We start from the raw sequence: 72,089 nt of genomic DNA, 5'->3' as shown, positions 1-72,089 counted from the left end.
ATTTCCTTTTTTCTATAATTCCTTTTGTCAATACTTCCTTTTTTCAATATTTCTTTTTGTCTATACTTCCTTTTGTCAATATTTCATTTTTTCAATATTTCCTTTTGTCAATATTTCCTTTTGTCAGTATTTCCTTTCGTCAATATTTACTATTTTAATGTTTCCTTTTTTCTATACTTCCTTTTTTCAATATTTCCTTTTTTCAATATTTCCTTTTTTCTATACTTACTTTTGTCAAAACTTCCTTTTTTCAATATTTCCTTTTTTCTATACTTCCTTTTTTCTATACTTCCTTTTTTCAATATTTCCTTTTTTCAATATTTACTTTATTCAATATATCCTTCTGTCAATTTTTTCCTTTTGTCAATATTTCCTTTTGTCAATATTTCCTTTTTTCAATATTTCCTTTTTTCTATACTTCCGTTTTTCAAAATATTGCCTTTTGTCAACATTTCCTTTTTTCAATATTTCCTTTTTTCAATATTTCCTTTTTTCAATATTTCCTTTTTTCAATATTTCGTTTTTTCTACACTTCCTTTTTTCAATATTTCCTTTTTTCAATATTTCCTTTTTTTCTATACTTCCTTCTTTTAAATATTTCCTTTTTTCAATATCTCCTTTTTTTAATATTTACTTTATTCAATATATCCTTCTGTCAATTTTTTCCTTTTGTCAATGTTTCCTTTTGTCAATATTTCCTTTTTTCAATATTTCCTTTTTTCTATACTTCCTTTTTTCAATATTTCCTTTTGTCAATATTTCCTTTTTTCAATATTTCCTTTTTTCAATATTTCCTTTTTTCAATATTTCCTTTTTTCAATATTTCGTTTTTTCTATACTTCCTTTTTTCAATATTTCCTTTTTTCAATATTTCCTTTTTTTCTATACTTCCTTCTTTTAAATATTTCCTTTTTTCAATATTTTCTTTTTTCAATATTTCCTTTTTTCTATACTTCCTTCTTTTTAATATTTCCTTCTGTCAATATTTCCTCTTTTCAATATTTCCTTTTGTCAATATTTCCTTTTGTCAATATTACCATTTTTCAATATTTCCTTTTTTCTATACTTCCTATTGTCAATATTTCCTTTCGTCAATATTTCCTTTTTTCTATTTTTCCTTTTGTCAATATTTCCTTTTTTCTATACTTCTTTTTGTCAATAATTCCTTTTGTCAATATTACCTTTTGCAAATCTTTCCTTTTTTATATACTTCCTTTTGTCAATATTTCCTTTTTTCAATATTTCCTTTTGTCAATATAACCTTTTATCAATATTTCCTTTTTTCAATATTTCCTTTTGTCAATATTTCCTTTTGTCAATATTTCCTTTTTTCAATATTTCCTTTTTTCTATACTTCCTTTTTTCAATATTTCCTTTTATGAATATTTCCTTTTTTTCTATACTTCCTTTTGTCAATATTTCCTTTTTTCAATATTTCCTTTTTTCTATACTTCCTTTTTTCCATATTTCCTTTTATTAATATTTCCTTTTTTCTATACTTCCTTTTTTCATAATTTCCTTTTTTCTATGCTTCCTTTTGTCAATGTTTCCTTTTGTCAATATTTCCTTTTGTCAATATTTCCTTTTGTTAATATTTCCTTTTTTCAATATTTCCTTTTTTTAATATTTCCTTTTTTCAATATTTCCTTTTGTCAATAATTCCTTTTTTCAATATTTTCTTTTTCATGTACTTCCTTTTTTCAATATTTCCTTTTTTCAATATTTCCTTTTTTCTATACTTCCTTTATCCTCAAATCAAATCCGTCGCCTCAAATCTTCTTCCTTTCAGCGGTGTTTCTAGTTCTGAGAGAGAGAAGAGGAAGTCACAAGGAGCGAGGTCAGGCGAGTGAAGAGGTCAGCGGGGAAGCCACAGCGATTGAGTGGTTGGTCAAAAGCTTACGTGCAATAACTTCATTCGATGATATATTTCGAGAATCGCTATATCTCTCAAATGATGTGCAAATAACACATAAATTATCAAAAAATGTTATCTGACATTGCAATTTGTTGCATAATGTTATCGGTTCTGCTTATAATTCGTTAATATTAGTATATGTATTCTGTTGAATAAAAACTTTTTGGCTATGTCGCCGCGTCAATTCTTGTGTGGCCCCAACGTTTCCCGACCTATGCTGGTCGCTTTCTCAAGGGATTCTGATTCTAACATTTCTGATTTTAAGGAAGTCGTATATTTTGCTTGATCATTTATGCTTAAGCATAGTCCTTCTCGCAAATTTTCGACGCAAATGTATTTCCTAATCTCCACATGGCTATCATGTCAGTCAATTTGTACACTGAGTGCCAAAAGTATTTGGACAGCTCTTTTTTCTAGCTAAAATTGTAATTTTCTTTGTGTTGCGCTTATGTTTCTGGATTGAAATGATTCTCTGCGTGTACTCAGGACAGCCTTTATTTATACATACACTGCAGCCACAGCAAGAAATAATAAACTTTCGAAACATAAAACAAAATAGAAAAATACATTAAAAAATTTCGCACAATTTCAATCTATCAGTATCAGGAATGATGGGAAAAAATCCGATGACGATAAACCGGTGAAGTACAAATGATAATGGTAGCATTTCAATAATAGTCTGAGACTAGGTAAGTCCAAAAATTTTCAAAGCAAGATGGCAGAACATTGACCTCGATAAAAACTCTGATACGTCATCTCCAGATATTTACAACTTCCTTGGTGGTGATGGTCAAAATGTTTCATTTAAACCAGCGGTTCCCAATTTCAATACGCCCATCACCTGGAGGTGCGCGACGAGCCAGCCGGGGCTACCTACGTCGAAAATAATCACTAATGGCAAACGCCAGGAACTATGCATCTCTTTACTAGGAAATATGTATATATAGTATTGGATGGGATATTTAAGACAAAGTTTCTATTTATAAAATTATTTATAGCAAAAAGTGTCACCTAAACATAGTGAAATTATGTAATAAAATGCGCACGTTACATTGTTGGGGTCCAGTATTAGTGTCATACATAGAGAGAGAGACGGAAGGAAAAAAAATTCGGACTCGATGATTTAAACTTACATTAACCAGTGGAATACTTTGAAAATTACTAAATTTGCGCAGTTCAGAAGTGTCTCCAATGTTAAGGGGTTGTCATGACGTCATAGCTCATTGAAAAGTGACTGATAACTAAGAAATTGATGCTCAAAGTACCATAAAACTTGCCTCAACTGTGGCTCCTTCTTCAGCTTCCAATCCTTCGACGCCACCCTCTGTCTCTTCTCCACAGCTATCCATCCTCCCCCCTGCATCCGTTGCCCCCAGCACCGCCTTTATGGCTTAGTGGTGGGCATCCGTTGGGTATTTCTCTGAAATATCCCACTCCAAATATTGTGCGGCCCGACCTGGAATACCATGGCGATATCTCAGGCGTACAACAGATTGCGGTTCCACATGGACCAAGTTGTCAGCCTTCCTCAAACTCTTTTGGAACCTGTGGAATCAAGATGGAGAACACTGAAAAAGAATAACTGGAACCACTGGACACATGAAAAAAGAATAACTACCCACAACATAGCTATATAATTCGGGGTAGCCAATAGGGTAGTTTCCTTCATCAAAGAAAACGTAAGGCATTGATTGCGATTCGTTACCCACCATTAGTGTACCCATAATATAAAAATTATTTGGTTTGAGAAATCCCAGTTTAGACGTATAGCAATGGTCATTTTTAACTTAATTTGAAAAAGGCCAGATTGGCGCCCATGCGATACCATTCCACGTGACGTCACAGGGACCTCGTTTCTATACGAGTAGATAGGAGTTTTACATCGTCTGAGATTACCAATGCATGCACGAGGCACAGATCTCAGGGAAACATCTCTTAATAATCACTTATTAAAACTGTCTATGATCGGAAAGTTTCCTTCATTTGATAAGGTATTAAAATTCCTTATTTAAGCTAAGCGCTACCTGCTAGCATGGTACTCTGCTACCTGTTAACAGCCTGTATCCTATCAGCGTTCCAAGTCTCACCCCAAGGTCACCTCACTCGGAACAGGGGGAGACCAGAATGATGTAACACTGACTTTTCCCAGCATTCATACTTAGCTGTCGCGTTTTCGCACGCTTGAAAATTTTCACTTTTCATTTAATCACGAAGAAAAGATATCGTAATTAAAAAATCTAAAAGCATGAAATACGAACTGGAGTAGTAATGTTTCGATTCAGGCAATAAAAAAATTATAGGAAACCACCCTATAACAGGCTGTTGAATTCGTGAAATATCTAGGAATTAGACTCAATAATGATCTATTGTGGAATAAACACATTCCGGAAAAAACATGACAAGCCAATCGTAAATTTAGTTTTGTTAAAAGAATATTAGGAAAGTGCGACGACAAAGTGAGAGAAATTAGCTACTTCTCCCTCATTAGACCCCATTTACAATACGCTGCCAGTGTTTGGGACCCTCATGAAATAGGCTTAAAAACAGAGTTAGAACGCGTGTAAAGAAGAGCTCCCAGGTACATGAAAATTCGTTACGATAGCCTTGTTATTGAGACTAACCTCTTAGATAAACTCAGATGGGAATCTCTGTCACACCGTAGATTGAAAAATAGACTAAACCTATTACATAAATTCAAGAGCAGTGTCTTCTCTGACGAAGTTAACAATATCTTACAAACGCACACATACTGCGGAAGATATTTCAGCACATTCTGCCCTCAAGCAAATCAATAATACCTCAGAGTCACAGCAAAATTGAAACATTTAAATAAAAATTCTTACAAAATTTTATGATATATTGAAAGGAAGGCATTCGAAGAGCCCTGATTGACCTTCACATTCTGGGCAAATCACTGTCCTACAGATGCCTTCAAGGTTTAATTTCACAGCTTCGCGGCATTTGTATTCTCCCTGCCCAACGGCTTCCAATTCATTATGCCCTTAGTGAAGGCCCTTGGTGAAGGATTTCGGAGGAAAATGCTTTCTGCCGTAAAATTAGGAAAGAAAACCGAAAATATGTGAACAAACGTAATTGGCAATAACGATTTTAAAAATTATGAATAAAGTATGTAATACGACCTTATGGACCGCATGGACACATTTTCGAATAAAATAGTGAGTTTTGAGATGGGAATACACGTAATTAACAAAAACTGTCCGATCATAATTTTTGTGGTTGCACATTCGATATGAATAAATTAAAAAATAAAATAAAAATAATATTTCAAGGGAATAAATAATGGAATTTCAAGGGAATGTAAAAATTATTTAAGACATTTAATTCTGAATACCTAACGCCTAAATTCATGCATAAAATTAACCACGAGCATTAATTAAATTATATGTCATCGTTGTATTCATTGTGTCGAGCTCGATGCATCAGTGCTTTTATCTTTAGTTTTGGCTACAAAATATCAACGAATAATTACTTGAATTGAAATATTACAGTCTCTCAAAGTAATTCTTCCATTTCTTTTATCCTGGAGGAATACTTTCGTGGTCTATTCTATCCTCTGTAAGCCGTTTCTTTGTTCCCATGGGTTGTCGGGCCATGTCCCTTCGTCAGCAATCGCCGAGGGCCCCGAGCTTAGGGGCCCCCATAACGCTCGCGCCTGCCGCAAAATGTATATGAAAGGCTTACAATTAGTAAAAAAAAAGAGTGAAATTACTTGGATCAAAGTTTTTTTTCAACTATAATATCCTAAGTCTTCGTTAATTTGATTTCTATGCAACATATTTTGTGTAGAAAGGGCATTGAAAATAGCAATAGATTTATACGAGTCGGAAGAATAATGAAAACCTGATTCTTTTTTGACAGGGTTATCCCAAAATTTTATTTAGCCAGTTTTTATAGATTTAATTTTTTTAAATTTGTAAGCTCTGAAAGTCTACTATTTTAAAATTACTTCGTAACGAATCTGTTATTTAATTAACCTTTATCCGGTTATTAAGAGCTAATAATTGCGTCAAAATCCATTTCCGGGCATAGTACCATTTTCCTATAACTATCCCAAGGGAGAGCCCTCATCAACCCCAGACCGCCCTGTCTGTACCAATGATCATGTCCGCGTCACGAAATATATGATCCATTTAAGCGCGTTCGTTTTTAACGTTATGACAATTGACGACGACAGAGCTAATGTTATATTTTATTGACTGATTATCGGGTGATTCTTTTCCTAGTTTATGTGTATTTGATGGTCGAATTTCATTTGAAGTATTGTTTACATTTGATATAATTTCTTTCCCTGTGTTGCGCATTTTGGAATTTTTACTCTTTTCCGGCATTAGCTCCTAAGTTTTACTTTTACGTGAAATCTTCCGAAATGCAGATTAACTCGGAGGCTATCTTAGATAGCCCGAGTCTTTAAAAAATTATGTATTTACTATTTTTGCATTCATATGCATAGATTTCCGCGCACATGATGGAGATACCGGGCTACGTATAAGGGAGATAGACATTCATGGTGATTCAAAATATGAATTTAAAAATAAAAAAAAACTTGTTCTGTCGATTGTTCGGAGTTATCGCTCCTATGTTTACTTAGTTTAGTTTGCCGACATGGGCCACCACCCGCAATCTAGAGCAGTCCGTGTACTTCAACGCTCCTTCTACCGCCGTCGCAGTAATGGGTACGAATCCCTCTGGTATAGTACAACAAGAGGTGACCGCTTTATCACTCATGGGGAAAATTCATCGGTCGTCAAAATAAGTATGAGTGATATAATTAGGTAAATATAAGCAAAAATCTAAACCTTTTTGACACTCAAGGAACTTTGTCAGTAATATCCACATCCACACGACTGTTTTAGGAAAATGTAAATCGTGCGTTACACCTTTCGGTCTGACGAATGTGAGTCGACCGTGTCATCTGCTGAGAGACGTTTTGTCATGGTTACGGTCTTGCTTGAACGGTGCTTAATGAAATGAGAATTCCTGGTGTTTGCTACCTTCATCATTTTCGTGCTTCACCTTCATTAGATGCCATTAATTCGAAGACTGGTTCGACGCAGCTCTCAATTCCGACTTCATATCTGCTGGTATTTTCATTGGGAGCATATGTTACTTTTTTAAATTCTTAATAGCCCGTTCTATCTAAATATCTCAGGGCCGTTCCTTGTCCATTTTCACGCATATCTGTCCCTCTGCGTGATCGTCTTCATCAGTATATCATGCAGGGGCGGCCCGGGGCCATTGGGGGTAGGGACTCATGATGTGGCCTTCCTTTCCGGTGTATTAGGGAATTCATTCCTGAAAAATTTTATGATATCACATACCTGATTTTAGATTTTGTTGCTATTGTGACCCTTTACAAATAAATAAATGTTAATTAAAAATATAACAATTTCGTAAGGACAATACTATGAAATGTGAGAATTTTAAAGCTTATAAAAGTTAAAAAATAGGGATTAGTCGATTCCACTTTTTTTCGATTCCTATTCCAATTCCGATTCCTTCAAATCGATTCCCGATTCTCGATTCCGATTCCATCGATTCTAATTCCTTCTAACAGGTGGTATTTTGATTTATCTGTAGCACTGCTATAATTAAAATTTAATAATTGAATGGAATAAAATAACTAGGGATGAACGGATCCAGGATTTTTGGAGCCTGATCTTTCGAATCGGATATTTTCGATTCCAAATACATTTTCAAATTCCTGCCATTAAACAAAGTCATTATTTGAGTTTATTCTGGGTACATACAATTAATAGAATGCTTTTTAGATTTTCGTACACATGTTATTATTTTATGAATCAAAAATCATTTTTATAGGCTTTCAAGTTGTTTTTTAAAAACATCTTTACACGCTCAGGACCTAAACTGTTACGCTTGGGTTTGGAAATGAAAATAGGAAAAATCTTAGGATGAACCACTGACCAGTGGCGTAGCAAGAGGACCCCCCAAAATATAAAAAACACAATTGCTTTCCTTCATAAAAGGAAACAAAATATTTAAAAATCATGAATTTACAAAAATGAAAAATTAAAGAAAAATGTATCATTGCAAAATGATTTTTTTTTCTTTTATGAAGGGTGTTAAAATTAGTTTGAAACCCTCTCCTTTGTACCCTGTTGTTTAAAAATTTTCCCCCCTGGTTTTGGACCCCCCCTTAACAAAATTCCTGGCTACCCCCCTGTCATCGACTGAATTCAAATTTTCCTCACGCACGTTTCCCCCGAATTTTGCTTTCTCATCGCATACGGACTTGTGTTTCACCCGAAAATGCTTCAGTATGGTGAGGTGGATTTAGCACACCTTCACGATAATTTACACCACAGTGCACACACACGGTTCGGTTCGGAGTCAGATTTTGCTTCAGTGACGTCGTTGCCTTCAAAGCGAAGCCGGGCGCACTGCGTGATATATGTAGTAGGCGTTTCCAATTCGTCTCTAATTGTTTAAGGGGTTAATTTTGCGATTGTTTCTTTGAAAAATGTGCTGTTTGTACAATGTTGCATATCAGTAAAGTCTAATTGTAGAATTGTAGATAGAAAACTGAGCGGCATTCAATTAGAGCTGAAAAATAAACAGAAATATCGTCAGGAATACGTCTCCTTTGGTCTAATTCTTTTTTAAATCTCGTGCATGTCATCTTATTGTCGAAGCTATCAAGATATCTTCGGGCCCAGAAGTCACTCTCCTAGCATCTTTCGTCTAGAAACGGAGAATTGAAGTAGGTAGGCCAAAAAAGGTCAGTTGGTGCGACGAGGTAGGGATGAAACACGCTTCAATTGTTTTCGTGTGATTTGATATTTTCCTTAGAAGACAATGATTTATGATCCGTTTGATTTAGGATACGAAAAAACAACAATAGAGGCACGGGCTGATGGACGACCAAAGGTGGTTTTCTGAAATCCGCGACGTAGTTACTTTTGACGTGGTTATTACGTTATTATCCTACGGCGCTGAGAGTCCCCCGATGATTGTTCAATCTCTTGGGAAGAGTCACACTATGTGCCAGTCGAATTTTCCCTTTTTTATTTTCTGGCTGAAAATCCTGGCCACGGCTGAAATTCTACTGGTAACCTCTGCGAGAGCTTTCATACAAAACGGTTCATTAGTAGGACAAGATTCACATGCGACGGCGCATTCGAAGAGGGAATCGGAACTCTATCCACCCTGATGGGGCGTTGCATTCACTGAAGCTATTATTTAAAATTTCGGATCCAGATCCGATGTCTTCCGCGACTTTGGATCCGATGTATCCGATGAAGGGCAATATCCGCGGATATTTGGGTCCGAGGTATCCGATCCGACCATCCCTAAAAATAACAGTAGCCGCGGTGGCTAAACAATAATGTAGCGTTCATTGCGTCCATACATACCAGAGCAGCCTGGCGGGTGCGCGGTGGCGGCCGAGGGCAACCTGTCGAGTCCGCCCGGAGGCCGCGGCGGCTTATGCCAAGCATGTATCAACTTTCTCAAGGGTTGCATTGATGAAACTGGGCTATACAAACGCAAATGTGTCTAAATTTTTTATTATTGACGCAGACGCGTGTTAGTCTAAAAAATGTTACATATATAAAAAACCCGCTCTCAGCGCGTAATTATAAGAAACTTTTTTCACAGGAGAACTCGCTCTCTGCACGTTTTTATTATCGTCAGACTTCCAATACCATTCAAAATTAAAAAAAAATATTTCGATCTATTATACTTTAAAATTGGTGGTCCAAATGAATCTTCGAATGTGATTCATAATGCCACTCTTGCCGACATTTTCATGTTTCCGAGGCCTCTTAGGCATGTTCATCGCAGCACCCGCGTGCCGGGCGTATCCTCCGCGCGGGGAAGGCTGACACCGCGGCCGCTTAGGTGTGTGGCAGCCTTTATGCCCCAAACTTATAGTCTATGCTCAAAACATTTATCTTCCTGGAATCGATGGAATCGGAATCGACTTTAGGCGATCGATTCTCGATTCCGGTTCCGTTCCCGAGAATCGGTGGAATCGAGAATCGACATTTGGAATCGACTCATCCCTAATAAAAACACAATTACTTTCCTTCATAAAAGGAAACAATATATTTAAAAATCATGAATTTACAAAAATGAAATAAAATGAATCCTTGAAAAATGAAGATTTTTCTATCATGAAGGGTATTAAAATTAGTCTGAAACCCTTCCCTTTTTACCTTCCCTTCCCTGTTGTTTAAAAATTTACCCCCCTGGTTTTGGACTCCCCCTTAACAAAAGTCCTGGCTACCCCTCTACCATCGACTGAATTCAAATTTTCTTCATGCACGTTTCCCCCAAATTTTACTTTCTGATTGCGTACCGACTTGTGTTTCACCCGAAAATGCTTCAGTATGGTGAGGTGTATTTAGCACATCCTCGCGATAATTTACGCCAAAGTGCATGCACACGGCATTCATTGGTTGTCCTTATCTCAATGGAAATGTTTATACACAATGAAAGATACTTTTATCGGTGTATCATTAAATTAAATTGCAACTGCGCACCCAGCACCACAATTAAAAGTATTTAAAACGGCAGTAACGTCACGTGCGACGAGGTGCTCAACCGCTCAGCATGAGGAAGGTGTGGGCAGCAGAAGCGCGTCAAGGAGAGGTGGAGGGGAAGGAGCAGTGGCGTAGCCAGGAATTTCGTTCGGGGTGGGGGGTTCAAAACCAGGGGGGGAAATTTTAGAAAAAACCGGGCACTTAATAATGGGTTTTTAAACTAATTTTAACACTTTTAATAATCGAAAAAACTTATTTTGTTTAAGAAAAATTTTGTAAATTCCTGATTTTTCAATATATTGTTTTCTTTCGTGAGGGACAATAATTGTGTTTTTATATTTTGGGGAGGGGGGTTATAAAATTCGTTGGACCATGAATAACGATTAGCTAAGCTCTGTTAAGTGAAAAGGTTTAATCTTCAATAGAACTGGATTTCATCTGAAAAATTGCCTGTGCATCTGGAGTTTAGCAATTTCGTCCGAGTTATGATGTCGAAGACAACCACTAAGGGATTCCTGCAGGATTTTCATATTTTTCCGCACTCATCTATTTTACCGTGATTATGTGGTGATTTTTTTTCCAGCATGAGCGATTTATTTAGAGTCATGGACATGCCGAGGACTGCCGAGAAACATGGTGAGTCGGAGTCAAGGTGATCAGCGCGCCGCGTAAGTAACTTCTCCGGGCTCCATTCGACCTGCATGAGGCCGCGGATATATGACAACTTATCTGGTGTTATCATCGAGTTGAATCACCATCGACTTGTACGCATACTAGAAAAAAGATTCTTCTTTTTTGGATGACCTCGAAATCCAAAATGTGCGCACATGAGGCCTATTGTCAAAACTCCGATTGTCATTCTCTTTTGACACACAATAGCACCAGATCTTTGAATCGACAGCGATATCATCCAGCCGCAAGTCGGTATATGGGCTCCGGGATATCTGAATTATGATGTCAAATAATGTTTTTCCGTAGGGACAGAATGCTCTTACTCACAATCATGACAGGGGAAACAATTCCTCGGTTCTTTCGCTGTTCCTCCGTGGAAATGGACCTTGGAATGGATTACAGAAAGAATCTTCTAGCGAACTGCGCAAATGATATTGAGCCTCTTTTGAAAAGAGAAAGTAGCCGACTGGAAAAATATTGGGCTAACAATGGACCACCCCTAGACAGTAGAGTTGAAAGGGGCATAAGCCGTCAATTGAAAACATTACGACGAAACCATCATTGTAGCGGCCCTCGGAGGATAACTCGTGTCATCAGTCATCACGTATCATTGAAGTTCACGAAGTGAAGGATAAGGTAGTTAGAGATTTTCAAGGGATGACTTAGCTCCATTAGACCGGATTTGATACAAAAAGTCTCCGGTGTTTGGATCAGAAGGGAAGCGAAACATTACGAGAAGACAAATCACACAGCTTGCGAGTAGAAGGTCCCAGCGCTGCATTGGCGGAAGAAAGCAGTTGAAGAAGCGTTCCCCAGTAGATTCTATTGACTCTTGGTAAACTTTCACGAGACCCTTCTTGCTGATGAGCAGAAATTCGAAGATTTGGATAATCATTTGCATGAGCCATCATGAAAAAACATTAAATCGGGCAAAAAGATCTTGTGCGGGAAAACTTTTTACGACCATTTATTTATTATAGTATTCTACCGATTAAGGTAGGTTTCCATGGAGTATTCGAGAAGTGATCCGGGAGCCTCCTTGTCCTTTACGACCATAAATGCGGAAAAACTCAAAATGCGGAAACACTAAATACGGATAATTTTTACAATGTCCTAATAGAGAATGAATCGGGACCGCAAAAAATAAACGCTAAATGCGGGAAAGCGTTAAATGCGAAGACGTTAAATCCGGATCCAACTGTATTCGAATATTCAAGCAATGATTTAATATTTTAATTCGATATTCGAGTTCAAGAAATCTGCTATTCGACCCGTCTCTAATTTCGATCTATTTTACATTAAAATTGGTGGTCAAGATGAATGGACCTGGAATGGTCTTGGAATGTAATTCATAATCGTAATAATTTCATTTGCCGTGACCAGCGGTTAATAAAAGAACGCATGCATTGCTTCACGATCCCGTGGTTTCCAATTTTTTTTCTCTGAGAGTTGCTCATGAACACGAGGCATTTCAGGGTTCGTCGGTTTGTCGCTCTTGCCGACATATTCATGTTTCCGAGGTCTCTTTAGACATGTTCGTCGCAGCAACCACGTGCCAGGCGTATTCTCTGCGCGGGCAAGGCTGACACCGCGGCCGCTAAAGGTATGTAGCGGCCGCGTATGTAGGCCTATATGCCCCAAACTTATCGTCTATGCTCAAAACATACATCTTCCTGGAATTGATGGAATCGGAATCGACTTTAGGCGATCGATTCTCGATTCCGATTCCATGCCCGAGAATCGGTGGAATCGAGAATCGACATTTGGAATCGACTCATCCCTATTAAAAATACTATGGCTCTATCATCTATTACGTGATTTTTTTCGTTGAAACTGTCACGAAATATTAAAGTCCTCTAAAATAAGCTTTTCGTATGACCCTTTCAAAGAAGCTCCATGTTCTCTTTAACCTTCGGCGCCTTTAATTTATTATTAATTTTATATAATCTTATTACTCTGAGAATATTGTGAATAAATTAACTAATGAAAACGTAGAATTTTATATTTATAAAAAATACTTTGGCCCAAGTATGTAATTTTTTATTACGCCTTTAATATACGGTTCGCGATAGACGCTAGCGTTGTGGGGGGTCCCCTAATCTCGGGGCCCTTGGCGATCGTCGGCCAGCCGAGCTGCGGCCAGACCGCCCTTGCTATCATGCCTCATGATGCAGAAAACTAAGTTGTCCTTTCGGTTTTAAGAAGAATTCTTCCCTGCGATTATCCTTATCACTTCCTACTCAGTCGATCCATTTTATCTTCATCGTTATTCAGTTGAGCCTCATTTGGGATGCTTCCACTCTTGACTTCTCTGCTGCTGTCATTTTCCAAGACTCGTTCCCATGCAGAAAAGAGCTCCATATCGATGGCTAACTTCTAACAACACGTATCTCAAAATAAGCAACTTTTCAGGAGAGCAAAAATACGATAATGTTTTTAAATATATGCATTCTATGCATTCTTTCACATGATTCTTTTTCTTGCATCTTTGCTTGTATATTAAGGGGGAAAATGAAAATATCATTTTCAAATGCTATCTTCGCCGTTGATTTTTTACTGACCATTTCTTTCTTTTTTTCGTCCCTCGCTGTTGGTATGGTATATGGAAGAGGCGATGGTCAGCTGAGGTCATTTGCGCCATGAGGGTAGGTATGGATGGAAGGGTGAGGATGGAACTCAGCGTCGGCATTAGCCTGCTCTGAACGAAAGGCACCAAGGGGACCACGGCTTAACGTCCTATCCGACGGACGGACTTGCGTCCGCTGCTGCGCTTGAAATGTAATCCACGCAACACTCAAGCAGGGATCGGGCAGTCTCTGAAAATTCTCTGCCACAGCCGGGATTTTAACCCGAGCCCGCCGGGTGGGAAGCCATTACTCTAGCCACCACACCAACCCGAACCCCCCCTCGCTGTTCATTCCAAATTTAACACATTAAGGCGTTTTAACCTTAAAGGGTAATTCAGGTCCAAATACTCAATAAACGGGTCACCATGCTTCTTATTCGTCCATGTTTCCAACGTCGAAAACGGCCGAATAGAGTAAATATTCTTCAAATATTTTCTGTAGGTACTACAAAATCTAAGCTCTTTAACAACGCACAAAAAGCACTGATGTTTTTATCACCCCATCGCCTCTAGATTTTTCTTACCCGAGATGATATCCTCGGAATTCGGAGGGCAGAATGTGCTGAAACATACTTGTAAATAAAATATGAGAGATAGACTATTGAACAGACAGATTCAGAATGTCTTTTTTCCACGATCAATAATAAGGACAGTGTTAGAGATCACAAATAGATTAGATGACTTTGAAGTGTAGCCTAGTAACTTATGTAAAACTTAATGCATGTTTCTGAACTTTTTATTATTCTTACAGCATATGGTAGTATAATTTGTTAGTATGCGTGACGTTTTTTGGACCATGTGGTGTGCATGTGGGAGTCCAGCTGTATGCTGGTGATCGTTCATCCCCTGCCAAACAACATAGAGGTGGCTCGAAGGTTATTTTGTATGTATAGATGTAACAGCAAGCAGCGGAAAGAGTGATTTTCGTACACCGCGCACGGGATAAGCTTATGCCCCACTCCACAGCACAGCTTTGTGTCCGTACGTGCGTAGACCGAAAACGTCATTTGAATGCATGCCCCAGCAAAAAGTTTTGCATCGAGAGGGTTAATAGTTAAGTGTAGAATTCTTAGAGTTATTTTTTCCCTTTTAAGCTTACTTTTATTTTTTCCGGCAATATGTCCAACCACAGGAGTTGAATGTCGTGACGTAAAAAAAACTGTAATGATAGAACGATTCAAAGGATATATCGGACGCAACTGGAATTATAACTACGGGGTTCGGGAGTATGAGATGCACCTATGAACCTCGCGCAACCCTTTTGCAACGTTTCTGCACACATTGTGTTTACTGGAAATGATGTTGCCCGGAATATAGGTTTAGTACGCAAATTACCTTGTACGCATTTCTTTGCTTTCTATAATAGCCTTCCCCCATCATCAATAATTTCCACTCCAGCAAATCCCAAAACTCCAACCAAATTCCAAACCACACATCTACACAATGAAATTTTGGTATGAGAACCAAGTGGTTCGGATTTCAATGGGCCCCACAGGTGGGCCACGCCTAGGTTCTTCGTCTTGCAATATACTTTGATGGGGTGCTGCATGGGCAGCCTCCTGTCAATGGAAGCAGGAAGAGGGGAGTGGAGGAACAGGGTTGAGCTACTGATCTAGCCTATTGCAGCTGAGAAGTGTAATATACACAATTTTTATTGCATGGCCCTTCTGAGTCGTGTCTACAGTATGGCATAGAAATGTGCACACCATCGGGCCTTTAACCCTTATAGAAATGTGTCACATATGGGAATCAGACTGAGTATAAGTGACACCACTCCCATTTTTTTTCCAACTTTCTCTGTCAAACTCCAATATTTAGAGGAAAATCTCAGGACCACATCTTCTTTAGGGTGCTCTTTACTTTCTCTAGGGACATCAAATCTAGTTTCACTTGTGTTAAATCATATTTCGTCAATGATGGCTCATGGCTTGGTGTAAATGGTGTGTTGTGTAAGTTTTGTGCAATTAATGCCTCTGAAAATGGAGAAAAAAATGACCAATTGAGTGGCAGTAATGTATCCTTGAATGCACAAAGCCTTGATCCAAGGCTGCGTTTAAACCCCCAATGAAATCATGGGTCCATCTAATCGTCCTGGTATCACAACTGGTTGAGTACCTGGCCGGCAACTGGGAGGTTCTGGGTTTGAGTCCCAGTCAGGCTGCATTTTACCGTCTGGTTTTCTGGCTGTTTCAATCTACCACAACACCATTTTCCTCGTCCTTTTTCCATCATAAGTTCCTATATAAGGCATTATATATAAATAATACTTATATAGGAACTTATGATGGGAAAAGGACGAGGACAACGGTGTTGTGGTTATTTATTTATATGCAATATAAGGCCCTATTCGGCACCTTTTTCCCGAAGGCAGGGCCGGGCCCTGGGTCACCCACCAAGCACGACCCTTGCACCAATATAGAGGAGAGGAGGTAAATCTCACTAAATCAGAAAAAAAAAAACAGAAAAAACCATCAGGTATGAGGGGATTTGAAGTGAAGCTGGGTTGTTCCTTCACTAACATATATTCATCAACATTGATGTTAGTGAATGGTTAACACTGCTAATACATAAACACTTTATCCGTTGACACTGTTAATGTAGCTCTGAACCATAGAGTTTATACATGTTACTATAGGAGGCTTCACTACGGACCAGTTGCCACGTTACTGTGAAACCTGTCTCTGCACATTAATTCGCACTCTAACTTTAGTCACTAGCCGCGAGACGGATATGTCATGCCCGGAAATGGATTTTTATGTTGTTCTGGTTCTTAGAAACCAGATAAAAGTAAATTAATAATAATAATTTCGTAAAAAAAATGCTAGGAAAAGTGGTGATAATTTCCCAGATTATAAAATATAATAATGCATTATGGTTTTATTATCTTTAATTTAGTGAATTTTTTCCCTGAAACTGTGCTGATATATAAACATACCTTTTTGAATAACCCTTTCATTATTCATCAGGTTCTCTTTTGTCTTCTGGCACTTTTAATTGTTTATTTTTTATGTAATCTTTTACACTGACAATGAGTATGTTTTCAGAGTCTCATAGGATTGGTTCTCTCATAGTGATGGTGGTCTCATAGTCTCATAGATTGGGTTGGGTTAAGTTGGGTTGGGTTGAGTTGGGTTGGGTCAGGTTGCCAGACAGCCCCTGACTGTGGCATTGAAACAAAAAATTAGTACACCAGAATGGGCTCTTCCATAAATATTCACTAAGTTCAAAAAAATTTTGATTTCTTACGAGTGAATTAGAAGGAGATAAATTGCACTATTCTACCACTAGTTACTGCTCAATTTAACTTGTTGGAAAATGAAGAAAGATAACGGTGAAAACACTGGAAAAAAATCCAGGAAGAAATGGGGGTTATGAAAACTGTCGCTTGCCTATCACACTGCTCTTAATTGAAGTAATTGCAAGAGGTTGAAGTACATACTACCGCTTGACCAGGATTTATTACGCAGTATTTATATTGGTACCTTGTCATCAGTGTGAAACTTTCTCCATGACTCTATGCAGTAAAAATGAAAAGTCTCCAATAAAAATTTGAACATGTTTTGAAAGTCTCTCACGACAAATATTTATTCCATTCAAATTCCATTTAGTCAACGAGTAAAAAGAATCTGCAGATGCCTGCTTTGGTAGAAAGTTTCGAGGATAAATTGGTCTATGCATATTCCCTGTACAATCAGACAAGGCACAATATTGAGAGGCATGTTCTGGTGACTAGGTTTTCCCCTTTATTGACCACTTGAATCCAGACCACTTCATATATTTTAATTAATTTGATAAGGCACAGCAGAGAAATGGAATTATTCAATTACTTTCTGCTATTTTTAAATATAAATAAGAGATTTCAAGTGTTATTTAGTTATCAGCCAATAGTTTACTAAATTTACCCTGTCAGTGTGAAAACTAATGGTAATAATTTGAAGACTATCTTCTGCAGTCGAAGTTTCCCAGAAATGAAAACATGTTGGCTTGGTGGAAGGTAACTAAATCAACTTTTCAAGGAGATACAAAAATGGTGAGAGATTTCCTTAATTGTCCCGCTATATCTGTTCCAGCGGAAGGATTATTCTCACGGGCAGCATTGATGATCAGAAAGCATGGAAACCACCTAGACCAAGAATACAAAAGAAGTTAGCTATTTATGTAATTTTGGGTGACGTGTACTTTTGCCAGTCAAACAAAAAACTTATCTTGATTCAAATATTTTAAACTTATAATTTTTTAAGCTAATATTGAGCCAAAATTTGTTTTTTCTATCTTGAAATTTTTATATTGATCTCAGATATGGTTTTTAACCTTAAGCAAATTTGTCTGTATGAACACTGTGGCTACATTGTCGCTTTGATCAATTTTATGTATCGTGTTGATGATGTATACTCCAAGAATCAATAAAATCGTTGATGTTGCATACAGTTTTGTCTTCGGTGTCACGTTCAACATATATTTGAAATTGTTACAAATTTCATTGATATGTATTCCAGTGCAGTGATACAGCAATTACATACCTAAGTAAATGTAGCGTCTTTTTCATTTTACTCAATATATTTTAAGAGAAACGAGACACTAATTCTAACCCCTATGAAAAAATTGTATAAAACCTGTATAAAATTGTATAAAAATTTTGTATACATTCTGTATAGAATTATATACAAGTTGTGTACAGTCTCTATACAGATTGTATAAAATCTCTATACAGATTTTATACAGTCTGTATACGTTATATACAAAAATGAGTGTATACAATTTGTATAAAAATATACATTTTATACAAATTATATACAGGCTGTATAAGAATTGTATATGGGCTGTATACAATTGTATACGGGCTGAATAAGAATTGCATACGGATTGTATGAAAGAAGACCTACCCTATGAAAAAATTGTATAAAACCTGTATAAAATTGTATAAAATCTCTATACAGATGTTATACAGTCTGTATACAAGTTATATACAAAAATGAGTGTACATATACAATTTGTATAAAAATATGCATTTTTACACAAATTACATACACGCTGTATTAGAATTGTACATGGGCTGTATAAGAATTAAACATGGGCAGCATAAGAATTGTACATGGGCTGTATACGGGCTGAATAAGAATTGTATACAAACTGTATGAAAGAAGACCTAGGAATACCTCATCCAAAATAGGTGGAGTAATACTACCCATTTTCTTCCTCATTTCATCTCAGGTCATAAAGAAACACTCATAAAAATTATTCCAACAGACCATTTCCCTTACCACACTTCCTCTAGGAACCCACATGCATACAAAGGCATAAATAAAAATGGAGTGAATGCTGTCCAAAATATAACATTATAATCCTTTAAACATTGTTAAACTGAAAACTAACCAACCATTCAATACCAGATTTTTAAATGATAAATAGGGGATTCTCAAGTTAAACAGTGGAAATTAAGAATAGCATGTAATTAATTCTAAGTAAAACATCACTTACTCATAAAAAAAATAAACGTCTACAAGGTACTTCCCACACAGCACACGGACACCTTTAACACACGTTTAGGTTAGGACTGAATTTCGTTCGATAATAGTATCTAAATAATAGGTCCAGACAAGAATTTAAATAAATTAGGCTTCAATTCCATACACAATATTTATTGGGCTTCTTTGGTGAAATAATACAACACAAGAAACTACATAAGTATTATGTACTTAATTTTCTTCTCCCCCTGCAACCGTGTTGTTGCTGTCACTTGGCGTGCCTTAGTGAGTTTCTAATAGCCACCTCCACATCTTTTTCAGGGACTGACATGCTCTCCTGCACTGCTACTGTAGTAATGAAGTATATAAAAATTTCATTGTAGCAAGAAATTGTCTCTTGTAGGTAACAAGCACATTACATAAGACAGGAAACTACAGTCTTATTAGTCTCGTGTTTAACATTCTTAAGGTTTCAAAATTAGGAAACCTGTCCATTTTAGGCCGTAAACATTTTAGAAACTTTTCTTTGGATTTTTCTTCTTCTTAAAAAAGAAAAGATTTTAAGTAAAAATATTAATACATTATATATTTATAAATGAAAGTTATAAAATATACTAGTAATACATATATTATAATTAAGAACATTTTTCCTAGAGCAATTGTTGCACGACAGATCCGAACGACAGAATACAACGAACACAAAACTAAAATGCAAGAATTTCCAAATGAATTGCTGCTACAATATTTTAAAACACCACTTTGTCCTGTACATCAACATCATGAAGCCACTTTTAACTAGAAATTACGTCCAAAGAATTTCAGGGAGAAAGGGTACATACCTTAATGTTTTCCGTAGGGGTGAAATTGTCTCTTCTTATCGCCAAAATACACTTCTTCTTCAATCCATGAAGATCTATAGGAAAGGTAAAAACTTGAACTTTGGGTCTAGTCCTGAAGGGGTTTCCTTCGCATACCGGCACCACACACGAGAAAGGCATATTTAACAAAAATGCCTCACAAACAAGTTTCTGAAGCCCATCGAGTGAAATTAAAGAATAACGGAAACTTCACTATTCACAAAAACTCTAATTTTCACCAACTTAACCACAAAAATCTAAGGAATATGGTGAAACAACGTAAACCACGTAATCTCCAACGGCGATCCTGGACGATTCTTCCGCGGGCTCTCTTTCTCGGTGGCTATGGCCCCATCCGCAAAAGAAAATAGTCCCACACCGGATATGAATTTTTTTATCCAGAGTATCCAGAAACGAAATGACTACTGTGTCATATATTAAATCACGAGTTTTTAGGAAATTTGGGCGTATGTGATACAACTTTATCGCTGCATATGAATTTGTCAGTGTACTGTTTAAAACCTTCGTACCGCTTCATACAAACGGGACACGGGGACACTATGGAGATATGGACGCCCGCTGGTGACATTGAATCTTCCAAGTGGCATTGAATGGCTAACATTGATGGATCTCCAAGAATCTTGTTTAAAACGCGATTCAGGATCTTTAGAAGCAATTGAACTCTTGAATGTGGAACATTATTTTTGTCCCCTACTAAGTTCATTTTTGGACTTAAATTTTTGACGCCTCGGTTGAAAATTTTCCAAGTGGCATTGAATGTCTAGCGTTGATGGATCTCCGAGAATCTTGTTTAAAACGCGATTCATGATCTTTAGAAGCAATTGAACTCTCGAATGTGGAACATTATTTTTGTCCCCTGCTAAGTTCATTTTTGGACTTAAATTTTTGACGCCTCGGTTGAAAATTTTCCAAGTGGCATTGAATGGCTAACATTGATGGATCTCCAAGAATCTTGTTTAAAACGCGATTCATGATCTTTAGAAGCAATTGAACTCTTGAATGTGGAACATTATTTTTGTCCCCTACTAAGTTCATTTTTGGACTTAAATTTTTGACGCCTCGGTTGAAAAATTTCCATGTGGCATTGAATGGCTAACATTGATGGATCTCCAAGAATCTTGTTTAAAACGCGATTCATGATCTGTAGAAGCAATTGAACTCTTGAATGTGAACATTATTTTTGTCCCCTACTAAATTCATTTTTGGACTTAAATTTTTGACGCCTCGGTTGAAAAATTTCCAAGTGGCATTGAATGGCTAACATTGATGGATATCCAAAAATCTTGTTTAAAACGCGATTCATGATCTTTAGAAGCAATTGAACTCTCGAATGTGGGACATTATTTTTGTCCCCTACTAAGTTCATTTTTGGACTTGAATTTTTGACGCCTCGGTTGAAAAATTTCCATGTGGCATTGAATGGCTAACATTGATGCATCTCCAAGACTCTTGTTTAAAACGCGATTCATGATCTTTAGAAGCAATTGAACTCTCGAATGTGGAACATTATTTTTGTCCCCTACTAAGTTCATTTTTGGACTTCAGTTTTTGAGGCCTACTTTGAATTGCTGTTATACAAATTGTATACATTGTGTACAAATTGTATTAATTGTATACAAATTGTATACATTGTATACAAATTGTATACTTTGTATACAAATTGTATATGCTGTATACAGCATGTGAATTAATACAGTTTATACAATTTGTATACAATTATTACAATATAAACTGTATTAATTCACATGCTGTATACAGCATATACAATTTGTATACAATTTGTATACAATGTATACAAATTGTATACAACCTGTATAAACTGTATAGAAATTTTATACGGTTTTATACAATTTTTTCATAGGGGAATTGACCCAAGCTATGGCATTTTAACATCTCTATACATTCCCCATTCTATGGAGTCAACCTATGCTGGCGGAGAAATCTCGAGGGTAAAGGTGGAATTTAATTACCAGATTTCACACAACATTTAATAAGCCTTTTAATTTCATTGAATTGAATAACACATTCAGAAACATCTACATGCATAGAATGAAAACCAAACCAACACCAAACAGCAGCTGCCAACACCAAAAGAGAAACATTGGTATTACTTCCCTCAATCGTACAGTGCAAGATAGCATAAAATATGCATACTTTTGCAATTTTTTCACGAAAATTAGGTTAAAACTACTAATGTTAAGAACTTCAGCGTAGAAAAATAAAGTTGATCAATCGAAAATACCCATTCTCCAAAAAAACATTAAAGTTAAAAATCCCATGAAGTCAAATGGTAATCTACTCTGTGATGAGTAGGTAGTACGTACAGGTTTATTTTATTTTTTGAATCCCTGTATTCTAATTCATCATGGTCTTTGACATGAATTAATTTTTTCCATGTGGTTAATTCCCGTCACATTAAAATCATCATTACCAATTATGGCAATCCAGTTTTATCGGTCACATCACCATCTTGCACTCACCCAAAATTTCTGGATGATGTCCACAAAAGTCGTCTGTCCTCATTTCCCTAAAAGGTTTCAATTCACTTCCACATGTAATCATATTTCCCTCCATTATCCAGGTGAAGACACCAGAATCTGTATTGGAGTTTAGCGTAGATTCCACTTCTACCCCATCTTCCACAAAACCAATCATTTCTTTGAAAGTCACGTCTCGGCCTTGGGAGATGACTTTACCCTCCAATATGCACTCATTTTTCCCACCAGACAAGTGCTCCCGTTTGTATTCAATGTCCTTGTTTCCTTTAATAGCTGAAAAAGACTTGGGAACAATCAAGATGACATAGTCCTTGATCTGTGAAAAATGAAATGCTGGACAGTCTTCACCACATTTTCGTGAGTTCGTGCACAATGATGCAGCCGTTCCATCATCCAACACGACCGCTAAACTTTCAATATACCCCCTCTTGACATTAATCTCCAGTGTCCTCCTTACCTCCAACATCTTCTCCCAGTCCATGACGACCAAGTTCTTCACTGACGCTTGCAGGTGGCTCACTGCAAATGCCAAATTTGACTCTTGGAGGTATCGAATGCCATTGTGCTTGTTGTATTCAGGCTCCGGCATCGTCAAATTATTGATCTCGATGACTTCTCTCGGGGGAGAAGATAGTGAAGAGAACTGATTCTCACTTGGTTTTGTTTTGATCCAAGATGTTATAGCCTTTTCAACGCATTCGCGATAAAAGTGGAAAAGTGCTTTTTCATTTTTACTCCTCCATGGTTCCCCATTTTCCGCGAACTTCCCTTCTATCCTGAGCTTTGTGATGATTTCAGGAATCCTCACGATTAGCTCGTAAGGATGGTGCTCTTCAGGATATCCTTCAATCCTTCGAATTATTTCGTTGCACTGCTCAATGTTTTCCTTGCGTAATATGGCGGAAGAAATTTGGTTGTACTGCAACTTCTTATCCTCATCACCTTCTCTGTAGGGCAAGCCACCATTTTTGAAGAAGACCAGCAAAGCGGCGTGGGCCATCTCATGAACGAGGTTGCTCACTGTATCCGACCACGTATCTAGCATTCCTGACACATAAATTCGGTTTAGATCTTGATCAAACATGCCCGGTACCCCGGCAGTGGACCGTGAGCATAAACAGGTAATGTCCTCGCGGTCCAGGTCAAAAATTACCTCGAGGTCCGGGTCATATTGCAAGCACTGCATCAAAAGCCTCGCTTCCGGTACCTCATGAGCAGCCTCGTAGAAAGCTTGGGGAGATATGGACATTTCTCTGTCCTCTTCTCCCTTTCGCGTCAGCGTTATCGACTCCATTTGCAGTAAGTGTCGACTCTTTAATGCCTCAAACTGCTTTCCCAGCACTGAGTCGAGATCTCTGCGTCTACCCTTCAGTATGATTTCCGCTTTCCTTTTCTCTGAATTCAATGAATCAAAATTACGTGACTTCAGAAGGGCGAAAACTTCGTTTTTGCCTTCACATAACGCAACATAGAGAGCAGAATTGCCATTCCTATCGATCCAATATCTATGGCCACTGGGAAAGTCTTTGCCAGAGAGCGCGTCCGTCATCCCAGCTAGATCCCCTTTCTTCACCTTCTCGTGGAAGTCGTCCCTCTTCTTGAACAACTCCTCGATGCTTCCGAATTCTTCGGCCATGGAAAGCAGGAAATCTTCAAGTTCCCACCTACCGATGTCTGGCATCATTGTGTCCCTTTCTAGTAGCAATTTGGCAATCAACCGATACTTCCTTGAGAACGAAATATCGATCGCCCTTAGTCTTTTTCCCTTGACGAATCGGCTTGCATTCACGTCAGCTCCGCATCTCAAAAGTCGGTCGACGCTGTCAATAGCATTGTTCTCCACCGCCGTTATCAGCAGACCACCCAAATCCTCGTCCAACTTCTTGAAGCGCTTCGATGTTCTGGGATGTTCCATCATCCTGCAGCGGCCAAGTTCCTCGCCCACCAATCTTTCCAGACAAGGAAGGTCCATAGGTTCTGGGATATGAGTTTCCTGAAATTGAGTTAAATCATTGTATATAAGTAAGTTATGGGCGCATAGAGGAAGCGACCGAGAGTGCACCAAAAGTTAAGGATGGAGAGAAATCAGGCGTCGTAGGTTTGGAAGCATTAGTTTGCATGCATGCGAAACTGAGAAAAACTACGCGAGAGCCAATCAGGTGCTTTGCTTCTTAAGCGCGATGATGCGTAGAATCGATCATATGGCGGAATAATGCAGCCCATTTCTAAACCACCGCGTATACAGTGATTTGTATCACACGATTGCTTTACATTATTTCCTCGCTAAATAACAAAACAGAATAATTTAGAAAAAATGCTGCAATTATACAAAATCATATACAATGTGGTGGAGCCCTTCATTACGAGCGCCGTCACCAAGGTCAGCACCTGGTTGAGGTCATTGCCCTGGGACCCTGAGGTCCCTGCCGCTGCCGCCAGGGTACGCGGAAGATAGCGCCAGCAAGGCGCCGCGAGAGAGAGAGACGCTTACGAGAGGGCAATGGAGAAGGACTATCCCGCGTGAGAAACATTGAACAAGTGTATCGCTTACCATCGCAATAAACGTGGTCGAAAATACTTTATTGTGTTAATTGAGGCGAGGTTAATATCGCAACCCTAACCCTTCCCTTCAGTGGTGACCCCCGGCGCGAATTATTTTCTCGAAAAAAAAACTTTTTTTCGAACCATGTGCGCGACCACGCCGAGTTCCGTTAGCCATGCCGCCGACATCGCGCGAATCCTTGGCCATCAAGTCTCTAAGTTGATATTTTTATTGTGATCCTGTGCTATGTGCGTGTGTAAATAGTTTTCCTTATTTTTTGTTTATTATATTGTGTTTGTGAAGATGCCCGATCCACCAGCATTGCAACCCGGCGCGGACCGCATCGCCGTTCGAGCACCACCATTTTGGCCGGAGGAGCCTTCTCTTTGGTTTTCCCAGCTAGAAGGACAATTTTATCTTGCTGGTGTCAAGGAGGACGAAACCAAATTTTGGTTCGTGGTTTCGCAGCTAGATCACCGCTACGCGCAGGAGGTAAAAGACATTATATCGTGCCCTCCGACCTCTGATAAGTACAATACTTTAAAAAGTGAATTAATTAAAAGACTCTCCGCATCGCAGGAGCATAAATTAAAACTCCTCTTGGAGCATGAGGAGATGGGGGATAGGAAACCATCCCAGTTTTTGAGACATTTGCGGGATTTATCGGGTAACTCCGTCACGGACGATTTCCTAAGATCGCTGTGGCTTTCACGTCTACCGAGCCATTTGCACGCTATTTTAGCGGCTCACGATGCCCCAGACCTCAACGCCCTTGGGTCCTTAGCGGACCGCATAAACGAAGTGGTCCCTCGTGCAACGCCTCCCCCTTCCCTCAGTGTAAGTGAAGTTGCCCCCACCTCCCAAACCTGTGCCGCAAGCTGTTCGCAGATAATGGCCTCCCTCATCGCCAGAATGGACGAGCTCACCCGGCAGGTAGGCGCACTCTCCGTCTCGGGGCACCCTCATTATCGCCGTCACAGATCCCGTTCCCGCTCCCGAAAAAGTGCCTCACGCCCTACGTCACCAGGCCCTCGCGACCCGAATGTCTGCTGGTACCACTGGCGCTTCGGCAAGGACGCTCACAAGTGCATTCCCCCCTGCTCCTACACTCCGGAAAACATCCCGGGCAGGTTGTAAATGCGGCTGCCGACCCTTGCCCTACTTCCAGCCGCCTCTTCATGACCGACGTGTGCACTAAGGTGCAATTCCTGGTGGACACCGGAGCGGACCTATCAGTGTATCCGCGCTCATATGTAAAAGGACCACGGACGCGGACAGATTATCAATTGTTCGCCGCGAACGACTCAATTATTCACACTTACGGCTGGGAAACTTTAAATTTGAATTTTAACCTTCGTCGTGACTTCACTTGGCGTTTTGTGGTTGCCGACGTATCGAAGCCAATCATTGGCGTCGACTTTTTAACTCATTTTGGACTTTTGGTGGACGTGAGAAACGCCAAACTTATCGATGGCACCACCTCACTGCATGCCATCGGTAGCATCGGCGTCCACTCCGGGGACCAAATAAAAGCGGTTGTTGGTGAGTCCCGTTTCCACACCCTTTTGTCCCGTTTCCCGGAGATTACTCGCCCGGCAGGAACCCCCGGGAAGACAAAACATTCAACCGTGCACTTCATACGCACCACTCCCGGCCAGCCCGTATGCAGTAAACCCCGACGCCTGGCCTCGGATAAGCTCGAAGCAGCCAAGAGGGAATTCGAGTTGATGGTGCGGATGGGAACCGCCCGCCGTTCAGACAGCAGCTGGTCGTCAGCCCTCCACCTCGTCCCGAAAAAAGGTAACGAGTGGCGCCCCTGCGGTGACTACCGCGCTTTGAACGCCCGCACTATACCCGATTGTTACCCCGTCCCTCACATAGAAGACTTTTCCTCTTCCCTTAGTGGAGCCCGAATTTTTTCAACTATAGATTTAGTAAGGGCATATAACCAGATTCCTGTGCACAAGGAAGATATTCCCAAAACCGCCATCACCACACCCTTTGGACTTTTTGAATTTCCTTTTATGTCATATGGACTCCGCAATGCGGCGCAAACATTCCAAAGGTTTATTGACGAGGTGCTCAGAGGCCTAGATTTCACTTACGCCTATCTGGACGACATTTTGATCGCCTCTAAAGACGAGGACGAGCACGAGCGCCACCTAAGCGAACTTTTCCTTAGGCTTAGTGATTACGGTGTCGTTATCAATCCCTCCAAGTGTGTTTTTGGTGTGTCACAAGTGACATTTTTAGGTTATAGCGTAAGTGTTGACGGTACAAAGCCATTAAAAGACAAGGTTAGTGCCATTCAAGAATTTCCTGAGCCGGTGACTATCAAACAGTTACGTCAGTTTTTGGGTATGGTCAACTTTTATAGACGTTTCCTACCCAACGCGGCGTCATTACAGGCGCCACTCAATGATTTATTACGTGGTGGAGTGCGAGGAAATGACGAGATCACATGGACGCCCGAATTGCGCCTCTCATTTCAAAAGTGCAAAGACGCCCTCTCCAACTTTGCCCTCCTCGCCCACCCAGTTCCCTCCCTCCCCCTAGGCCTTTTCACCGACGCCTCGGATTTTACCCTGGGGGCAGTTCTGCAACAACAGACAGACACCGGTTGGAAACCCTTGGGTTTCTTCTCCAAAAAACTCAATGCTGCAGAAAAGAATTATAGCCCATACGATAGGGAACTATTGGCCATTTACCGTGGAGTTCGCTACTTCAGACATATGCTCGAAGGGCGAACTTTCACGATTTTCACGGACCACAAACCATTAACATATGCATTTAAACAAAAGTCCGACAAGTGCTCACCCCGGCAATTCCGCTACCTTGACCTGATAGGCCAATTTTCAACGGATATCCGTCATGTAGCGGGGGCCGACAATATCGTTGCGGACGCCTTGTCTCGAATTGAGGAAGTGGCTCGTGGTATTGATTTTGAGGCACTAGGCCGTTCCCAGGAGACTGACGAGGAACTGGCCTCCCTTATCAAATCTGAAACAACTTTAATTCTCAAGAAAGTGCCAATCCCCGGGTGCAGTGTACATTTAATGTGTGATACATCTACCTCAAACATTAGACCATATGTCACACCAGCTTTCCGTCGCCAAGCATTCGACTCGATACACAACCTTTCACACCCTGGAGTGAGAGCCACCACCAAATTAATGACAACTCGTTTTGTGTGGCCATCAATCAAAAAAGATTGCCGCCAGTGGGCTCGTTCCTGCATCCCCTGCCAGCGATCTAAAATCACACGGCACGTCTCCTCACCTCTTTCTAATTTCTCTCTGCCAGGAAGGAGATTTGAACATATACACATAGATCTTGTTGGTCCCCTCCCCATCTGCCGTGGTTACCGCTACTGCCTCACCTGTGTAGACCGTTTTACACGGTGGCCTGAGGCCATTCCTGTCGAGGACATCTCCGCCGAAACTGTGGCACGTGCCTTCCTTCGGGATTGGTTGTCCCGCTTCGGCATGCCTCAGAGAATTACCACGGACCAAGGCAGGCAATTTGAGAGTGCCCTTTTCCGCCAGCTGTCCAATATAGCCGGTGCAGTCCACTTGAGGACATCAGCATACCATCCGGCAGCAAACGGTATGGTGGAGCGCTTCCACCGCCAATTGAAATCTGCCATCCGCTGCCACCAAACGCAGCAGTGGGTGGATGTACTACCGGCAATCCTCTTGGGTTTCCGATCTGCGCTGAAGGAGGATATTCAAGCCACCCCAGCGGAGCTCGTATACGGCGAACCACTAAGACTTCCAGGCGAGTTCCTCTCCCCAACCAGTGGCCCCACCCCCAACGCCACCTATTTCACCTCCCAGTTCCGGGAGCACTTTCGAGGCCTAAGCCCTCGACCAGCAGCACGCCATGGCACACGGCATGCCTTCATCTATAAGGACCTGCCATCAGCATCTCACGTTTTTGTGCGTCATGACGCAAGTCGCGGTGCCCTTCAGGCCCCTTACAACGGTCCATACAAGGTCCTACAGCGGGATGGTAAAACTTACAAAGTGCGTTTGCCAAACCGTGATGCGAACATTGCCATTGACCGTTTGAAACCTGCGTACATCACCTCCGAGGAGCCAATCATCCCTGAGGAGAGGAGTGAAATCCTCATTCCGACCACCAGGAGGCAGCCTTCAACCCAGGTGTTGCCATCTACCAGCATCCCTCCAGCTGATGGGCCAACTCCTGCACCCGCAGCTCCAGGGGCAGAATATTCGCTGCCCAGTGGCCGCCCTAAGAGGCGTGTCCGTTTCCCGCAGCATCTGCTGGACTACCACCTCTAACCTTCTCCAATTTTCCAATTTCTATTGACCAATTTTCTGCTTTCTCTTTCTTTTTCCTTTTTTTCTTCTCCACGCTAGGGTTACTCACTGCCAGGGGGGTGATGTGGTGGAGCCCTTCATTACGAGCGCCGTCACCAAGGTCAGCACCTGGTTGAGGTCATTGCCCTGGGACCCTGAGGTCCCTGCCGCTGCCGCCAGGGTACGCGGAAGATAGCGCCAGCAAGGCGCCGCGAGAGAGAGAGACGCTTACGAGAGGGCAATGGAGAAGGACTATCCCGCGTGAGAAACATTGAACAAGTGTATCGCTTACCATCGCAATAAACGTGGTCGAAAATACTTTATTGTGTTAATTGAGGCGAGGTTAATATCGCAACCCTAACCCTTCCCTTCATACAATATGATTATTCAAACTATTCAAAACATATGCAATGACATGTGTTTCACGATACTCATCGTCCAATGAGGTCAACGAGGTTGAACTCCGTTTTAGCTACCCGATTTTACTGATTAAAACTGGAAACGCCAAGCTTACTTTTAGAAACCTTCATAAATTATTGATATAAATCAATATTTCTCGTATTACTTTTAACGTTTCAATCTTCTAGTGCATATATTTACAGCCAATAGGGTAGTTTCCTTCATCAAAGAAAACGAAATGCATTGATTGCGATTCCTTACCCACCATTAGTGTATTCATAATAAACAAATTATTTGGTTTTAGAAATCACAGTTTAGACGAATGGCAACGGTCAATTTTAACCTCATCTGAAAATGGTCAGATTGGCGCCCATGCGATTCCACTCCACGTGACGTCACAGGTACCTAGTAGATAGGAGTTTTACGTTGTCTGAGATTACTAATTCATGCATGAGGCACACAGCTCAGGGAAACACCTCTTAATAATCACACATTAAAATTACCTGAGTTCGGAAAGTTTCCTTCGTTTGATAGGGGAATAATAATCCTAATTTAAGCCAAGCGCTACCTGCTAGCAGCCTGCGTCGTATCAGCGCTCAAGCCTCCCTCCATGGCCCTTACATAAGAGCCATACTCACCTCACACGCCGACAGCTGGAACCAGAAATACGCCACATGAACTTTTCCCAGCATTCCTACTTGAAATTTTTCACTTTTCGTTTAATCGCGAAAAATAGATATCGTCATTTGAAAATCTAAGAGCGTGAAATCCGCACTCCAGGAGTAATAATCTTTCGATTTAGGCAATAAAAAAATAATAGGAAACCACCCTATTGTTAATTGAACAGCCGAATGAGTGACGCGAATGAGGTCGATCTAAAAATAATGAATGAAAGATCGATATCATCAATTCACGCAAAATATGGGGATATGTAGTAAATAAAGTGCACATATATGTTGTGATTTAGAAAGCTCAAATCAAACTCACATTCTGATAGTTGAGAGCCATTAGCCGTAAAAAGCTGCATGTGTCAGAGGCTTGCTCAACAGAGATAGGTTTTATTATAATTAAATTGCTTATTTCGTCCCATTTTTTTGTTAGAAATTCGTTTTCTTTGAAATTTCAAACATGACAGCAGAAAATGGCCGGAAAAATTGAATTTGGAGGAGAAAACTGCGAGTTGAGGAGGAAAAATCTTGAGTCGGGGATCTTAGTCTGCGAAATCGACATTCCCATTCGTGAAAAGATGGCGAAGAGAGCAGCGGGCGTGGAAAATGCCAATGTGAGCCGTTGATGAATTTAGGGTGGTTGGAGAAGATTTGAAGAACTTAGTAGTTCTACGAGGAGGGGTCTTGGCAGAAAGAATTCGTGCAAACAGTCCTTATTATATTACCGATATTAAAGGAATCTCATGAATGCAGAGATTATAACAAAGAAGTACAGCCAAATGAGCCACGGAAACTCATCCAACGGGTGCACTTCTTCAAGGGCGGGTGTAGTTCTCAGCGCCAAGGTCGGTAAGGTCCTTCGAGGTAGCCATCATGCAAAATCCTTGCTGAGACTTATCAGCTTGGGCGTACCCAGCGAGGGGCAGCTACCTCCCTTCCCCCCTAGAAGCAAAAATCGCAAAAGTCTTCAAGCAAAATCAGTACTGAATTGAAACGAAAGTATTCAACAAATTTTCTTTAAACCCACGAAAAATGATATATATAAGATATGTAATTAAAATAAAACTATTTTTTCAAGGAAATAATCTCATAAATCCCATGGCTTGTATACCTCCTAGACCATGGCTTGCGCCCCCTAGTTATGATCCTGGGTACGCCCTTGCTTATCAGTATTAGAGAAAGAAGAAAAGAAAAGACCAAGAAGATGGAGACGAAAATGGCAGCGATGAACTGTGGCATTTTTTAGTGTCCCCCCCCCCCAAAAATTTCTGGTACCCCCCCCCCCCAGAAATTCTTCGAACTTCCTCGAACTTCCTCCGAACTTATCCGCAGAACTTCTCCCGCCAAGAACTTTTCGCGCTAAGGTTTTTTCGCGCAAAGGATTTTTCGCGCAAAGGGGCCCTGTAGCAAAGTGTCCTGTCTCGCAAAATCCTGTCTCTGGAAAATCCTGTCTCTGAAAACCCTGCCTCTGGAAACAGCCTCTGAAACAGCCTCCGAAACAGCCTCCGAACCAGCCCCGAACCAGCCTACCTGCAATGCAAGACTTATATAGGACTACTGCGGAGAAATACTTCTCCTTGGCAAGCAAGGGGAAATCGGTGCTAAGGCCTTAGTATTGCACTTGGAGTGAGAAGTTTTACCATTGTCCTATCACAATTCTCTCTCCCTCCAACACCTCACCCCAGTATCTCCTTCCCCTCCATGTGTTCCAATGAACTATCCCTCTGATTCCTCTGATGTCTCCAACCCAGAAGTTGAGGGGAAAATTCTGGGTGCTGGCTGTTGTCTCAAAACCAGGGAATGGTGTTTTGTGGAGCGGCCGTTTCTGCAGGGGCAGTGACGCATGTGTGGGCGGTTGTTGAATTCGCCTGGCTACCCCTCCACTCCCTGGAAGAAGCCCTCCCCTCAAATGCTGTCTCCTCGCCTTGCATAGGCAAGCCCTTTTTCTGATCGTGACCTGCTGGGAGTCACATGTCTTGTGAGGCATGAGATTTTTTAGAGCAATTTTCTGCTGGTATTTAGCTGGTAATGTTTCCTTTGGGATCATGAATTTACTATCATTGTTTTCTGTAATACTTCTGATTTTTTGAATACTCTACTTTGAATAGATATCGTACGGTAATAACTCGTAAATTATTTTTGGCTACCTTTTTCTTGTGAGCTTTTTTTCTTGTTTGTGGAGTCTTACCCTGATACAGTATGTGACCGACGGTTGGAGTATTTCCCTTGTCTGGACTTACGTGAAAAATCAACCAGATTTTACGACGTAATGTAACATATTGGTAGCAGAGCGTGGTTCGATTTCCTGTCCTTTCGTCGAGGTCTCCGAGTACTGGACAATGGTGACAATTCTCCACTATTTCTCCACTTTTTGCAGTTTCTGGTTGTTTCTCCTCTTAAAAGTGAGTTATTTTATGTTCCATTAAGTGCTTTTTGGTTCGTGTGGGATTACGTGACTAGTGTTGCCGACTTTTCCTCGTGGTCATATGCCATTTGACATTAATGTTCGTAATGCTCGTAATTTTCTTGATAGTTTGGATAGCAACTAGTTATTCTCGCACTATTTTTGGTGATTGGACTCTTCTAGCAGAGATAGATAGTTTTATTTCTCGCTCTTTCTCTCTCTTTTTCTCGTTGTCGTCACTTCACTTTTCAAAATGCCTGGAGGTACTGACAACCCGTACGAAAAAACTTATTTAACCACGGGCGAGGATCGTAAGGCCAGGGGTACGGCTAATGTGTCCGTAGGAAGTGAAGTTTCTTATAATGAACGGGAATCTTCTTTAGAAGTGGTTCCACCTCGCCCAACGCATGAGGAAAGCAGTGATGTTCACGTCTCTCACGAAATGTCTGCTTCTCAGACATTGCCAGTTTCTGAAGGGTTAGTAATTGTCAAACAATTACTCAGTGATTTTCCGCCATTTGAAGTGTCAAACAGTGAGAATTGGTTTAATTTCATGTTAAAAGTTAATGAAATCGTTTCTTTGTCTTTGGTTCCTCTGTCAACGTTATTGTACCTTGTAGTATCTAAACTACCTGCCAGCTCTCGTCATTTTTGGTTGTCTATGTTAAACTTGAATCTTGCATGGTCTCAAATCACAGAAAAAGTTTGGGCTAGAATTGTTAGTGACAGAGAGTTTGATCGCTTGATCACTACGAAAGTTAAGAGATTTCAGTTCCCTCGCGAAACGCCCCACGATTTCGTGTGTTCTGTGCGTAATGCCACTCAGGTGCTGGGTTTGCAGTATTCCGAGTCTTCTATTGTGCGACTCATTATTCAAGGGTTAAATCCTTTAACAAAATCTGCAATTATGTTCTCAAATCAGCCTAACACATTTGTAGAATTGGACTCTGTTATCACGCAGGCTTCTAAACATTTAATGGACTGTGCTGAATATTCCAACACTTTCCATCGTATCTCTAGGAATCCGTCTTCTGTTGCCTCTTCCAGTGCGCCTAGGGAAGTTTCTTTTCCTATTAATTGTTCTTACTGTCATAAACCTGGCCACAAAGTGAACGAGTGTCGCAAAAGACGACGATTTACTCAGCCTGCCGTGAGTTTGATGAGTGTCCGTGACAAGTGTTCGACTCGATTGCCAATATTATCTATTAATCTTCATTCTATGCCATGCCAGGCTCTAATTGACACTGGGTGTTCAGTTTCACTGTGTGATGAAGATTTCTTTGCTTCTCTGAAATGTTGCCGGAGAAAGGTTATTCGTAAGAATGTTGACGTCGATTTAATCACTGTGTCGGGGCAGCCTTTTCATATTAATTCCTCTGTCTCACTCAAGGTTCAAATAGGCAAGTTTTCTTGGAACCACGTGTTTTATTTAGCTAAAATCCCGTTTCCCGTGTTACTGGGTGTGGATTTCATTTGTAATTCAAAGATGATTATTCGTCCGGCGAACGTCAGTTTTGAAATTGCCCCGAATTCTCTTTTTTCTTTTACGGACAATTGCGAAGCGTTTAAATCGGCGCCAGTTAGTAACTCGTCCGAATCACATGTTCTGTCGTCCACTGAAATCACGTTGTGTGATAAGTTGAAGGGTTTATTGTCAAAGTTTCCTGATGTGATTTCTCAAGAATTGGGGGTCACATCTGTTATGACCTACGAAATTGAACTGCTAGATTCTACTCCGATTCGATCCCATCCTTATTCGTTGTCACCTCCAAAGGCTAATTTAATGAAGAAGCACATCCAATCTTTACTTGATAAGAAAGTGATTGAGGTTTCCAATTCAAACTGGTGTTCGCCAGCTTTTCTAGTGCCTAAAAAGGATGGATCTGAAAGATTAGTGGTTGATTACCGTAAGTTGAACAAAGTTGTTAAATCAGACGGTTATCCAACACCTTCTGTTGAACATGCATTCCAATATCTTGCTGATGCTAAATATTTCACTGTTCTTGATCTCAATTCTGCCTTTCATCAAATACCATTATCTGAGAATTCTAAGAAATTAACTGCTTTTGTGACGCCGTTCGGAGTGTACCAGTATAATAGATTGCCATTTGGTTTTGTAAATTCTCCTCAAATATTCACTCGTCTCATTAATGAAGTATTGGGCGATTTGAAATATTCATGTGTCTATCCATATATTGATGACTTGTGTATATATTCCAAGTCTGCTGAAGACCATGTATCTCATGTTAATGCTGTCCTCAACAAACTACGCAGTGCCGGTTTGACGGTGTGCGAGGACAAGGTTAAGCTTGGTGTGGAATCACTCACTTTTCTGGGCCATCTCATCACAAATGGAACCTTGCAAGTTGATCCTGAGAGAGTGAGACCAATTGAACAATTCCCAGTTCCCAGAAACGTGAAGGAAGTGGCCAGATTCATTGGACTTTGTGGGTTTTACTGCAAGTTTATTCCAAGGTATTCTGAAATTTCTATGCCACTGAATCGCTTGAAACGTAAAAATGTTCCTTTTCAATGGACAGCCGTTGAAAATGAGGCTTTCTGCCAGTTGAAGAAAGCTCTCACCAATCCACCAGTATTATTTTTCCCTCGATTTGACGAGGAATTTCATTTATTTGTCGATGCCAGTAATTTGGCGGTTGGTGCCGTTCTGAATCACAAAGTAAATGGTGATTTTGTCCCTGTGGCTTTCGCTAGTAAGGCACTCTTGGAACATGAACGTAAATTTTCTGCTTATGAATTGGAGTGTCACGCAATTCATTTTGGAATTCAAAAATTCAGTGTTTACTTACAAGTAAAACCATTTCACTTGTACACTGATAATGGTGCCTTGACATGGCTTTTCTCTCATCCTAAGCAGTTGGGCAAATTAGGCAGGATGGTTCTTAAATTATCCTCTTATAAATTCACTGTGCATCATGTTCGAGGATCATCTAATTCTGTCGCAGATTGTCTTTCTCGCATTCAGCCATCCTCATCTACTAATAGTCAATCAGATGTGGAATCTAACACTCATAAGGAGTCAGCTGTTCCTTATTCTTGTGTGTTACATAAATTGCCTTTGTCATTTGTCGACATTCGAAAACACCAAGAAACTGATCTCGTTCTAAAGGATATTTTCAATCAGATTAATAATAATTCCTTGAACGACAAAAACTATTTTCTGAAGGGACAGCTATTATGTTATGGGAATTCTAAAATTAAGCGAGGAAGAGCTGTTTTGCCTACGGTCTTGAGGCCTATTATTTTTCAATATTTTCACTGCTCTAGTATGTCTGCTCACTTGGGCATGGCTAAAACTTATGATAAGATTAGCAGACACTTTTGGTGGAAGGATATGAAAAAAGAGGTTTATGACATGGTCAGAAAATGCCATCTGTGTCAAACTTGTAAACCCAGAAATGCTCCACCTCCTGGCATGCTATCGTCGCACAATCCTTCTGAAGTTTGGGAAAGACTTTATATTGATTTTGTGGGACCTTTACCTTTGACTAAAGGTGGACACCAATATATACTTTCTCTTATTGATGGTTTTTCTAAATTCTGTTTTCTTGAGCCAGTTCGTAAGGCTACCGCTGGTTCGGTTGTTTCAATACTCACTCAAAGAGTATTCCCGAAATTCGGTTTTCCTAAATATTTGGTGTCTGATAATGCACAAGTTTTTAAATCTCATGCCGTTAAGGAGATGTGTTTGCAACTGGGGGTTAAGCAAATTTTTGTTTCTCCATACTATCCCTGTTCTAATCAGGTAGAGAGATTGCATAGAAATCTAAAATCTGCACTTGCTATTTTGTGCAATAATGCTCACCATATGTGGGACTCTATGCTGGCTGACTTAAATTTTGCCCTGAACACTGCCTTACATGAGAGCAGTGGATATTCTCCTGCCAAAATAATTTTCGGCAGAGAACTTAAGCATCCTTTAATTAATCAGTGGGACATTCCAAAATCTTTATTCGAGAATGATCTCAGCGATAATGACAGACAAGCATGTCTGAATCATGTTATTGCTAATTTAAAAAAGGCCAGAAATAGGTATAAAGAATCCTATAATAAATCTCACTCCCAAATCACTTTCTGTGTGGGAGATCTTGTTCTCTGCAAAAACCATCCTGTCAGTTCTAAAGGTGAACAGAAAATGGCAAAACTGGAACCTCTGTGGAACGGACCTTTCGTCCTTAAAAAGTATCTCTCCCCTGTAACAGTTATTCTGGAAGTTTCTCCTGGGAAAGAGAAAATTTGTCATGTTTCTCATTTAAAGGCATATCATGGTGGCATTGCTAATTCCAGTAATTAAAAGGAGAGAAATATCATTGATTTTTTTTTAATTTTTTTTTTATTTTTCTCAATGAATGCTAATGTTTGCTTTCTCAATTACTATTTGATGCTTGATTTCGGTGTTGAATTTCTCTTGATTCCTAATAATATTGTTTTGAATAATGAATAATAAGTCTATTTCTATGCTTGTAATTGAAATTGTTCTGAAATATTGTATTGTACATGCTTATTCTCACTTTTAAATCACTCATGTTATTTAGTGTCGGTCTACCGTGGTTGTGAGATGGGGTAAGGTGGAGGATTATGGGTGCTTGGAGGGAGAGGACGGGAGAATAACTTGGGGATAAATCCCCGAGATGGCTCGTTTCCAGATAAGCTGTGGAGGTGGCCCCAGTTATTAAGATTCAATTGTGTTTTGTGTCACCTTTCCTCCACCAAGACTTTATGGACTTTCTCACAATTGGTGATTTTTGACAGTGATAAGTGTCGTGATTTTACAGTGTTCGATATTCTATCGATGGCTGAGTGATTGAATTGATCAGCTGATCTTAAGACTGCCTACTGTGTTTTAGTGTGGCTTTGGCGTTGAGTTGCGACCTTCATCGCCCGACAAGTATGAACTTTCATCTTGTCGCAACCAGCATGTAGCTCTCATTTCTATTGTTAATTGAAGAGTGAAACTTAGAGTGATTTCTTTTGTTGATGCAATATGCAGTTCTCATTTTGTTAGCATCGCCTATGATTCTTTTTGACTTGGTTAATTAATACTGAGAGATATATATACACATCTTGATTAAATTTAGTCAGTACTTGTTCAATAGCTGACATGAATACCATATGCCTTGTAAATATTAATAATTATTGGAAAATCGAGGAAATTAGTGCAATCTATTGTTGTTTATGTAAATCTTGTTGAATTTTGGAGGATTCTTTATTTGATGATTAATTATGGACTGATAATATTTACAAACATGGAGGGTTTAAAGGGAGAATTAATAATGCCAAAGTATATCAATTAAGTGAGACACATATTATGCTGAATATTTTTGCTGCTATTTTGATAACTAATAATTATTTAGTGAATAACCGTATATTTGAATAACCTTGTATTTAATGTTTATATAAAATGGGATATATATATTTTATTGGTCAACCCTAACTTTCTATTGGGTTGCTATATCCATATGGGTAGAAGTTAAAACCCATTTTTGTCAATCGTTGTTTTTTGATGAGGTGGTTGAACCCAACTAATGGGACAACCCAGGGCTCTCATGAACCCAACTGCTTCACCAACCCAATCTGCCCATTTACTAAGTGGTTGGTTATTGTATTGCTTTACTTGGTTTTTAAAAACCACAAAATATCTCTGATGAGAGAAGGAACATTTGAGTTTGGTAAAGATATCCTGGTGTTATACCAATAAAAATCTTCCCAGTTCCTTCTAGTCGCTGATGATAATTATTTGTAATTTTGATTCACTGTACACCGAAACAAGCATCACATTATGACATATTGATTATTAATTTTATTTTCTTGCTATGTAATACTAAATAATTTACTCTATATCAATTCAGCAATATTTCTTGTCTCACTCTTGTAATTATGTCATGTTACTCACTTAAGAATTCTGTTGAATTCCAAACATCACTCCTGAGGTTATTATTTACAGAGTGATAAGAATGTATGTTCTTGTCAAAACTATTTTTGAGTGATATTTCTTGAAAACTATTGTCTCAATCAATAAACTTTTTATATTCAGTTCAATTCTAACCACTGAATAATGGTTTTTGTGAAATTCATGGGGGTTAAACAGTGGGGGTTCATCCAGTGAAAACCAGTGGACCTGTGATGCCTCGATAAGTTTTCTAGGCATTAATCAGTTCTTGGTGGACGTGTCTTGGTCCCCAAGTTCAAGCAATTTTTGTGGTCATTTTCCCACAGAGGATGTGGCATTTTTTAGTGTCCCCCCCCCCCCCCAAAAATTTCTGGTACCCCCCCCCCCCAGAAATTCTTCGAACTTCCTCGAACTTCCTCCGAACTTATCCGCAGAACTTCTCCCGCCAAGAACTTTTCGCGCTAAGGTTTTTTCGCGCAAAGGATTTTTCGCGCAAAGGATTTTTCGCGCAAAGGGGCCCTGTAGCAAAGTGTCCTGTCTCGCAAAATCCTGTCTCTGGAAAATCCTGTCTCTGAAAACCCTGCCTCTGGAAACAGCCTCTGAAACAGCCTCCGAAACAGCCTCCGAACCAGCCCCGAACCAGCCTACCTGCAATGCAAGACTTATATAGGACTACTGCGGAGAAATACTTCTCCTTGGCAAGCAAGGGGAAATCGGTGCTAAGGCCTTAGTATTGCACTTGGAGTGAGAAGTTTTACCATTGTCCTATCACAATTCTCTCTCCCTCCAACACCTCACCCCAGTATCTCCTTCCCCTCCATGTGTTCCAATGAACTATCCCTCTGATTCCTCTGATGTCTCCAACCCAGAAGTTGAGGGGAAAATTCTGGGTGCTGGCTGTTGTCTCAAAACCAGGGAATGGTGTTTTGTGGAGCGGCCGTTTCTGCAGGGGCAGTGACGCATGTGTGGGCGGTTGTTGAATTCGCCTGGCTACCCCTCCACTCCCTGGAAGAAGCCCTCCCCTCAAATGCTGTCTCCTCGCCTTGCATAGGCAAGCCCTTTTTCTGATCGTGACCTGCTGGGAGTCACATGTCTTGTGAGGCATGAGATTTTTTAGAGCAATTTTCTGCTGGTATTTAGCTGGTAATGTTTCCTTTGGGATCATGAATTTACTATCATTGTTTTCTGTAATACTTCTGATTTTTTGAATACTCTACTTTGAATAGATATCGTACGGTAATAACTCGTAAATTATTTTTGGCTACCTTTTTCTTGTGAGCTTTTTTTCTTGTTTGTGGAGTCTTACCCTGATACAGCATGTGACCGACGGTTGGAGTATTTCCCTTGTCTGGACTTACGTGAAAAATCAACCAGATTTTACGACGTAATGTAACAGAACGTAAGGACATGGAGTGTTAGGATAATGATGAGGGCGGGGAAGCTGGAAAATATATCAATAAGGAGATGGAGAAAGGGCGAATAGTTACATCGGGAATGTAAGATGTGAGGTTGAAGGATAGTAAGGACTACTAGAGTGATGAGTGCAAGGTTATAATTAGTGGTGGGGAGGAAAGTCAACGAAGGATAGCTTTGGTATAAAGCGGGAGGATGAGTAAGAGAGTGGTGAGATATGATAGATAGTGGTAGGTGAGATGAGTAAGTATAGAGCGGTATAGAGCAACTAAGCGATAGGATTTTGGAGGAAGATATTGAGGCACAACCCACCAAACCTGCGGTGGTTCATGTGTACATGTCCATTGGTAGCTATTATGAGCAAGGAGTGGATAAGATGTGTGAATAGCTCGAGTAAATAATTAAAGAAGTTCATGGTAAGAAAAATCTAGTTGCGATGGCTGACTGGAACGCTTCAGGCGGGTAAGAGAGGCTTGGAAACGAAATGTGAGAATTTGGATTTGGAATCCGTTTCGATGGGGAGAGAAATCATTAGATTTCGAAGGAGAAGTATTTTTCACGAGCACATGACCGTTATGGGTGGAGTTACAAAAGGAGGAGTCAAGAGGATATGGAAAGATGCCAGATGAAGAGGATAATATTGGGATGGGGATCTTAGTCGTTGATATGGACACACTTACTCGTGAAATGAAGCCGAGGAAATAAGTGGGCGTGAAAAATATCCCGTGTGAGCTTCTGAAGAATTTAGAGTGGTATAAGAAAGTTTTTCGAGCTAGTCCGCAGGTTCTAAGGTATAAAGGGTCTTGGCAGGAGGAATTCGTAAAAATAGTGCGAATAATTTCTCTGCCGAAAAGGAAGGAAGTTCTAGAAAGTGCTTCGTGGCTTTTGAAAAAGCATAGGCTAGAGTTGACTGGGTGAAGTTAATTCAGACATTTTTAAGTAAATAGGTGCAGATTAGAGGGATGTGCTAGTCATTTATATGGTCCAGAATGTGCAATTGAGGGTAGTTTTCGAAGAACGGGGATGAGAAAGCATTGACCGAAGAGTGATGAAAGGCTGTCCACTATAGCAGTAGCTTTTTAAGGCGTTCGCTGAGGAGATGGTACTTAGAAGCTAGAGTAAAGCTAAAAAGTGGGGGAAAGATATTTAAATCTTTTAGGTTCGCGACTAATCAGACGTTGATTAGCCAGTCAGCGGAGAGGCAGCTGATTCTAGTTGATGCGTTTGATAAGAGTTGCGAGGTGTATGAATTAAGGATTAATCACCAGAAGACCAGGGCTATCCGGTTTTATTGAGTATCGTGAGCAAGGGATGTACCTACAAGATAAAAAAGTAACTGGGGAAAAAATTAAGAGGTAGAGCGATGCATTAATTTTGGCAGTACATCAAATGAAAACGGATTCGGTAGTATCAGGGAAGAATATTGCATTAGCATGCGAGGCGTTCGCCAATAAGAAAGAGCAGATGAGAGAATCGCTATGAAAGAGTTTGAAGAAATGCTAGTGAAGAGTCTGATCAAGAGTATAGGGATTTACGGTGCCGAAACGTGGACACTGAGGAAGGACAACGAGATAAGACTGGAGGCATTCGAGATGCGGGCATAGACGCCGCACTATCTTTTCTCCATAGCGAATCTATCTATCAAAATTTTCTCCTTAAATTTTCCTTAAGGAGGAACCATCATTTCAAACATGCCCGAAAACCTCCCCTTATTTTGACATATGTTGTTGCTCATTATTTTTTCTATCGAATAGTGAAAAAATATTACTATGTCATCGGCCATTTAAGAAAGATTTATGGTTTTGAAAATGATGGATTTCCACCCTGAAATACATTGTCTTTATGGGAGAATGATGACCTTCCCTTGTAAAGCATTTTTTATCTCAAATTTGGCCCGAAATATATCGTTGAAAAATTAGCACAGCGTAGAATAGACACCGATGCTTAATATATGTATTTTTTTAGAAGGGGTTACCGATATGTTAGCGCCAGTATTTAAGTTTAAAGAACATACTTCCGGTTTTCTGCAGAGCGAGCAGCCATTATGCGGCGGAGGTAGTGGCAACGTTGCAAATATACGGAGGTTGAATATGAAGAGCGATATTGCACCTGTCGACCGCTGAATAATTCCAGTGAATTGGATTTTTCGGAGTCATTTTTCTACGTATTCATTAAACGAATATTCAGTTCATCTCGAAACGTGCTATACACCGAAATATGAAATTTATCAGTGCTGGTTGTCAAAGTAATTCCTATATGCGACTAAATTTTATTAAACATGCGAATAATCATGACCGGAATTCAATACATCCCTTGAAATTGTCGGCGTATCGCTTCAAAAGCGAAAATGATAGAATATTATGAGACTTGCGATAGTTTATCTGTTCTTCTGAATACTACTTCAAATTGTTTTACGTTTATATCGAAAAATATGCATCGTTTTCAACTTGTAGAAAATACTTATTTAAATAGAAGTTCTGAGCGTAAAGTAGAAAATCTAGCGCATTATGTATGTAATCATCAGTTTAATTGATATGAAATATCTAGAATAAGGTGTACAGGTAAATGAATGTACCACGAGACAAGCATATTGCTGTTGGGTACCGACTATGTAGTATTTGGAAATACAACTTCGCGAGCGTACTAATTAATCGAATATTCAACCATGTAATTCTTCGAAAGTATAAAATGAAATAGACAAGAGTACTTCCTTGTTCACTGACCAAACAATTTACTTTGATACGTTTTCCAAAGGTCCAATTAGCATAATTTGAAAAAACAATAGTAAATACATTTACCTATTCATGAAGCCATTGCAGAAGGATAAAAATTAGGATGCATTCCTGAACAATCGATGGCAGCTGACATAAGTGAGTCCGTAGAAGTTGCAATGCCAGCCTTCCAAATTTACTGAAACTTCGGCACTAGGAACAAGTATTATTTAATTATCCTCATACTAATGATTCGAATTACATTTGGGTTATAACTGACACATTAGTTTCTAATTTTCTCTAATCAACTCCTTATTAATAGTATGGATGAGGCTATTGAATGGAAAATCTACAAAGAAATAAACATTAAAGAGCTTTGTGTCAGTCATTCGACAGGGACTTTAATCTTCATAAATCAAGACATAAACATTGATTATTTAAACAATGATGGACACTTTATGTTGGGAAAATAATGCAAAAATTTCTTAAGAAATTAAAAATGCACGTCGACGATTCGGTATCCCTCAACAGATGCACTCGTTGAAATCGCTTCGATGGAATTGATGGATTCACTTTCGGCCATATTTCGTTTCCTCAAATAATCCAAGCTCTTACCTTTACCTTCGGATACAAATTTGCCTTTAAATCGGCATAATGACGCCATCACTTCAGCCCAAAGGTATATTTAATAATTTAAGGCTAAGTAAAAGGGATAATAAAACGAGTAAAATTGTCACAATGCAACGTAACTCTACGAGGTAACGTAAACAAGCTAGAGGTCGCGGGTTCGAATCCCGCCTGGGTGGCTTGACTACCATCCAGGGCATGGATGTTTGTGAATGTCTAACAAGTTAATTGTAAGAGAAGACAACTCTGTCCTAAATTCGCTTGTATAATAAAGACAAATTATTATTATTATTATTATTTTATATTTTTTTATGTTTTCACAGCATTTTTGCTGGTTGTAGGCGAGGTACGGGTATCACCAAGTACTCTCGTCTCTTTACTCTGTTTTGAAAAATTTTCTGACAATCCGGCAAGTATTTAAAATTGCTGCTTTTTGTATGGTAATAAACAAGTTTTTCGGCAGTCCAATAGTTTGAAGACCTTGATGGAGTGAATGAGCCACTACTCCTGTGGCGGAGATAATGATGGGTATTATGTGTACTTTATCTGATTTCCACAATCTCTTGATTTCATTTTTAAGTTCTTCATACTTTTCCATTTTGCTGGTGTAGGCTGTAGTGATATTATGCGAATTAGGTACGGTAATGTCTATCAAGTACGTTTCACTGTGAGTTTTATCTTGTACTACTAGATCAGGTCTATTGCTATGGACTGTTTTATCGGTAATAATTGAACGGTCATAATAAATCTTACAGTGGTCGTTTTCAAGGATGGTTTTAGGTGTGTACTTATAATAAGGAACTCCATTTTCTATGATTTTATACTTCAGAGCTAATTTCTGGTGTATGATGTTGCATATTTGATTGTGACGGTGTAGGTAGTCTTTTTGAGATAAGTTAGTGCATCCACTTGTGATGTGCTGTATCGTCTCAGAGGCATTATCACATTTTCTGCATCTGTCATCCAACAAATTTGGGTTTTTAATTATATATTTTTCATAATTTTTTGTTTTCACCACCTGGTCTTGTATTGCGATCATAAATCCTTCTGTTTCTGGGAAGAGTTGCCATTGCCTGAGCCATGCGTGCGATGCATCTTTATCGATTTCAGGGGCCTCCAGGGCATGAGGGTGTCTTCCGTGAAGGGATTTAGCTTTCCATATTGACATTTTACTGTCTATAGTAACAGTGGTTTCACTAACTTGCATACTTTCGTCAGATAGGTTTAACGGTGTGTATTTATTGTCTGCGTCACAGATAGTTCTCAGGAGATCCGAGGTAGATTTCTTGCTGAAAAAATATTTCCGTAACTGAGAAAGTTGTGAGTTGTGCTGATTCTTGATGTCTACGATACCCCTTCCACCAAATTTTCTGGGCAACGTGCTCCTCTCTATATTTGAGCTTTTATGGAGCATATTTTTCTCCGTCATTTGGGATCGAATTTTTCTTTGTAGGTCGTCTAGATCTGTTTGTGACCATTTGATTATACCAAAGGAGTATGTCAGGAGAGGGATGGCAAAGGTATTAATTGAATTAGTGAGGTTTCTGCTGTTCAATTCCGTGCGAACAAGTTTCTTGATTCTATTTTGGAATTCAGTCGAAAGTTTTTGCTTTATCGTAGAGTGGTCTAGTCGTCTTGCTTGTTGGAATCCTAGGTATTTATAGGTATCTCCCTCATCCATGGCCTCTATTATTTGCCCATCCAGTAGTGGAATATCATTCCTTTGTACTTTACCTCGGAATATTGTGATAGTTCTACATTTATCTATTCCAAATTCCATGTTTATATCCTTAGAAAATATTTCAGTTAAACGGACTAATTGATTTAGATTATTATTAGATCCTGCATATAGCTTGAGATCGTCCATATAGAAGAGATGCGATAGAGTGTGGCATCTTGGTTCTTTTCCTTTTATTTTGACTCCATATTGAGTATTATTCAGGAGGTTTGATAGAGGGTTTAGCGCAAGGCAGAACCATAACGCACTCAAAGAGTCACCTTGAAATATTCCCCGTTTGATTTTGATATTATTCGTCTGCAAAAGACCCTCGTCAGTTTTTATGTGCAAGATGGTGCTCCATTTTTTCATCACAGTATGGAGACATTTAATAGCTTCTGGGTGAATTTTATAGATGTTTAGTACTTCAATAAGCCAGGAATGGGGAACAGAGTCAAAAGCTTTTTTGTAATCTATGTAGCAACTGTGTAGGTTCCTATTCTTTTCTTGTATTTGTTTAAGAATAATTGAATCAATTATCAACTGTTCCTTGCAACCTTTGCTTCCTCTGCAACACCCCTTTTGCTCTTCCGTAAAAATGTGGTTCTCATCTATATGGTTGTTGATGACTTCTGTTATGCAAGAGGTGAAAATTTTATAAAATGTTTGTAGACAAGTTATCGGTCTATATTTTGATGGATCGTTACATGCGACTTCTTTTGGCAATAAATATGTTTAACCTTCCATTAAAAAAACTGGAATATTTTCTGGAAACTTCAAAAATTCGTTTATATATTTCAGTAGATGCTTATGGCAGCTGGTGAATTTTTTGTACCAAAAGTTGTGTATATTATCACTTCCTGGACTTTTCCAGTTATGGGTTCGGCTAAGAATTTTTTCCAGAATTTCCATTGTAATAATGGGGGGAAGCATAGTTTCTATGTTTTCCGCTGCTGTTCTTTCATTTCTCATCCAAGGCGCATTTCCATTATGGGATCCCATCGATGTATCATTCGACCAAATATTTGACCAAAATTTCTCCACTTCGTGGGAGTTAGAATTACTTAGGTTTTTATTTTCACAAGAAATTAATTAGAATTTATTATTATTATTAATTCATTAGAATTTATTATTATTATTATTATGTTTTTTCTTAAATTTTCTTCAGTTTTCACTGAGTAGCTTAAGTGTTTAGAGCACGGGTTTTCACCAAGGTAACTCTTCACTATTGAATTGCGTTGAGAAATTTTCTCGTGATATGACAGGTTGAAATTATTACAGCCTTTTGCAGTTTGATGTAAGTATTTGGATGGAGGTTGAGTATTTTGAAACTATTTTGTATGTGTTTTGGGATGATACCGGTAGCTGAGATGACAATTGGAGCTATATAAACCTGTTCCATATTCCATATTCTTTTTATTTCTATTGCCAGATCTTGGTACTTGTTAATTTTTCCTGTAATTGTCTTTTCGATGTTATGCGACAGTGGCACGGCAATATCAACTATGTAGCAAGTTCTATATTTCTTGTCAATCAACACTATATCTGGTCTATTATTAACTATAGTTTTATCTGTTTGAATAGGCAGATCGTAATAGATTTTAAATTCGCCGTTTTCAAGCACTGTTTCAGGGTGGTACACATAATATGGGGTCTTAGTATCTATTAACTTGTGTTGGTAGGCCAGTTTTTGGTGGATAATTTTTGCAACTATTGATTATGTCTACTTAAATATTCTGTATTAGCTAGCATCTTACAGCCAGATATAATGTGCTGGATTGTTTCAGGTACTTGAAAACACCTTCTACATTTGTCATCTGTTATGCTTTTATCACCAAGGATGTACTTTGCATAATTTTTAGTGCGGATGACCTGGTCTTGTATTGCAAGCATGAACCCTTCGGTTTCTCCATAAAGTTCACCCAATGACAACCATTTGTTTGATGAGATTTTATCAACATATGGTTGATTGAGGTCATTGATGTGTCGTCCATGTAGTTCCTTCTGGGCCCATACTTCTACCTTTCTATTTAATAGAACAGCTCCTGTGTTGGTTGCTTCATCGGTCGTGCCATTTTTTAGATTTAATGGTGTTAATTTGTTGTCGGCATATACTATTGATTTGTGAAGCTTCGAACTGTTTGATTTATCGTAGAAGAAATGTTTTAGTCCATGAATTTGGTTTTTGAGGAGCTGTTGTAAATCTATTAACCCTCTACCTCCCATATAGCGGGGTAGCGTTAGCCTTTCTATTGCAGCCTTTGGGTGGTGTAAATTAAATTTTGTGAATGTTGTACGTATTGATCTTTCTATGCCTGCTATTTCGGTTTTGGTCCAGTCAATCACTCCAAATGTATATGTCAACACGGGTACCGCAAACGTATTGATGGCTTTGATTACATTTCGTGCATTTAATTCTGTTTTAAGGATGGATGTTAGTCTTTTATGGAATTCAGTTGTTAATTCCTTCTTGATCTGTTTATGTTGTATTGATTTTGCTTGCAGGAATCCAAGGTATTTGTAGTTCTCATTTGCTTCCATGGATATTATTGACTCGTCATCTGTAACATTGAAGTTACCATGCTTGATTTTCCCTTTTTCTATGTGAAGCAATCTGCATTTATCCAATCCGAATTGCATTTTTATATCCGCGGAGAACCTACTTGTGACATCCAAAAGGTACTTGAGCTGTATTTCATTTGAGGCATAGATTTTAATATCGTCCATATATAGAAGGTGAGACAAAGTAAAACTGGTGTTTGTACTATTTTTTATTTTGTATCCATATTTAGTGCTATTGAGGGCATTTGATAATGGGTTCAACGCCAGGCAAAACCAAAGTGGACTCAATGAGTCTCCTTGGAATAAACCCCGTTGTATATCAATGGTTGGTGTTATAAAGCCTTTACCCGATATATTGACCATTAGGGCTGTTTTCCACTTTGCCATAGTTGCTTCTAAAAACTTAATGATGGTGCCGTGGATTTTGTATGTAGTCAGAACTTTTAAGAGCCAATTATGTGGGACACTGTCAAACGCCTTACGGTAGTCAATATAAGCAACATGAAGGTTTCTGTTATTTTTGCGTGATTGTTGTAATGCAAGTTTAGCTTTTTTAGCTGGTGTAGAACTTCGCACGGTGTGATTCCTGTTGTTGTTATCACTATTGGGCATATATCTACTGACTGCATCTTCCACAAGGCTTTGATCTCTGCTGCAAGTTCTGCATATTTGTTAATTTTGGTGGATTATTATTATTATTATTATTTTCATTTTTCCCTCTTGCTATCTTACAAGGATTTTTCACAGTGAACGGACCAAGTCAAGTTCAGCTGTGTTTTGTTATTACTTCCGTAATTATTCTATTGAAAGGAACCGTCGGACAATATGACAGGTGTCCAGGATGACTGACTTTTGTATTTTTGGTAGAGTTTTCTCCAAGTTTAGCTTTTTTAGCTGGTGTAGAACTTCGCACGGTGTGATTCCTGTTGTTGTTATCACTATTGGGCATATATCTACTGACTGCATCTTCCACAAGGCTTTGATCTCTGCTGCAAGTTCTGCATATTTGTTAATTTTGGTGGATTGTGCTTTCTGTACATTATGGTTTAAGGGAATTGTCACGTCTATGAGGGTAGTGTGCCGTTTTATTTTGTCTATTATAACTATGTCCGGTCTATTGTTTTTAATTGCTCGGTCAGTTTTTATTTCTGCATTCCAGTATAGTTTGCACTCATTGTTTTCCATAACATCAGGTGGATGGTATTTGTAGTATGGTTCATCGGTGTCCAGGATTCTATTTTTTCTTGCCAGTTCTTGGTGCATGATTTTAGCTACATTGTCATGTCTACTGGTATATTCATTTGCTGCTAGAGCCGTGCAACTTCCCATAATATGCTCTATTGTCTCAGATTGGTTCTTGCATCTTCTGCACTGATCGCTGTTTATGTTTTCTTTTAATATGAACTTTCTGTAGTTCCTCGCCAATATTATGCGATCTTGAATGGCCCTCATAAATCCGATTGTTTCCCCATATATATTCCCTTGTTTCAACCATATATTTGAAGCCTCTTTATCTATGTGCGGCATGTTTAACTGATGAGGATGGTGCCCATGAAGCTCTTTACTTTTCCATTGATTGATAAGTTGTTCTGTAGTTTGATTCGGGATGTCTAGTTCACGGTTGCTTAGATGTAGTGGTGTGTAGTGACTGTCTGTTTTACATACTATTTCGAAAAGTTTGCATTTGACTCCTTTGCCATAGAAGTATTGTCTTAGATCAGCAATTTGCTTATAGTGAAGCTGTACAGCATCAAGAATACCAAGTCCTCCTTCATGTGTGGGAAGTATTACTCTTTCTGTGGAGCTCTTTGGGTGGTGTAAACGGTGTTTTGTAAGAAGGGTTCTCACAATTCTGTTTATTTCATTAAGATCGGTCAAGGTCCATTTGATAATTCCAAAGGTATAGAGAAGGATTGGTATTGCAAAAGTATTGATGGCTTTTACTTTATTCCGCCCGTGAAGTTCCGTTTTCAGGATATTTTCTATTCTGCTGCTAAGTTCTTTCTTTATGTTGTCTTTTAACTGTGTATGGGGTATACCCATTAGTTGGGCAATGCCTAGATATCGGTAACTTTCGGTTTCTTTAAGGTTTTCTATTAAAGTATTATTATTATTATTATTATTATTAAACAAACAAAGGTGCTCAACCGGTGTGAAACTACGATATGTTGGCAGCGTTGTCGAGTTGGTGGTCAGCAATTATAAATAAATCATTTTTCCAAATTAGGTTGAAATTAACAGATCAAAAGGTCTCATTAGTTAAGTTCATTTTATTCATCACAAATGATGTAGCTATAAAGCTTTACTGTATTTCCAGATAAAGTACTTAAATTCTTCCGATACCTAAGAGTCAATATAACAGCCATTCTTCATATCACAGGATTATTCCATTTTAAGTAAAATTCATGCATGGTATAGCTATTTTTATTGATTTAGTATTACTTTTAATTTTTATGAATGACTAATTTAGCGATTATAACTTGTTTTTATCGAGTTTATCTAACTAATGAAAACAGTATTTCGAAGCGCAGGTTCCTCCTTAAAATATTTTTTCACGCCCACTCCCAAAACAGAAGACCGCTGAACACGATCTAATTCAAAGAATACAGCCGCTGCAGATGGACACCGACGAGTTTTTTAGAAGCTTGAAATTGACATACGTGGAAAAAATTCCTAGGAAATGCCTGAGAACTGAGAGGTCATAAAGATTATATTATGCTTGGGAAAAAAACGCTGCTAGCACTGAGCAGGAATGCAACCCTCGCTCGAACCTTATGCGGATATTATCTTCTCATCAGTGTTTGAATCGATATTCCTTCGCTCGGCTGTGTTTTGCGATTTATCCAGTTTTCACACTCGCCATACTATCGCTGTTCATATCGACGAAATATCTTGTGTCTCAAGTATGGCTTTTTGATTCACATCATGTAATGAAAGGATAACCTAGGCATTTACGTGGCCCCTCCGCCCCGTGGATCGTACGCTGCCCAAGGGGTCTGAGAAAACTCGACCCTGAGCTAATTTGGCTATACAACTAATACCAAAGGCATGTTGAAGGTGTTTTTAGATCACACAAATCATGCTGGGATAAAATTATACTAGATGGTAATTTCTTGATGGCTTTTAAAAAGCAACTCTTTATACAGAGGTAGAGAATCTCCAAGCACTTATAAAATATATTCTACCACTGCAATAAATAGAATATGGTTATTACTTATTATTGATATAAATCCAATCTCACATTCAACGTGTTTCATTGTGTGGTCATGCATTCATTCGTTTTGATGATATAGGTCAGGGACGCCGACTTACAAAAAATATTGGGGGGGACCAAACCGGGGATCTTGCCCCGGGAAATTTTATAAGTTGTGAGTTTTAAGTTTTTTAAGCATTTAGAATAGTCAATGATCAACATTAGAACCCTGATTACTCGAATCTCGATATCAGGACACTCAAGGGAAAATCGAGAAGCTTGACACATTTTTTCCTCACACCTAACGATGATGTACTAGCAGAATTACAAAATGCTTTAATGATAATTCACATTTGCTTTACCCAATCAACCATTATGACATGAATAAATGTCAACTTAAATCTTAAGTTTTGTTCTAAAATTAATTTCATCAAAACAACTAGATATTGGCATCATTGATAGTTTACCATTGAAGCTATATGTCATATTATGACTGCTTCGAGCAAGAAACACATTTATGGGCATGTATTCTTGCCTATGAATTTCTGATTGCTTAATGGAACACTGCATGAGAGAAAAATGTAAATGCTACATTTAAACAATCCATTCATTACTTGCCATTAAGTGTCATTTCTGGAGTAGTTAGACAGATAATATGTATCGGTTTGATAAAAAAATGTTTTGGCTGAATTTGGGTCATAATTTTCGAGTTTAGCAAATTTTAATAGGTGATTATTAAGACATGTTTCCCTTAGCTCTGTACCCTATGCATGCATTGGTAACCTCAGACGATGTAAAAATCCTATCAGATATTTGAAAGTGATTTTTTTCTAGCATTCAGAGTCATTAGGAATAAGAAATAGCATTAAATAAATTTTACTAACATTCAATACCTCATTATAAGTCATGAGCCATAAATCATGGGAATACATCAATTTTGTGAAAAGAAAGAAGGAATAACATGATGAACGCGTGTGACATTTTTCATACAAAAATGTAAAAATAAATTGAAATTCGCATAAATCACAGCCATAGAATTTATGCATAGTGCATCAATGCAATTATGTAGGTCATTTTGGATCGTATCTCTCTGTCATGTTTCCTTGTTCCATTTTTTAATTTGTCAGCTACTCGCACATTGCTTTATTCATACTATATTGAGGAGATATGATTCTTTCAAAAAAGTCATACCCGGTCAACTGTTTCAATAATATTTCTTATGCTAAAAAAAATATCTCTCTTTTTGTAAAATGGCAATGGGGTCCTCTATTTGAGGTGAATATACACCTATTCAGAAATGTTGATCAAAACCTGAGACTGCAAGGGTCAAATGTTTGTAGAATTGAGGTGGAGTGACCAATATATAGGAATAAGAACCATATCACTACTCTGACTTACTTCTGTATTTCTAACTGCTATTCACATCAGCTGATTCAAAAATTTCCATCCTTACTGTTTCCATCCATCTATTTTTCGTGATTAAATGAAAAGTGAAAAACTTCAAGCGCGCGAAAATGCGACGGGTTAGTACGAATGCCGGGAAAAACTCTGCGTGACGTCGTTCTGCTTCCCGTTGCCGCAACTGAGGTGACCTTGGGGTGAGGCTCTGAGCGCTGATACGACTCAGGATACTAGCAGGTAGCTGAGAACCATGCTAGCTGGTAGCGCTTGGCTTAAATATGGATTACTAATACCCGTTCAAACTAAGGAAACTTTCCGACCTTAGCCAATTTTAATAGGTGGTTATTAAGACATGTTCCCCTTAGCTCTGTACCCTATGCATGCATTGGTAACCTCAGACGATGTAAAAATCCTATCCTCTTGTGTAGAAACTAGGTCCCTGTCACGTCACGTGGAGTGGTTTCGCATGGGCGCCAATCTGGCCTTTTTCAAATGAGGATAAAATTGACCATTGCCATTCGTCTAAACTGGGATTTCTAAAACCAAATCGTTTCTATATTATGAATAAACTAATGGTGGGTAAGGAATCGCAATCAATGCGTTTCGTTTTCTTTGATGAAGGAAACTACACTATTCTCACTTCAGTGTGTTAACACTCTCCATTCCCCACGACGGCCACTACCCTGCCATCCTTTCGCTTCCCGCCCTCCCTTCCTCTCACTGAGCGTATCGGTCGTTCTAGTTCACCCAACTCGCCACTGGCAACGCTCTCCGACTGGTCGTGTTTTTTTCATTATTATTATTATTTTGATTTGATTTACATACTTTACACATGCATTTTTCTTGGTTTTAAAAGTCGCATTGGACGATTGACTTGGCTACAATTCCTTTGTTATGATTGTTTTTTTGCCAAAAATAATATTTTCAATTATTTACAACATGTAAAACTTCCAATTTATGTAAATTTAGATAAGCCAGGCAGAAAAAATACAGTGACTGTTATATATTAGTGAAGGTTTCACGTCGATAATAGAAAGTTTTTTAATGGGAAATCACCTTTCGCCTTAATTGTATTACTTGAAACACCGATGCCACCCTCTTTATAACGTCGTGAAGAAAGAGCGCGAGCTGTGTTTCGCATGATCTACCTTTTCGGAATCCGTGCTGACAGTCATGGAGGAAGTTCCCTGATAAAAATAAACTCCTCCATTAAGGAGAGGTTTACCCTCCATTGAGGGTACAGGAAGGATAGGTGTACCCTTCCTGTACCCTTCAGCAAGGGTACACGAAGGGTATTTTAGAACATTGGTGGGTACGCTCTCTCCTTCCTGGAGGGTACGGGAAGGGTTAGGCCAGCCTCGATGAAGGGTACAGGAAGGATAAGTGTACCCTTCCTGTACCCTTCAGCAAGGGTACACGAAGGGTATTTTAGAACATTGGTGGGTACGCCCTCTCCTTCTTGGAGGGTACGGGAAGGGTTAGGCCAGCCTCGATGAAGGGTACAGGAAGGATAAGTGTACCCTTCCTGTACCCTTCAGCAAGGGTACACGAAGGGTATTTTAGAACATTGGTGGGTACGCCCTCTCCTTCCTGGAGGGTACGGGAAGGGTTTGGCCAGCCTCAATGAAGGGTACAGGAAGGGTAGGATAAAATAAAAACTAAAAATCCATAAATTAACATAAAAATTTAAAAAATCGCTAATAAACTAAATTAAACGAATGGGGATGAGTTGCAACAGTGATTTCTAAAGTTATAGGGCATAAAAAAATTAGCCTTCACGTGGTCTTGAACCCAGGACCTACGTATTACGATATCACGAACTAGAGATTTAACAACCTCGGCTATCGAGGTACTTGACAGGAGTAGTTTCTCAACGGAACTTATACTACAAAATCTTAAGATGAGAATCGCACCCGGGCCTATGTGGAAGAAAGCTGTGACTTTTTTCTACCACGCCTATTTCGTTTCAGAAAATAAGATCGGCATTCTAATACTGAACATCACTCTAGCGATGTCTCATTGTCAGCCACGCAAATAGGTTACATCCTAAAACGTGAATGGAAGAACTTCTAATTGAGCTTTTTTCACACAATTACAGAAACTATTGTGTACAGTGGCGTAGTCAAGAATTTCGTTTGGGGGGGGGTCCAAAACCAGGTGGGAAAAGTTTTGAAAAACAGGATAGTAAGTATTGGAATTCAACTTATTCAAACACTTTTCATAATCGAAAAAACTTCAATAGTCAAAGAAATATTTTTTAAATTCATTATTTTTTAATATTTTGATTTCTATTATGAAGGAAAATGATTGTGTTTTTATACTTCGGGGGGGCGGAGGGTCCGAACCCTCCGGACCCCACCCCTGGATACGCCACTGAATATGTATACTATTGTTTTCCTTAAGGAAATTTTAAAGATTAGTTGTGTAGCCCGTCTATATTTGCTTTCAAAGACTGCTTACGTTCTTGTACGGAACTCAATACTCTTTAGCAGGTGAAAGTAGCTAAGGAGAGTCTTTCAGGATATGTTTTCTTCAGTTATAAATGCTAAGTCCCAAGGAAGGGTACACGAAGGATTTTTCTCTCCTTCCCTTACCCTTAATGGTGGGTAGAGGAAGGGTACACGGATGGTAAGGGAAGGAGTTCCAAGGAAGGGTACACGAAGGATTTTTCTCTCCTTCCCTTAAGCCCGTATGACACTTGCCAATTTATTAGCCAATATATCGGCGCGCAATATTGGTTAAAATATTGGGCTTTAGGCATCGTATGACACGTACCAATATTTACACCAATATTGGCCGTTATAGTGTTCTAATACCCCACTAGAGAACGCCACATAACACAAAATGACAAAAGAGCATCTCAAAACGCAGGTTAATTGCCAATGAGCTACAGAATGGGAGGTGGCATAATAATTGTAAATTTAATAACTATTTCGAGGGGCTGCAAAGATATTCTCGAATTGCTCGAAATTTAATTCGGGTGAGTTCCTTGAATGATGAGAGATAGGCAATATGGTGATCTCATAGGTGAGCCAAGATAACGTAGCGGCTCGTTTTGGCTGGAATATGTTCATCGAATAAACAGAGATTGTGTCATCAATTGGGACTTTCACCCGAAACTTTAGCGCTCAAATCATGAAAAATAGTTTAATAATTGTAAAATAAGCAAAATATAGACGCTATCGAGGAGAAACACGACGTTTTTATTCATTAAATATCCGAAATGTTATTTCCGAATTACCCACTTTAGACAGTTGATGTTTGTGAATTTATATTCTCTCAGTACACATTACTTATTTGAGCTATTTCATGGGTTGCTATGCTTGTAAAGTTTTTATATATGATATTAAAATTCCGAGGTGAAATGTTTTGCAAAGAGCTTCTAGTTTTGGCCACTAGGAGCCGACAAGACTGAGTTCTGATTGGAGATTGGCCTCGAGAAAATAGAACCTGTTCTAAATTGTAGATTGGCCAAGAAATTGTGCCCAATATTGTGAAACTGAGATTGGGCTAGAAATTGGCGTGTGTCAGTGGGTACACAATCCAATATCCAATGGATTGGCCAATAAATTGGCAAGTGTCATACGGGCTTTACCCTTAATTGTGGGTAGAGGAAGGGTACACGGATGGTAAGGGAAGGAGTTCCAAGGAAGGGTACACGAAAGATTTTTCTCTCCTTCCCTTACCCTTAATGGTGGGTAGAGGAAGGGTACACGGATGGTAAGGGAAGGAGTTCCAAGGAAGGGTACACGAAGGATTTTTCTCTCCTTCCCTTACCCTTAATGGTGGGTAGAGGAAGGGTACACGGATGGTTAGGGAAAGAGTTCCAAGGAAGGGTACACGAAGGATTTTTCTCTCCTTCCCTTACCCTTAATGGTGGGTAGAGGAAGGGTACACGGATGGTTAGGGAAAGAGTTCCAAGGAAGGGTACACGAAGGATTTTTCTCTCCTTCCCTTACCCTTAATGGTGGGTAGAGGAAGGGTACACGGATGGTAAGGGAAGGAGTTCCAAGGAAGGGTACACGAAGGATTTTTCTCTCCTTCCCTTACCCTTAATGGTGGGTAGAGGAAGGATACACGGATGGTAAGGGAAGGAGTTCCAAGGAAGGGTACACGAAGGATTTTTCTCTCCTTCCCTTACCCTTAATGGTGGGTAGGGCGTGGGTTCTGCAAGGGTAACTACCCACCATGAAGGATGCCACCCTTCCTGTACCCTTCCTGTACCCACCATGGTGGAGTTTATTTTTGTCAGGGTTACGTCTGTCCAAGAAAGTCATGATATTATTAACAACGATATGTTCAAGTATCTTGCCTATAATTGATGTTAGTGAAATTGGACGGTAGTTGCCTGGGTCATTTCTGTTTCCCTTTTTGAAAATGGGTGTAACGCTTGCTTTTTTCCAGTCGGGCGGTAACTTCCCTTCGGAGAGTGACTTCTTGAATATGATCTCTAAGTAAGGCGCTATATCTGTGGAGCTAACTCTTTGAGGACACGCGCGGGTATTCCCTCCGGACCCGGAGATTTACTACTCTTAATCGATTGTAGTTGATTAATTATCCCATCACGTTTTATAGATATTTCTTCCATCAAATCCTCAGTATATGGGATGTCTAAATTGAATTGAGTATCGTCAGTAGTGTATACACTTTCGAAGTGGGCATTTAAAGTGTTAGCTTTGTCAATATTTTCGGTGACAAGTTTACCATCTTTATCAAATTACGTTCGTATAAAAGTTCATTTCGCCGAAGCAAATCCAATATATGGCTCCAGAGTGATGGAATATTGTTGCCCACTTGAGGTCCTGTAATTAGAGTAATTTCACTATGGTGCTTCAGTTCTTTATTACGCTGTGGTTACTTTTGTATACTGAAATGTAATGCAAAAATGAAGGCGGAAAAACTAGGACATACGTAAGCAAATCGGACCGATTGCCAATTATTTTCCTTTTATCTTCACCTGTTTCTCGTTAAAAACTGCTTTAGAAGTCTTTAAGGGTTATCTCGGCAGGCGGCGAAATAACTACGACCTCTATAGTTTAGGAATTAACCCGTTTATTTTCGGGATAAAATTACATGCGCACATGCGATTGTTTCACATGGATACTCGCGGATGAAAAATCACGGTCGCGGGATCGGCAGGTCTCTCTCCTCGAGCTGTCGGGACGCTACTCTGTGTGCAAGGGCGCCAAATCCTCAGGGTCCCGTTACCCTGCCGGCGCCAAGGGCCTTCCGCCTGTCTCCCTCCAGGCGGTGCTGCCTTCCGGCAGTGGCGCGCTGCGATTCGAACGCCCGCCACAACTGCCGTCACCTTTTTGCTCGAAGATCACATTTTTCAGCTTTTTGCCTGTGCCTTGAGTTTATAAAATGCGTCTGAGAAAAAGCAGAAAATAATTTTCAAATTCGAGATAGGGGAAAATGTTGACAAGGGTAAAATCTATACAACAGGGAAATTTCAACACTATAGCACATGTTTGAAACAAGTGATAAGCCAGAAAATGAGACGGTTCGAGCACGAATGAAACATCCTGCACATATTCGTATGTACATCGGCGGAATAAGAGGGGGGGAGACGGAGGTACATGCCCCCCCAAAACTATAATGAAATAGAGAAGATAAATTATACGGCATTCATTACGCTCGTTTTGTTTGGGGTATTACGGAGCCTCTATCATGTAATTATATATATATATATATATTAATAGCTTTCATATTAAAATATAGAGAAAATGTCGCACAGTAATTATTGCATGTTGTTTTTAATATCTATTATGAGAAGACCGTTTGCCTGTCAGAACCTTGTGCTCCCCCAGAAAAAAATCCTGGATCCGCCCCAGTTTTAACCTCAACTATCCTATTATACCTCTATATTTGAGTCTCCGCGTGGGTGATGGTAAAGTTTTTAGAGGAGGCGACCGACAGGTGACCTAATTTCCATGGCGAATTCCATCCTTGATGCATGTAACTTTGCACCTTTGCGCGTGACTCCGTACAAAGTAACTTGTTCTATGCAGTGCTTTGAAAACTGTCCATCGTGGCTTCTCACAATCTGATCGTTGGATTATTCTTCCTCATAGAATAATCCTCCAAGATCGTTAGAGATCGTAGGCTTGCCTGGTTTCACTATTAGTAAGGCCCTCTTCGCTTCTACAGCGTTGAGGTGTTTTTCCCTGTCCCGCTCCTTCCATACCTTTCCTCTCACAGAGGCGTCGTCGGTCTCCCATCGCGGCGGCGCCTATTTCCTTTTCCCTTCCTCTCCAGCCCCTCCCCGGGTGATCGGGCATATAAACCACGGGCTTGGTTCCCGGCCCCGGCGCGTTGTATCCTCGAAGGGTTCACCCTGAACCCTCATACTCTTGTCCGTCGTGGTAAAGCGTTTAAGACGGGTTTATTCTCCGATAGTGGTTTAGCAAGCACGATCTCCATCACGCGTGCCACAGTGTGAACACGACAACGACATGTTCAGTTAGCACAGTCTGAGATTCGCCTTGCAAAAAAATAAGGTCTGGTGGTCTGGTTGGCAGCAGAGTTGCAACTAGGAATTAAGGCTGGGGAGGTTTAGGTGCAACTAACACCTGGGTGTGTGGTGATATGGAATAACCACCAGGATAAGCGGTATGTGCAATATTAATAAATAGCAGACTTTTAAGATGAACGGTTCAAAATGGTGAGGGATATTTTATTAATCCTCACACTATTCTATTAGTAATATCAATCCAATTAACTGAAATGGATTAAACTTAAAAATTTCTCTGAGCTCTGGCTGGTTTGCACCTAAATCCCCCTGCAGCTTTAACTCCTAGCTGCGCCCCTCTCAAGGAGTATATATGTTTGCTTACCATTCAAATTTTTAGTATTTGATATTGACCTCTAGGGTTCGAAACATGTCGTACAGACAAAATAAATTAGTTTAAATCAACAAAGTCTCCTTTTCATTTTCGTAGGAACTTCCTCTTTGGGTATTTACGACACATTTTTTTTGCATCGCTTCCACCAATATGACTGCATAGAGGAGGCCCAATTCCATCCCATAGAAGGCTGATTTTTGTTGCCACTTCGGTCTTATTTTAATCCATTTTCAAAAATGTCCGCAGCGCGGTGATGAGTGCAATGCGATCCACCTTTTTTTTAAGAATATTTTGCATTATAATGTTTGCGTTTGGGAGGAATAGCATTGAAAACTTGGTAGATGACATCATGATATATATACATTTCGATTAACACTCCTAATTATACGTAGCTTATTTCACCGTGAAATTTGGATCAATTAATCCTTCAGGGACACGAGTTGCGACTTTTGTAAACCCACTTCAATGCGCGGTGGGTGACAACAAATTTAGAGGCCAACTTAAGGATCCTCTCTTTTAATATTTGTGACTTCCACTTACCTTTACTCTAATGTACCTTCCTCTGAGTGTAGCGGTTATGTGATTGTAAAATACCAAATGGCGCTGATATCAAATTTTGATACACGTGTACATGACAAATACAGTAAAATACACACAAAAATGACCCTATATAGGATCATTTTTTGGCATCATTCATCGAGCTAACAAATTTTTAAACCCAAAACGATATTTATATGACATAAATTTTATGTTACGGAAGAGATTGAGACGTATGATGCTACTTGGGACATGATTTTTTCCTCTTTGAGATGGTTATGTGATTGTAAAATATCAAATAGTAGTGAAATCAAATTTTGATAGACGGATATATTTTTTTGCATCTCTTGTAAGGTTGTCAAATTTTAAAATCCTATCTTAAGACCTGTTTGCACGGTACATTTACACGTTCGGGTTAATGACTAATTGTACGAACGCGAGAATGAACGCCAAAATGTACCGTGTAACCACCCAACTTGTGCGAATGCATGCAAAGAAAATAGAACCTGTTCTAATTTGGTTCATGCATTCATACATGTTCCGTTCCGGTCCACCAAAATCATTCACGCAAACGTACATTAACTTAATGGTTAATTAACTTAATGGGTAATTAACTTAATGGGTTAATGTAGTGTGCAACCAGGCTTTTGTACTTAAATTTCATCAATTTTATATTTCGTAAAAGATGGGGAAGTAAAACTGACATATGATGTTACTGAAATAACATCAATTTTATATTGCCTATGAGATGGGGAAGTAAAATTGGCATATGATGCTACTTGGGACATGATTTTTCTCCTTTGTAACGTTTATGCAATTCTAAAATCACATAATCGTTGCACTCGAAGGAAGCCTCGAATACGGTTGGGTAAATGTCACTGGAAATTATACAAAAAATACGCAGAAAAGAGAAATGTTTGGCTGCGAATGGACTGAAGCCAATGTACGGCGAATGCTTCAATCAATACAGTCGCAATAATATTAAGCCTAATGGTACCGTTAAAAGGGGATTCCCCAATTATCCCTTTGTTTAGTATCTATGAATCTTAGTGAGTAAAAAGTTCACAGAGGTCCAGAGAGGGGTCATGTCCTAAGTAGCATCCTACATAACTTTTACTTCCCTATCTCTTGTGTAATATAAAAATGATTTAATTTAAAAATCCCTTAAGATTTAAAAAATTTGATAACTAAGGGTCTGCCTGCCTTGACACTCCATGACCCTGTGCTTCAGGTCCACCTGAATCCTGTCCGTTCCTTTGTCGATGACCCGGTGACTCTCCACCTTGGTCACCCAGTGTCCATGGAGAAGTCGAAGGCGCTCCTCAAGGAGGCTTCTGTGCAGCTTTGCTCCAATTGCTCGCTTGAAAGTACGACTGCACCCTTTTATCGTGTGTAGGAAAGAGGCCAAAGGTCCCATTGAGTATAGCCCATAGCGATAAAATTCATTCATTTCAGTTCATTCACACCCTTAAGCAGTGGCCTAACTAGGAATATGCTTTGGGGGTAGATGAGGGGCCTAGGGGGCAACTCCCCCCCCCCCCCAAAGAAATCGGGGTCCGAGGAAATTTTTGAAAAATGACATGCCTGGAAATGCATTTTAGCTCATTTTGGTAGTTATAATGTAACTTTAATGAGACGCAGTTATTATATATCAAAACAAGGCAGTAGTTTTAAAATAATTTTTTTCTCTCAGGGTTTTGGGGGGATCTATCCCCCACATCCCTCCATAGTTACGCCACTGCCCTAAAGTACCATTCATCAGAAGAATTCTGTAGTTTGGGAGAAGAAAGAAAAGGTAAAAGGCAACAAAATTAAGTAGACCCCATGCAGTCTTTCTTTCCCAAGTTTGAAATGAAAGTACGCGAAAGTTACCTCCCATTTTTCAAGAGTTGGTGACGTCATTAAAAGTTTTGGTTCATTTCAGCTCAGTTCAGTGCAGAAAAAAAATGTTAGACTATTATTACTTAAATAGTGTTACGAACATTCCCGTCTTTTATTCATTAAATTTAACATACTCACTTAAGATATATGTATTGTTATAAAGTATTAAAAATGTTATTTTTGTGTAGTGGATACAGTCCAAAATATATGGGAGCAACGTGTTGTTTTACTTTCGTAGAGGTTTCTCGATCTCTATGCACAAGCCTAATATAACTATGTACAAAAGGAGTTTTTGTATATGGGACCAAAATTGTATAAAATACTCCCAAATACAATTTGAGAAACAAATTCTATTGGTAAATGTATAAAGTTGATAAAAAAATGGATGAGAACTTTTGATGACATTGAAAAGTTATTGTAAAGGGTTGGTATATTGTATTAAACACACTTGGCATCATATGTGTTGTACATTACATGTTGTATTTCATCTTACAGTCAATTCAGTCATGATATTATTATGCACAAAATGTTTTTTTTTCTCAAGGTTTTGTGTATTTTGGTTCTAAGTGTTTTCATTTCCACAGTTAATGAAATTTGAAGTTAGCCTAAACACAGGCTTATTGCCTTACAGGCTTCCTTACTTCCTTGAATGGATATAATAACCTGCAAAAGAAAATGTATGCACGGAAAAATAAATTTTATTATACACAGTATATCATTTACTCATTCAAATTGATCATATCACGGAGGGAAGGAGTGGTGAACCATGCGAGACCTATGGGTTAGGTCGAGGAGTGGCGGAATAGCGACGACCCTCTTGGCATGTGTTCATGATGTCACGTACTTATCTGTGCAAGGGTTTAGTCTGCATATTTTTCGTCGGGAATAGCACGGGAGTACGTAATGGACCGAAAAATGGAAAAATACCCGTCTCTTCATTTTCAAAATCTATCACAATCGGCCATAAAATAAAATGGATGAACGAACCTATGCCTTTTGGAGGTCTTATGTCATACCTAAAATATCAGCTCTACTCATTTGGAGCCAAAATGTGATATGTCTCGCTTAATTTTCAATATACATATAGATATTCAACTAATTTGACTAAAAAACTAATACCAAAGGCATGTTGAAGATGTTTTGAGATCAGATAAATTATGCTGGGATATAGTTATACTAAGTAATAATTTCTTGATAGCTTTTAAAAAGCACTTCCTTATTGATGGATAGAAAATCTCCAAGCACTTATAAAATATACTCTACCTTTGCAATAAATAGGATATGGTTATAACTTATCAAAAGTGGTGGTTCATACCTATATAACTCAATGAAATACTTTGTATTTTAAGTCAGCATTCGACAAGAAAGGAAATATTGGTAAAAAAAAGTTGGTTGATTGAAGAATCATATTAGATATCCAAAACAAAATAAAATCGTATTGAGTTGATATACAGAAAAATTTACAATTATTGTCGATGAATAAAAGGTTTTACTTTATATTTTATAGTGTATTCGTATTAATATTACATATTTCTTGGTATATTATGGGTATTTAAATTTTACATTTTATTGTAAAATGCATATTGGAATGAATTGGAAGAAAATTTGTGTGCACCATAAAATATTAACTAATACCTTTAATTCGTGGACAATATTTGTACTGCATATAAAAAATAGAAATTGACCTTTATGATGGAATGAACATTAAAAATCCTTGGATGTCTCAAGTATCAGTAGTCATGATGGAACAAGCTTTAGTAAAATATTCTGGATTAGTCCCCCATTCAGATCTCCAGGAGGGGACTGCTCAAGCTTTCGTTTCAAATAATAAAAAGAATAGGAATATGCGAGTTGGTACCTGGAATGTGAGAACTCTCCTTAAGGCAGGAAAAATAGAGAATCTAAGGATGGAAATGGATAGAATGAAAATAGATATCATTGGCATTGCAGTGACAAGATGGCCAGATAACGGTGAGTTCTGGAGCGGAGATTACAAGGTAATACACACAGGAACAATTGAAGGTAGATCTGTAGTAGGCGGTGTTGCAACAGTGATGAACAAAGAAGCTGGAAAGAAACCTAAAGGATACCTACAGTTTGACGGGAGGATAATCCTCGTTAAACTAAACACAAAACCAAAAGATACTATCATCATACAAGTGTATATGCCAACTACTAATGAAGGAGATGAAGAAGTGGAGAAATTCTATGATATGCTGATTGAGTTGATAGATGGAATAAAAGGGGAGGAAAATGTTATAATCATGGTCGACTGGAATGCCACGGTCGGAGAAGGAAGAGAAGGAATGATTGTTGGACCTTTTGTTTTGGGTAAAAGAAATGAGAGAGGTGACCGACTAGTAGAGTTCTGCTCCTGATATCATTTAATAATAACAAATACATGGTATCAACATCACCCACGCAGAAGGTACACGTGGAAAGCACCAGATGGACAACGAAGACACCAGATTGATTATATACTGGTGAAGCAGAGATTTAGAAACCAAATTAAAGACAGCAGAAGTTATGCCGGATCAGATATTGACAGCGACCACAATTTAGTCTTATCAGAGTGTAATTTAAAGTTTTATAAACTTCAAACAAAGTATACAGTTAAATGGAATATAGGAAAGTTAAAAGAAAAAGAAGTGCTTTCCTTATTCAAAGAACAAACAAATAAACAAAGAACTGAGAAGCCAAAGACTATTAACGAAAAATGGGAAATGATAAAAAACAGAGTGCTAACAACAGCAGAAGTAGTATAAGGGAAGCGGAGGCAGATTAACAGGAAACCATGGATAACAGCCGACCTCGCACAAAAATTGAAGAAAGAAGAACATTAAAAAATAATAATACAATCGAAGCACAAATACAGTACTACAGGGCTCTCAGAAACAAAATAAACACAGAAACCATAAAAGCAAAAGAGGCCTTCTGGGAAGGAAAATGCCAAGAAGTTGAAGAACATATGAAAGGTAATGAAATGGATTCGGCTTATGGAATAGTGAAGCAATTCTTTGGAAATCATAAAACTAGAAGCAATGGACTACGGAAGGAAAATGGCAAAATAGTTTATGAACAAGATGAATTGGGAAAAATGTGGAAACAATACATCGAGGAGTTATAAGATGGATAAATGACAAATAGTACAAGCACAGTGATTGAGAACGAAGGTGAAGTCAATCAAGAAGAGGAAGGAGACAGCATACTGAGGGGAGAATTTGACAAAGCACTATCAAAACTCAAGAATTATAAAGCACCTGGCATAGATGACATACCAACAGAACTATTGAAGATGACTGGAGAAGTAATACATAATGCACTATATCAACTAGTGTGTGAGATTTACGAAACAGATGACATTCCCTCAGACTACCAAAAGTGTATAATGATACCAATACCAAAGAAAACATCAGACAACAGATGTGAAAAATACCACACATTGAGCCTTGTCACACATGCTTCTAAAATACTGACTAACATTGTACTAAGGCGGATTGAAGATACTCAAGTAAAAATTTCTCCCTTGCAACTTGACTGAAACTGGGCTGAAACTACCTTGAAACTCACTGCCTTGCTTCTATGCTGAAACTGCATTGAAATTGAAACAAACCAGTGGAGTTTGGGAGAGGGATGGCAGTGCAGTAGCAGTGCAATTAAGAACTCCAGCTACTCCAATGAAACTCCCTTGGCTGACTAAACTGAAACTCCCTTGGCTAGCTACACTGAAACTCCCTTGGCCTCTAACTAGACTGAAACTCCCTTGGCTACCAGTTAGACTGAAACTCCCTTGGCCAGCTAGACTGAAACTCCATTGGATAGCTAGGCTGAAACTCCCTTGTATGCCAGGCTGAAACTCCCTTGTATGCCAGGCTGAAACTCCCTTGTATGCCAGGCTGAAACTCCCTTGTTTGGCTGAATACATTTCCCCTACCCAATCCATTAAAATTCCCTTGTCAAATCATGTGAAACACAGTCAATTAACAACTTGCGCAACCCAGCCAACAGTGGATGATCACATAACAGAGTTCTCCCACAATTTTGCATGCATGATAAGAGATAAAGGGTGGATAGGTGATTGCGATCAACAATATAGTTATTATAACTGCAATGACCACAACATTTTTCAAGACACAATTTATTAGAACATGAAAATACATCAATAAATTAATAACTGTTAAAAGCACATACAAAAATATTCCAAATGAAAGAAGTCATGGAAGTTAGATGCTCCTGAAAAAGAGAAGAAACATGACTGATGAGAGTCACAAACGACTTAACTCAAAATCAAATTAGCAAAATTGCACATGAAAAACTCTCCTTTACTTGGCTTATTAGTTATATGGTGCATTAATGTGAACCATTCAAATTATAGAAAGCAAAACTTAAATTATCACTGAGGAGGCATGCGCTTTGCATCATAGTTAAATGAAAAACGAAGCTATGACTCGTTACTTAGGCTATGTGTGAACTCCAAACGAAAACCACGTAAGATTCCAAAACATTCAGCAGTAACTAATAAGTATAAGCAGTAAATATACATTGCACTATAGCGAAACATACCCGCATTCCTTATTTCTTCGAAAGCCCGCTCGAGCTCCGGTCCTCCGCAGGATGACTAACTGACGGCGCGGCATTGATGACCGGTCGGTGTATTGTCATCCTCGTCCGGGGTATCCATGAGGCAGGAAAAGTGGACGGCAGTCGCCAACGCGTTGAAAGAAGAATTCGTTATTGGCTGCATGACCCCCGAAAAAGGAGCTTGAAATCCTTAAACGTGCCTGGATTAAAACACGAATTCAATGTCAACGTTCTCATGGCTAAACATGGAAGGAATAAACATGCCATCAGAGAAGTTAAAACGCTTACCTCCAATTATGACTGCAGTCACCACCACCTACCTCTTTCTCCTCTTCACCGTAATTTCGATTAATTCTTGCCATTAACAAACGTCGAAGTACCGGGAAGATATTTATGCCATCAATCTTTTCATGCTAAAACCCACGCTCACCTCGCTCCTAGCAACTTGAGAGAAATAACGGCAACCGACAGCTTGACGCGCGGGAAAAGGTATACGTGTTGCCAAAAGCTAAATTTAAAAAAATACATTGCCGCTGGAAACAGGGGTCGCGTATATGTCCGGTAGAAGGATTCCGTATGTTGGCAAATCTTACGATGGATAGCACACGCGCAGCAAAGGAGAAGCAGTTCAAATTCATGAGGGAGAGGGGATACCCAAATGCTGCAGCAGCTCTGTGGCAGGGCAGTTAAGACATTCGGCAAGAGAGATTCAGTGGAGTTATTAAGTTGGCCTGGCCTTTGAGCCTACTGTCCAGCTCAGTGCCAGTAGAGCTCATGTGCAGCAAGGGAGAAGCAGTTCAAATCCATGAGGGAGAGGGGATACCCAATGCTGCCGCAGCTCTGTGGCAAGGCAGTAAAGACATGCGGCAAGAGAGACGCAGTGGTGTCATAAATCCGGCCTGGCCTGAGCCTATTGTCCAGTTCAGTATCAGTGGGGCACATATGCAGCAAGGGAGAAGCAGTTCAAATTCAATGGACTTGCAAGGGAGAATGGCATCAGAGTTTCAGTTGAGTGCTCTTTTTCTTGTTGAGGACAAGGCAGTGCAGTGCAGTGACAAGGTTGTTTCAAGGCAGTTTGAGCGCATTCAGTGGAGTTTCAGCCCAGAATCAGCTCTGTTTCAAGGGAGAAATTTTTACTTGAGTAAGGTTGAAACCCTCCTCAGCGAAGACCAATTTGGATTTAGAAAATGTCGAGGGACCAGAGATGCAGTACTTGCCATTAGAATAATACTAGAAAAAAGATTGAGTGAAGAAAAGAACACCTACATAGCTTTTGTTGATCTTGAAAAAGCTTTCGATAGTGTTGATTGAAAGCAGCTCTTTACCGTAATGAAAGAAGAAAAGATAAATTACAAAGACAGAAGAATTATCTGGGGTCTCTATAGAGAAGAAATTGCAGTGCTGAGATTTGGATTATGAACAGCAGGCCAAAATTAGAAAAGGAGTGAGACAAGGATGTTCATTGTCACCTGCGCTATTTAACTTATACCTACAAAGAGCACTGGACGAGGCAGAGAGCAACTTACGGGAAGCAGGAATTAAGGTCCATGGGCAGAGGATGTATAAACTATGTTTTGCGGACGACTTAGCAGTCTTGGCAGAAAGTGAAGACCAACTACAAGAAGTGCTTCGGGAGATGGAAGTCACGCTGACTAGATACAATCTAAAGTTAAGCAGGACCAAAACCAACACACTCGTTGTAAGCAAAACAGGAATACCAGCACATATAACCTTGGGTAATACACAGCTGAACAATGTAGAAGAATTCACGTATTTAGGAAGCAAGATCACCACGGATGCCAGAAGCAAAAGGGAAATTAGCAGTAGAATACAACAGGAAAAAATAGCATTCAACAAGAAGAGAAACAATTACCTTTCAAAAAACATGAGTATCAAGATTAGGATGAATGTACTCAAAACGTTTGTATGGAGCGTAATGCTTTATGGTAGCGAAACTTGGACAATAGGAGCAGCAGAGAAAAAAAGAATTGATACTTTTGAACTATGGTGCTACCATAGAATGTTAAAAGTTTCATGGGTAGACCGGGTTAAGAATGAAGAAATAGTGGACAGACTGGGAGTGAAGCAGACCTGTGGAATATTTTAACTGCAAGGAGAAATAAATGGGTTTTGTCATTTACTGAGATATGATGGATTAGTAAAAACAGTTTTTGAGAGCACCGTGGAGGGGAAGAGCGGCAGAGGAAGGCCGAGGTTGAGTTACATTACCCAAGTAATGAAGGACAGGGGCTGCAACAGCTACCTGGAGCTGAAGAGGCTGGCGGAGGACAGAAGGACATGGATGACTACTGCAAACCATCCCAAGGGTTGACTACTATATATACTACTAAATATATGTTTAAATAAAAGGCTTGCAGAGAGACCTTGAGTTCAGCGCTTTACAGTGCGGAAATATGGAAGATTAGGAGGGAAGACGAGAAAAGACAGGAGGCGTTTGAGATGAGAGTTTGGGGAAGAATGGAGGTGAAGTGGACGGAGAAGAGGAGGAACGACCTTTTCAGAGAAGTAGTAGTTGGTAAGTTGCTAATGGGATCTGGGAGTAGCTTTCTGTGCTCCCGGAAGCCATTCGCAACGATGCCCCTTGCTGCGAAAACCTACGTTCAAAGTAGTTAAGGTTTCCCAGGTACATATATCTCAACAGCATTTTTTATATGACATCGAAAGTAAGGATACCTTTTTGAAGGATTTTATCTTACCACCTGAATGGCAGGGGAGCCTCTACTGAGATTAATTTAGATTTATTTTGTACTTCTTCAGCTTTAGTAATGTACTCTCAAATAATGGTAATGGGAACTCTCAAATTTCTCCAAGGTTTTATCCCAAAGGAAAGGGTGGAATGGATTTTATGTTTAAAGTGCTGTTAAATTTGACAACCCTTATACATATTTTCTTTCAATGATTGAAACGCATATGAAATAGAATATCTGTCTTTAATTTCAACTTACCTGCTGCTTCAGGAGGAGGTCTCAGTAGAGGTGCCGGTAGTCCTGGGTGGTTATTCTATGGAGGGGTTGTCGGTGACGGGGGTCTGCCCTCGCTGTCTGGGGCTGTGTTAGGGAGGGTGTTTCTGAAATGATAATATAATTGTTTACAGATGAGCATGCTTCTAAGGCCTACCATGCATGTTCCGTCCCAGCCTCAAGGCCAGGCCGTGATGCCGGAACCGCACAGTTTGGCCGGAGCCTCAGGCCCACCATACACGTTCAGTTTGGCCTAAAGGTCTGGATGGTTCAGTCCTGGACGGAAGGCAGAACTGACAGTGTGTGGCGATACCTTGAGGCGGATTGTCAGCCGGACAGGAAAACAATGAGGTCCGGCCTCAAGGTCGCTTGGCCTTGAGGCCGGACCTCATTGGATTCCCATTCGGCCGTCCAGCCAACGATCCACCTCAAGGTATTGCCACACACTGCCAGTTCTGCGTTCAGTCCAGGCCTTGAGGCCAAACTGAACGTGTATGGTGGGCCTAATGCAGACTACCGACCACCGATGACATACCCACCGAAAAACACGTATCGTCATTTAAAAATCTAATAGCGTGAAATACGTACTCCAGGAGTAATAATCTATCGATTTAGGCAATAAAAAAATATTAGGAAACCACCATATTTCAACTAACCTGCTTCTTGAGGAGGAGGTTGCAATAGAGGTGCCGGATGTTCTGGCTGTTGGTCTACGGAGGGGTTGCCGTGGATGGGGGTCTGCCCTCGGTGCCTGGTACCGCCATAGGGAGGGTGAACCGGGTGTTCTGGTTCTGAAATGAAAATATTATCGTTCTCAGATGAGTGTGCTTATAACGGAGACTACCGACCAAACAAAGAATCAACATCGGTCACATCATGTAAGATTGATTGACATGTATTTGGAAGCAAAGATGTGCTATAAATTCTGTACTGTTGTTTGGCATGGTTGTCTCCCAATAGTAATGATTCACTTCTGCCATTTGAATGCGTACTTCTGCTTACTCCCTCTATCAAACTAGTGGTTAAGAAAGCTCAACAGGGCCATAAATTTGCTATGGTAGTGCTTGCATAATGTGCAGGTTGCTTATACTGGAAAAATGGTATCAATTTGTATGCAAAGTAAATCCATACATTTTATAAATATGCTATAAATTCTATTTTTTATTCTTCATGAAAACTGTAGAATTTCAGGATGTTTCTCATAAGCTCTTAAATATTTTTACCCTTTCCTACTGGTACTTGGGATAGGAAAATGTTTTTGTGGAAACATTTTGGGAATGATGTGCATGAGAATATTACACCTTCCTCCCAGGAACTTTGTTTTTGGGAGGAATTCCGCAAGTTTTCTCATCCCCTCGATTTGGGACCCAACACAACGAGGTGTCCGACCATTACCCCGGCCACTGGACTCGACCCTCCGACCCTTTCTTAGCATGATTTCTTGGTCAAATCATAGCATTAGAGGTATTTTTCTAAAATAAATATTTTTTATGATTTTCAATAACTTTGCCACTTTAAAAATAACTAATATTTTCTAGCATTACAGAATATTTGATGGATTTTCAGCATTGATAGTAACAAATTCAAGAGGACAGTACTTTTCTCATTACGTATTTTTCATCAGATGTGAACACACCAGCTCCTAAGACTTTCACACTATAATAATAACTCTAAAATTCCACTAAAATTTATAACTCACAGAGCAACTTAGAATTCATTTCTAATTATAAAAAATTAGAGTATGGAAAACATTTTTCCTTGCAAAAATCATTGAGAGTTGAGCCAGTTCACCAGATATTTTTGCTTTGAGAAGGATCATAAATGATTAGGAAGATCGGGCCAAATTGCCAAGGAGTGGCACAAAGGTTCCACTAAGTTGGACCGAGGCAGGGATTGAAAACCTACGACAATTGCTACTTCAGTGGTCATTGGTCAATGTCATTTCTTTGTGTTGATTATAGAGGACATTTGCTTATACGCCTTAATAAGTCCATGATGGCTACATGTGGCCTTAAGTTTTTGCATATGAAAATGCTCGTCAGATGAAGCCAACAATATATCGGCATGAAAGGGTCTAGATTAATGGAAATAACCAATTACCTTTGGAAAAGCCAGCCTGGAATGGCTGGCTGCTCTGGCTCAAAGGCCCTCCCTATGGCCCTCATCCACCTGGCACCGCTTGGGTCTTCTGCTCCTGCATCCCCACCCGCCCCCTCATCCTCACGTTCCTCTACAATGCGTGCGAGTATTATTGGAGGATGGAGGATGAGGGGGGGTGTGCGGATGCGAGACCCCCGGGTGTTATTCCACGCAATTAGATGTTGACTTAGCAACCCCTCCAAACCCTCCTCTTCCTCCTCCTCCTCTTCCTCCCTCCCCTCCACCTCCTGCCCTTCCCCCTCACCCCCCTCCACCTCCAACCCTACCCCCTCACCCCCCTCCACCTCCAACCCTACCCCCTCACCCCCCTCCACCTCCAGCCCTACCCCCTCATCCCCCTCCACCTCCAACCCTACCCCCTCACCCCCCTCCACCTCCAACCCTACCCCCTCACCCCCCTCCACCTCCTGCCCTTCCCCCTCACCCCCCTCACCCCCCTCCACCTCCTGCCCTGCCCCCTCACCCCCCTCCACCCGCTGCCCTTCCTCCCCCCCCTCTATCCCATACTCCTCCTCCTGTTGTCTTTGGAAACAGCAACCTGTGCAAAAGAAGAAGAGAATATATTAAATTTTGTTGATACCAGGAAATTGTCGGGATTGTAAATCATGCAGCATTAAAATTGTTAAAAAGTGTGTTCAGATCAGATCCAACCATCTTT

At 39.5% G+C, this 72,089-nt stretch overlaps 2 protein-coding genes across 2 annotated transcripts; one reads left to right on the top strand and one right to left on the bottom strand.

Annotated features, from left to right (window-relative positions):
• Positions 1-22,058: 22,058 nt before the first annotated feature.
• Positions 22,059-71,600, bottom strand: LOC124160397. The gene is made up of 4 exons (XM_046536232.1): positions 71,372-71,600; positions 69,928-70,062; positions 69,257-69,378; positions 22,059-24,569 (listed from the first exon to the last, which is right to left on the bottom strand). The coding sequence occupies exon 4, from the start codon at positions 24,546-24,548 to the stop codon at positions 22,536-22,538; it is 2,013 nt and encodes a 670-aa protein (XP_046392188.1). The 5' UTR covers positions 24,549-24,569; positions 69,257-69,378; positions 69,928-70,062; positions 71,372-71,600; the 3' UTR covers positions 22,059-22,535.
• Positions 63,617-64,087, top strand: LOC124160497 (craniofacial development protein 2-like). Its single transcript, XM_046536355.1, has one exon. It carries the CDS (start codon positions 63,617-63,619, stop codon positions 64,085-64,087), a length of 471 nt encoding a protein of 156 aa, XP_046392311.1.
• Positions 71,601-72,089: the final 489 nt, after the last annotated feature.

The sequence above is a fragment of the Ischnura elegans genome, chromosome 6 (genome assembly GCF_921293095.1).
Source record: "Ischnura elegans chromosome 6, ioIscEleg1.1, whole genome shotgun sequence".
In the NCBI taxonomy this organism is placed as follows: domain Eukaryota; kingdom Metazoa; phylum Arthropoda; class Insecta; order Odonata; family Coenagrionidae; genus Ischnura; species Ischnura elegans.
Note: the sequence above shows the minus strand (reverse complement) of the source record. Positions and strands in the feature narration are given on the sequence as shown.

Coding starts and splice junctions, on each gene's coding strand:
- LOC124160497 (XM_046536355.1), top strand. CDS start 63,617: ATGGAAATGGATAGAATGAAAATAGATATCATTGGCATTGCAGTGACA.
- LOC124160397 (XM_046536232.1), bottom strand. CDS start 24,548: ATGGACCTTCCTTGTCTGGAAAGATTGGTGGGCGAGGAACTTGGCCGC.